We start from the raw sequence: 72,089 nt of genomic DNA on the forward strand, positions 1-72,089 counted from the left end.
TTTCCTATAAATCAGGGTTTCTCAGCCTTGTCACTATTACCAGTTTGGGCTATCCTGCTCAGATAAGATGCTTGGCAGCATCCCCAGCTTCTGCTCACTAGGTGCCAGTGGTATGTAGTTAGGAAATCCAAAAATGTCTACAGGCATTGCCAAATATTGCCTGAGGGCCAAAACATTCCAGTTGGACAACCACTACTTAGGAATCTATAGTAATAATTTCCAAAGGAGATTTTTAGATAGTCAAGATACTAAGTATTCTCTTATCAAGGTGATTCTCTTTTTTTATACCTTTATATGAGATGAGAGATGTTATAGACATCATAATATATCTATATAGATATAGGTATCATAATCAAGTCAATTTAAGAAAAAAAAATTGTTCCAAAGTCAGTGCTTCGGCACAAGTGCAATTATGAGAATCATGAAGCTCATATTTTAATAAGCTACCCTTGCCTGGAAGAATTTCACAGAAGCTTGGTAACATCGGTAGGAGAATCTGTAAAAAGATTCTATCCAATGAGTAGGTGTTGAGAGGTCTATTTTTAAGGTCTCTATTACGTATAATTATATGTGGTTTTGGAACCCAGGCACAGACATTGTGGCTACCCAGAGTATCATTAATTAATTAGCTGCATCTATTAGACCAGATACTCTTTTTGAAGAATTTAAAGACAATTGTGGTCATAATTAAAATTGTATCATTTTTATACCGATCATTCAAAATACCTAATCTTTTTTAGAATCTATGATTAAATCCCATCTGCTGCCTTTTCATGTTATCCAAAAGAGTGGAAATTATTTTATACTTCTTTTTTCTTCTTCTCTTTTTTTCATGTGTGTGTGGGGGGGCTGTCTTGAATATTTACTGGAATTACAGAATGAGTAACTAAAACTGTACTCACTAACCACTTGAAAGGGGATGCTTGGGTCATCAGTGTGTGGCATGATTAGAGGATATATTAGTTCTATTAATTATAAAATTATTCAGAATGTTGCTCACACATCTTCCATTTATTTATCAATGCCCCCTGCCTTTTGCACAGAGAATTCATCTATTGTTTTCATTTTGTCATTGTATTGTTATTGTTGTTGTTGTTTTTAACCATCCTAATCTTAAAGCTTTATTCAAGAGATGAGAAGTTTCCCGGCATTTCCCTCAGTACCACCCAGCCTAAAACAGTCAGAAAGAAACAAAAGCAAAGGGCCACTTCTGTGTGATGTGTTACTTTGGACCCCAAGCACAATTTAAAGGGCTTATCAAAATGGCCTAAAAATGAGCCATTTTAAAACTGGTAATTAGAAGATGATCTCCCGGTATTTTTTTTAAAAATGAATTTTAAACCCCAGAGAAAGATTTTGAACGATGGAGTGGACACCTTACTGAGTTTCTTAATGCCCTGGTTATTAAATCATTCTTAAAATTAAAAAGACAATGGACAGTTGCACCGATCAGACCACTGTCAGTTCCCTCAAATGTTTCTAAGCCTCTAAATTTGCATTGCTTCCCTCAATATGGAAAAAGTATGGATAAAATCTAAGTGACAATGTTGAAGTTAACTTCCCTGCTGGTATATTTAGTAAAGCTTCACTCATTTCCAAGATACCTAATGCATTAGAGGAACTCAAAGCTAAAGATTTACAAAATGTGTTTTGAATATTGAAACTACTGCATGGACATTAACGTTCAGCACCCTGATTTTCATACCTCTTCTGCCATCAATGAGTTGTATGATTTGAATAAGGCAGGCCCACTTCCTGTTCTTGGCTTCTCCACCCAATACTACCAGATGGTTTGTTGTTTTGTTGTTTTTTTTTTTTTTTTTAAATAAAGTTACAGGTTTCCATATTCAGTGAGAAAACTAGGAAATAGAACAAATTGTGCTTTTTTAAAAGTAGGTACAGTAACTATATCTTCATTTTAGAAAAAATAAAATAAAATAAAAACCTACTATGGTCAACTCATTATTAACGTTTGTGTGCTTCCTTTCCTTGAGAGTAAGAAGAAAAAAAAATCTGGAACTTAGAAGTAAAAAAAAAATTGATAAATAAAATCTTCCACTAAAGTTTCCAATTAGTTCATTATTACTTTGTTTAGAATATTCATTTATTTGATTTATAATTTTGTATAAAGAAGGCTATGTTTTACTAGATGCCTTCCACCCTGGCTGGGTTGGAATTGGCCTTTTCAATGGCTTCAGACCCATCTCCTAAGACCAAGGAAAGCACATTGCCTTCATTTCCAAAGACTAACTGAAGGTGGTGTGTTGTACAAATTGCATTCTGTATGTGCCCACAATTACATGAAAAAAAAAAGATTTTCTCCTATAAGACAACCCATTAATTTAGCACAGCATTGAATTCCAGATGTAGAGGTGAAGAAGGAAAAGTCATACATGTCCCTTCTTTCATGCTGCTTCAATATTCTAGTGAAAAGTTTTTGAATGCCTAAGGTAACAGTAAACTCATCCTTCAATAAAAGCAAATAGAAATTTGGATGATAAAGTGACAGCAAGTTCATCAAAATAGATGCAGTAGCTGCTATAAACTGCTTGCACTCAACAAAATGCTTACAGCTTTTGTGTCTTTTTCCTAAACTCAGTTGTGCTTATTTACAGGTATAGGGGAAACCATCTGACTTAGTAAGATCCAATAATAATAATAATAATAATAATAATAATAATAATTGGCTAGAGAAGGAAAGATGTTTGAAGTGTTCTGACTCAACCTATAGAAGAAGGCTAGTTCCTCCTACCAAAGCCAAAGTTTCAGATCAGCTAGAAAGTTTGACGGGGGTCTGACATAATAATCAATATTATGTACTGTGTGTTAAGTACTTTTTAATGCATTGCCTCATTTAATCTTTGCAACAACCTATGGAGTCAGATCAAATTATTATCTCCAATTTATAGATAAAGAAACTCAGGCACATAAGCTTTAGTAATAGGCTTGTAGGTGACATTTAATGTGTGACCAAAACAAGGTTTCAAGTTCAGAGAGTCTTACCAGGCAGACCTCATTCTTAACTACTAACAATAAGAATAAAATCAATTTGTACTACTGTGATCCATTTTTTATATTACTTAGCAGGCACTGTGTGTCATTTGCCAAAGGCTTGGTTGCCAGGCTGTGGCACTACTGAGAAGTGATAGAACCTTTAAAAGGTGAAGTCTAGTTGAAGGAAGCAAGGTCATTGGGGTGTGCCCTTGACGGGGATATTGGGATCCTGCCTCCATCTATCTCTGTTTCCCAGCCAATGTGAGGTGAGCACAGTTTCCTCTTCCATACGCCCCTGCGTATGATGATGATGCTCTGCTTTGCTACAACACCAATCACAGATTGAAACCATGAGCCTAAATAAGGTTTTCCTCCTCATGTGTTGTTTATCTCAGGTATCTTTCCACAGTGATGAAAAGCTAGCACATTATGCTCTATCTTATCTCGTTCAATCCTCACTGTCTCTTTGTGAACTCGGGTCAGTATTGTTATAAAGATTTGGAGAGGCTAATTAAACAGTCTGTAGATGGAAGAGCATGAGTCCTCCTCCTTCCTCTACACCACTGTCCCATACTATTGAATGTAGGTTTGAGGATTGCTATATCTCTGGTTAGCATGGAGTTCAAGAAAATGGAGAGATGTTAGGCAAGTTTCAGTTCAACAGAATATGGAAAAATTCAATGTAAAAAATTAGAGGAAGAAAAGCTGGAGCAGAGCTATGAATGAAGGAATTGAATGGCTGAATCAAGTTTGGTAGAATGCACACAGAGGCAAGACCCCTTTCCTAGCCATGCTCGACTTTCTGTGCCAAGAGCACCTGACCACCAAGAACTGATGCCCCTTCTCCTAGACCATGTCTTAGTGACTCAGGACTTTAACATTTCCTAACTCCCTAAGTCCTGTATCCAACCGCCTCAGTGACCAGCCATACCAGTGAGGGGCATAACCAAAGGCTGGGTAGGGGTAGTGGTTTAGGTTTGTGGTTGGGATTAGAATATGCAAAACCAGGAATATCTGCTTCTGTGTGGAAAAGAGCTGGAAATAGAAAAATAGCAGACCTTGGGCTAGGGGCTGGGGACCAAAGAATGTTCTCCCTATACCACCATTTTTCACACAGAATTATGATAAATCTAAGAATGTTGAATTTGAATCTGGTCTTCCAGAATGATAGGAAATTATATGGAGAGATGTATCCCAGTTTATGTAAATATTTGTGAGCCTGATTTATAACTCCTAAAAACCTGTGTCCTTTAGACCTACATTTGTATTGTTTCCCCAAGTCCCACAGATGAAGGGCAAAACTAGGTTAGATTATTTCTTTTCCTTTTTCTACCTCAGGGGCAAAGGGCTCCAATAAGCATCCTTTAGGTATTAAGCTGATTTGAGGTCAACAAGCTTACAGTTACTCCACTGAGGACATTTGCATTAAAGCCTCATCAAATGTCAGGTAATGATGACTTCCTCCAATCCCATGGCATAACCTGTGCTGAGGACAAGGAAAACCTTGTCATTTACATGACACTTTAGTGTTTACTTCATTGGAAACAGCTGTTTCATCGATTCATTTCAATGTTCATTAGCACATACCATTTTCGTGAGGTGTCTACATGGTGCCTGAACAACCAGATGATTTAATCAAATTCAGTACAACAAGCAGATGATTTACTTTGAAAGAGAAATTAGTACATTTTGTTTGGTAGGGATTTTTTTTTAATCATTTATGTTTTTCAACTATCAAGTCTATTAAATTAAACAGGGAAATCAGCCAGTCCTACCCACATCTTTTTCTCTCCAGCCAATGCAAATCAGATAGCAATAAAAAAAAATTCAGGTACAAATTCAAATATTAGTCAATATCGTTCTGGTACTTCCCTTCATCAAATATTGTTTGTGTTAATTTGACCAAAGACCTGAGAAGAACCACTTAAAGGAGGAAAAGTTTATGTTGGCTCATAGTTTCAGAGGTTCAGGCTGTGGGCAGCTGACTCTATAGCTCTAAGCCTGAGGCAAGGAGAACATCAGGGCAAGAGGGCAGAGGAAACAAGCTCAGGACATGGCATCCAGAAAGCTGTGAGAGAGAGAGTTCCACCCAGCAGGGACGAAATATAAAGTAGTGACCTACTTCCTCCAGTTATCCCCCACTTGCCTACAGTTCCTCCCCAGTTAATCCACATCAGTGGATTAATCCACTGATTAGGTTTCAGCATTCACAATCTAATCATTTCACCTCTGAATATTCTTGAGCTTTGGGAACTACCATGAGCTTTGGGAACTACACACATATCTAAACCATAACAAGTATCTAAGTGGATATTCCATTATTGATAAGATGGCTGTGAGGGAGCGCTACATAGCACAGGTCAGAATACCAAAGTCACTGGTCACATAAAATCTATGGAAATAAAACCACACTCTAAGAAGGAGTCTAAGGTGGAGTGGCCATGCTGGACTCACCAGGGCAGGAGGTTCTCTCCTCTCATTCTCACATGTACTCTCTCAAAATCCAAAATGCCTCTGTAGCACATTTCTACAAACTCCCAACATGCCTCCACTGTTAATATATAGAAAGAGATCATTAAAGATGAGCTTATAATAATCACCTGTGCCATCACTTGGTGTCCAGGGGTTATTTGCCTCTGCCCCCTTCCCATGGAGGGAAGGCCTGGCATGTCACCGTAGGAGATGCATAAACAGACTCAGAACCTCAGGACAGTTGCTGACTGTGAAAGGGTCCCTTCCCTGACAGTCACACTGCAACATATTAATAAACTGAGCATCTAATGGGAACCCATGTGAGAATCCACCTGATTCATTTTCCATGGAGGCTGCCAGAAGCAGCAAAGAGAAATGGGAAATCATGAAACAGCCTCAGTAGCCACAGCAGAAAGTTCCCACCAGTTTGGGGAAGATGCCTTAGAGAAATGAGGCATCTCCATGTAAAGATGGAAATTCCTGCTCTGGCCATAGAATCCTAGCTCCTTTCCAAATTAGCCCACGAGTCACTTGGGTCACAGTGGAGATTTGGAAGGCCAGATGCAAGGAGCGAATTTTACTGAGTGTTTCCCTTTCCTAAGCAGCAACATCTCCCAGGGCTGCTTTGTTAGAGCACAGTAGATCACAGCTTGTGGTAGGTAAGTCCATAGCCCAAGTTAAATGATTTCATTAGGCACATGCTGACTTAGTCCAGATTGTTCCCTTCGGGTCCTGGATCCGACATGGAATTGAATAATCTTCCATCATAATTACTGGAAGCGTCGGAAGCAGCTGTTACCTCCTCCTCATTGCTCACACCGGACAGCGGACAGCCTGAGGGTCCCATCATCCGACAATGATACGCTTCATTTCAGTGTGCACGTGTGTGCACTCCACTGCCTGAGACAGGAGCGGTTACCTGCCCACTTGCTGCTGAGCCTGGTGGGGAAAGCTGTGGTATGGGCAGGATTAGAGCTCCACACCAAACACAACAGACTGACAAACACCAGCCTCCACTGAGATAGAAATGATGAATACTATCGGGAAAATTAGCTCTCAGCTATTTATTCCCATGGTGAGCTAGGTAGGTCCTGGACTAAGCACTGTGTAAACATAATTTCACTTCATCCTCCAAATGTGTCCCTGAGATTTAAAAATTATATCAACATCCACCAGGCCAGATGGGAAGGAAAAACAGACCTCTGCAAAACCTACGAAAATGAGCAGAAGGAGCAGACAAGGCACCATTGATCCAGAGGTTCTGGACAGAGGGAGGATCATTACAAGCAATCTGTGAGTTACCACTCGATGGCAGGCCCTGTGCTGGATTCTGGAAGTGCACTGGAAGACACTGGCGTCTGCTTTCCACTGCAGGCTTACAAAGGGGGAGCTTTACAGTGTTTGAGGGGGAGAAAGGGACACGGTTGGGTACTAAGGAAGAGGCTGCAGAGGCACAGAAGCATCCCCAGGAGAGAGTATCAATGTAAAGATCAAAAATTTACTCTTGATACATCAGGGAAGTAGACTGATAAGGAAAGAAAAAGGTAGGATAACTGAGGTTTTTTATATCAGTGTGCTTTCCTAAAGCCCATCAGAAGACAATCTAGAGCGCTTAGCTCTTCACAGACCTGCTTCTATGGGATGCGGGCAGAATACCAGCTGCCAGCTACCACGAATGAATCTTGATGTTTTGGAGGTAAATAATAACTTGAGAATAAACTGATAAACAATATGTCACTTCTAATGAAAAAAAAAACTGCACACACAGATACACATATACATACACAAATTTTTACTTAAATCCTCCAATGTAACTCTGTTCTAAGATCAACTAGGAAATTGATACAGGGAGGAAAAAAGGCCTTTAAATCGCCTTTCAATGGGGTTTAAAAATAACCCAAGTACAGAAGACACATGCGGAAAGCCACACATCTTATACTGGGGTACACTGGTGGCACAGGGCAGATGACTTGGGGAGTATTGATCAACACTCTGTAGAAATAAATAAGAGACCTAAATGTGACCTGCTGACCAAAGCGAGTAAAGTTTTGTAACCGCCTATAAAAGAAGTGAGAAGCAGTGCTTATTGGCAAAGGAAGCCCCTATATATTTTCAATCATGATGAGAAACACTATGAAAGCAATCATGCCAGATCTTATTTACAAACACCCAGGAAGAAGGGTAAATCGAAAGCCCTTTGATTATACTCTCTATGTCCTCCAGAAGGGACATAGGAAGATCTAAAGGCCCTGGAGTCTCAGAACCTTGGAGGTGGGATCCACACTAACATGCCCTAAATTGCAATCCTGGCCCCTTCATTTCAAACTGGAAGGGGTTGGCCAGGAGTAAACAAAGCAATTCAGTCCTTACAACATTGGAATGAGCTTCGTATTACCTGGTTTTAATAAAGGGGAACTCACCTGCCTATGGCTCTCTAGCTAGAAATGACAGAGCTGGGCAGAGCAGGTCTCTGGGTCTCCCGATCTGCTTCATAACCAGCACACTCTGCTCTCTCTCAGGTAAAGAGGATTCCAGGCAGGTGAGAAATTACAGCGAAAAGGTTGGACAAGAATCTTACTCAGAAAACATCTGCTCTCCGTGGTCCTTGCCTCCTCCTTGGAATAGACATGCTGGGAGCTGTTTCCTGGCTCCAGTTAATCTCCTCTACATTGCCACAGAACTGCCCTCTGGTGATACAAATCATGCTCGAATGCTACCTTCCCCAGATTATGTGGCTTGTCCCTACTGAACATTCTTTCTTTTCCTTTATAAGGAATGCTTCTCATTAATGCAGAAATTGAATCACTGTTTGGATTTATTTATTCATTAGCTTGATGCATAGCACACACCATTCAGTGCTATGCTCATAATGAAATCACCCTGACAGAAGGAGACAGTCTACATGTTTAGGGTAGAAATAAAAGAAGCTGACTCAAGCCCAACCATCTTGTATCACTGTCACCAGCATGCCGTGCTAACCATACACAACCTGTACCGTTCTCTGTGTGTATGTGGTGACTGATGGTGACATATATTGTGGCTGTGTGAGCAGAGGCTGGAGTAGGAAATGCCCTTTCCAAGGCTGCCTTCTCTGCCTTTGACAAATGAAACAGTGATAGCCTCATCCAGTGCTTGATGAGAAAGACCCTCCAGAGAAGGTGAGCTTCTGCTCAGTGAGGCCGGTGCAAAATAAATTGTTTTATTCCAAATAACAGGTGGACACAGGTATATGAACACAAGTTAGTCTAAAACAAAGAGAAGAAATCTGATCTCGTCCAAGTTGCATTGGCATTTATCCAGGGTCTTGTATACCCAGCTTTCTTTGCAGTTCTTGGAGCACATGTTACATTTCTGCATGATACAACCTGACACAAACAGACTCACAGATACAGTCAGTCATCACAAGACTGTTCAATTAGATGTCAGACACAGCAGTCTAGGACAGACGAAGGCATCACCAGGAGTCATTTCTGTAGAAGTAATACTGGAGAGAGGTAAAAAGGACATAAATTGTAGTATCAGATATAACTGGATTCAAATATCCGTACTACTAAATATTTGCTGTGAGATTTTTGAGCAAGCCAATTAATTTTTCTCTCTTATCAACTGGAGATAATATCTTCCCTGGATGTCATGTCCAAGGATGAGAGATGGGCACAGAGTAGCACTCAGTCATTCATTGTGATGAGTATGATTCCAGAAGATACAATCAGCAGCCATTGCAGAAAGGAGATATAAATCTAAAGTCTAAGGGATATACTGGAAATGTAAATCAAAGACCATAAATCAATTAGTAAGAAGTAACAAACCAACCACAGAAAGGGAAGGGCAGATTGTTTTATTTATTCCTCCCAAGGTGGCTCAGGAATAAAACCTCACATGACTCTCCCGAGATATTATGGACAAATTCTGACCACTCTGAATCTAGACAGTTTGGCATGACCCTAGTGTAGTCCTTCTCTTTCCCCTGAGAACAGAAGTCCCTTATTTCAGTCCCTTTGATGAAATTTTAAAGAGCAAAGAAATATAATTTGTCTCTACTTGCAGAGTTTTTCTGCTAAATTTTTAAGAAGTTAGCCACAATTTTAACAGATTATCTGTTCTACTTGAATTAGATAATTTCTAAAATCATTTCTGGCTCAAAAGTCTATAATAATATGTAACTCTTAGTGTTCTTCCATATTCACAAATGTGTTCTTCAATATTCTTGTTGATATATTGTGTGACAGTTACAATAGATCTTCTGTGAATACAATAAACTTTATTTGTACCTCTGCCTATACACAAACTGTCAATTTCTACAGTGCAGAGGCAATATTATTTCCCTGAGACATAACTCACTTCCTAAGACAAATCAGTTATGGAATAATGATATTAGTGGATTCTGTGAACCAACACACAGCAATGTTGTGATTATAACAGCCTATGTCCTGGCTACCTTTTCAAGCTAAACATCTAAAATTATCCTAGGACAAATCCACCCAGACTAAAAATGTAGAGAATTAGAATGTCACCAATTTAGTCATTACTATGAAATTGAGCTCAGAGAACTAAAATTGTGCTTTCAGAGAGAGAAAACCTGCAGTTTTTATGAGCAGAATTTCACAACATATTTACAATGGAATAGTTAATCTGAATTATCCAGAAATATCTCAAAAAGCTAGTATTTCCCTCCAATTTTTTTTTTAAGTTTCCCTCACTTGTCCCACTAGTAACAACTCAATCTCTAGCTGAGTTGTAGAATTCCAGTCTGCCATAAGGCTTTACACTGAATCCCTAACAAAAAACCAAGCACTTTTTAATTATATATCAGTTGCCTACCAGGTTGATTTATAATAGTAGTAATAGATATTATTGAGTAGGTATTTCACATATACCCAAGTCTTCACACAGATTTTTAGATTTTCTTTTCAAAACTACCCTCTGATAGTTCCATTTAATAGATGAAGAAACTGAACCACAAAGAGGCTATGTACTTATCCCCTAAGAAAAAACATGTAGATGTCTCAACCTACGTCTATACTATAGAGGGTCCTGCGCAGAAGGTAGTGAAGAATACAGTCCAATAACAAAGGGCAGGTGACCACATTGGTTTATTCTGTAGGCACGCTCTCAGCCTTGTCATTTGATACTATTGCATCACTGTGGCCTATCTGGGGATTTGCATATACCATCAAAACCAGCTCTCTGCTAAAAGCAAGGAAACGATGCATATTAGCACAAAGCACAGGCACATCATTAATAACTTTGCACTCGTCAATGAATACCATAAGGAACACAATTTCTTGATTTCCCAAGTTCTCAGAAAGGCACAATTCCAAGAGAAATACTCCAGAAAGGAACACAAAATATATAGATCTCCAGACCTTGCAGTGAAGACACTACTATTAGACAATCAGAGAAGAAATGTGTACTTGAAATGGAAATAAAAGTATACCTTATAGCTAATCCATTCATTTTTAAAAATATTTTTAGTTGTATATGGATTCAATAATTTATTTCATTTATTATATGGTGCTCAGGATCAAATCCAGTACCACCAAATACGCTAGGTAAGCACTCTACCACTGGGCCACAATCTCAGCCCCAGTCCATCCATTTTTATGTTTATGAGCTTCATTACATTTTAGTTGGCCATCAGAGTTCCAAAATCTGAAGGCCATAATCTTTGATTTTGAACAAAGATTTTCACCTGAAGAATGATAAGGGTGAACCTGGTAGGGGGGCATTTTGGCTCAGTGTCATCCAGACACTCCTTTCTTGGTTTTGAGACAGACTTTTTATTGATCTATCAAGACTCTTAAACAATTCTGCAGAGACTGTGTGCCACCTCCAACCAGGTGAAGGAAACCGTAGCCAATAAGACTGAACCTGAAAAAACGTGGTGCCATTTACTCAAACTCTAAAATCTGCTTTCAAAAGTAATGAAGGTAGAAAAATGAAAGAGAATAGGAACAAAAACAACATCAGATACGTAGAAAAAAAAATGTATTTCCTTATATTATCATCCTCCAGAGTAGAAATCACCTTTGTCCTCACTTGCCCTTAATTTTTTTCAAATAGTCATAATCAACTTGAAAAAAGTAGTAGAGAAAATGATCAAGGAAGTCGCCAAACATAAAGTAACCCTAAATTCTGTCTTTAATTTAAAAAGCTCATCTGGGTCTGACATAGCCAAGTTCATGGGATCAAACACCGACAGCAAATGTTTCTTACACATTTTGGATAAGAACTTAAACCTCGTCACAATTAGCACCTCACTTTCTGCCTCCCTGACCTCGGGGACCTTCCTGCCGCTGTCTCCAATCCTTAGATGATTCCTTAGGTCTCACTGCTTTCTTTGATCTTTGGTGTACTGACACTGGGTAAAGCATAATGGAATTAAAACCTTGAACAAGCCAGGGAGTGATGCAGATACCCAATGTCAAAGTCAGCCCAGGAGGCAATCCATGAGCTGTGTGATTTTAAAGTCATTAGCTGGATACCTAAAGGGGTAGGTGTCAAAAGTTCCTGCGGCAAAGTTCTTCCAGGCAAAGGAGGCAACAGAAAATGGGAACTCAAGGGGGAGATCTTGGCAGCAAAAAAGTTTTGGCACGTGGTATTTCATTGACAATAAAAACAGTATCACACGCCATTTGAAACTTCTCACGGGTGCCAGACATTTAAGCATTTCACAGCTGAGGGTCTATGAGAGAGGAATTACAGCTTTACAAATGAGGAAAATATGAAACTCAGAGAGAGGAAGAAACTTGTCCAAGTTCACACAGCTACCTTATGAGAAAGAAACCCAGTTCCATCAGACTTGAGGGTCCACTATTTTTAACCATACAGAATTCCTTCCTTGCTTTCCTTACAAACAAGTATAGAGGGTCTCCTTTTAAAGATTCAGTAGTGGATTTTTCAGACAGCGTAACTGCCTAAATTATTAGTTTAAACCCTCCAACTCAGCTAAACTCTTCAGTTAGTCTAGTCCTGGTTTTGCTGTTGTTTCTGTATTTGGTCAGTTTTTTTTTTATTGCTATTTATTTTTCTTTAGTTTGTTGTTTTGAACCCAAACCTCCATCCACATCAACCAGGGCCATTTGCTCAGTGCAATGGACTGTCCCCACTTGGCATTTCCTGGCTCCTTTCAGAATCTTTTGGATGTGTCATTTCTGGATCAGCTGTTCACGGTGGCAGTACATAAAGACCCAGAGCATCTGCCAGCTGCCTGCCAGATGGCTAAACCCTAGCTCATGGCCACTGACCTGTGGGCTACTTGGAAGTGGCTGGATACTTCTCTGTTTCGTTTAGAAGCTCTTGCAGAATTTACATGGTGCAAGCCTGGGATTCAACTCAGGAGATGCTCTAATCTTAACAATTATTAAAAAAAAGTGCATATCAATTACCAAGTGCTTCTGAACACTTACTATGTACCAAGCATTGCTCTAAGCACATTAGACGTATATCCCTTCATCTTTACCACAACTAAACCAGGTTCATATTACTGCCAGCCTGTTTTGCAAATAAAGAAACTAAAGCACAGGAAAATTAAGTTACCCAAGTCCACACTGTTGGAAATAGCAGAGCAAGAATTTGAACCCTCCAGCACTTGAATCAAAGTGTGAAATATGATATATCAAGAGCTATGTAATGTTTTGAACAACCAACAATAAAAAATAAAAAATAAAAATTTGAACCCTGACGATCTGATCTGAGAGTTTCTGACTATTACCTACAACATGTTCTAGTAAGGCTGAAGTTTGGGTTTTATTTGTTGCCATTTATTTATACCACAAAAGAAAGCCAAGAACCACACCATCAGGAAAAGCAAAAGGTCTCTCAGAGATGCCTCATTGATAAGGGTCCAACCATGCTAAGAGAGAATAGTAATAACTAACTGATATCCTCCTCTGTGCCATGAATATACATTCTTTTATGTAACCTATGAATTAGGTATTAGTATTAATGCCAATTAAGAGACATAGAAATTTAGAGTTCATGGGATATATGTTGCCCTAGGAAACAATTGGTAAAACATAAGGACTGCATCACATATCTATTACCAAAGTAACGCTGCATAACAAAACTTACTATGCTAAAACAACCAAAATTTGTTTAGCTCACATTCTTCAGATCAATACTTTGGTTGTAATTGTATGGGCAGTTCCTTTGGTCTTCTTGGATCCTTCATGCTATCTGAGGTCAGTGTTGGGTCAAGGAGACAAGTTTGCTGGTCTTGATTGAGTTATCTCATTTCTAGGGCATAACTGGAATAGCTGAGCTGCCTCAGTTCATTTTACATGGCAGAGAAAGGATCCTTAGAGAGCACACAAAAACATGCAAGACCTCCTGAGAACTATGGTCAGAACTGGCTGCCATACTTTCTAACACTTTCCACTGGTGAAAAACATATCCCAATACCCACTCAGATCTGGGGGTTGAAAAATAGGTGGGAAGGACTGCAAAACCATATTGTAAAAGTTTCAGATCTACAAGTGCATGAACAACTAGGGAAATTTTTGTACTCATCTATCTACCACAAAGGCAGATTTAAAATCTATTTCTGACTAGGTCCAGAGTCCTTATCACTGTGTAAAACCAACCTCCACCATAAAATCCAAGATAGCATACACTTGAATAGTACATTCAGGAAGTTTATTTATATATTTATATTCTCTCTACACTTTGAATACTTCACTTCATTCCCTTCTTGCTTGCATGGTTTCCAAGGAGAAATTGGATTTTATATCTTTGCTTTTTTATAGGGAAGATTTTTTTCTTCCTCTGGCTTATTTCAGGAATTTAGTCTTTGTCTTTCATTTATGAAGTCTGAATATGCCCAGTGGAAGCTCTTCTTTGACATGATCTTTCTTGGGTTTCCTTGAGTTCCTGGATCTGCAATTTGGTGTGACACTATTTGGGGAAAAAATCTCTATATTCTTAGCAATATTGTATCAAATATTTCCTCTGTTCCATTTTCTCATCTTCTCCTTTTAACCTTCCCATGAAAAGTAAGTTACACCTTTTGTAGTTTTCCCACAATTCTTAAATATCCATTGTTTTTATTTTTATTTCTAGTCATTTTCTTTGTTTTTCAGTTTGAGAAGTTTCTATTGATATATCTTCAAGTTCAGAGATTCTCTCCACAGCTTCCTTTAGTCTACTAAACAACCCATCAAAGCCTTTTGTTTGTGTTGAAATGTTTTATTTTTTAAAAAAATTTTAAGAATTTGTGTCTGTCTGCTCTTTCTTTTTTATTTTTTGCATGTTGACTACTTTTTCCATTAGAACCCTTAGCATATGAATCATAGTTGTTCTAAATTCTCAGAATTCCAACATCCCTGCAAAATCTGAGTATGGTTCTTCTAATGTTTCCTCTGTGTCTTTGCACAGTATTTGGCCTTTAAGTATGTCTTGAAATTTTTATTCAGAGGTGAGTATAAAAGACTAAGTTGTTTTTGTTTGTTTGTTTTAAGAAAGTCCAATAAATAGGCCTAAGGAGGTGGTAGTAAGGTACATAAAGAAAGGAATGGTTATCTAGTTCTGTGATTAGGTCTCAGTCTGCAAGTGAACTTGTACCCTTGAGCTGTGATCTTCAAAAGTGCTTCTCAGTTCCACTCACAGGACAGCTAGAGAGCGCTAGAGGATTTTCCTCCTCCAGGGTCAGTTAGTCTCTGATAGTTAAGTTAGGGAAGTAGGCCTAATTGAGAACATTCTGACATATTTCAGTTGTCTCTTTTCTCCCTCTATCTGCCAGAAGCAGGAGATTTTATTGCAATATTCACTGTAAAGTCTCTATAGAACTCATAGAGGTAAAACTCACAAAAGTGTGAGATTCATGTAGGTGTCTTGGTCCCCATTCTGAACTCTCAAGACTCATCTACATTAAAGCTTCAGGAATTCATCAATTACAGTTCAGGTTTCCCTCTCCCAGTACTGCTCCATGAGGAGGTTTTCTGCTTATGAATCTCTGCTCTCTAAACCCTGATGATGTGTATGTGCCTGTCTCTGTTGGAGAGGTGGGTAGTGGTTTTCCCTGTGACATTTCTCTGACAGATCTAAAAAGAGTTGTTGAGTTTTGGTTTGTTCTGCTTTTTTCTTTATTTCTAGGATAGAGTGGCAACTTCGTCACATGCCAGACTAGAGACCAGATGTCTTGGACTAGAAACTACAAGTTATTTTTTTTCAACAAATGTTTATCAACTTTCTGCTCTGCACAAGTACCTGGTGAGCAGGATTATACAAGAAGGATAACGTCAGCAGAGAGACACAAATTCTTAAAACCAAATCTTTGAATTGGTTTGTTAGAAGACCCAAAGAAACATGGAAATCAGAGATGGGGAGATGATGGTAGCTTCAGAGGGAGATTTCAAATCAGTAGAAATGAATCAGAATGTGCTTTTCTGTGGACTTTGCAAACTCTCTGGAGAGGGAGTGAATAATATACCTCGAAACAACTTTTACTAATGGGGACTCAGCCCAGGTCTTTGTGGGGACTAAATTATTACATTCACAGGGAACCCATGAAAGCCACCTTGAGGTCTAAAAATAGAAGTTAGCAAATCCTGTATGATTCCCAGCTTCCTGCCCCCCTCCCTCAACCTGTATGTGCCAAGCACTGAGCTAAGCACTTCACGTTTGCATTCATTCTGGTAAAATGTTTCATATATTTTTTTAAAGCCATAAGATAAGGGGAGCCCCAAACCCTGCTCACGGAGCATTATTTGGGTCTCAACATGTTGAAGTTCCCCAGTCTCCCGATGGCTTGAGTGCCCCCACTTGGACCATTCATTGCTGGAGCATCAGTCAGAATTATTTCCTTAGTCTTGATTAAAATGAAAAGTAAACAAGCAAGCTAATTTTGTTTGACTCGTTTCCATTTTAATCTATTATTGTTGTTGTTATATCGCTGACGAGATCTTCACAATAGAAGTTAGCCTACGACGAACCAATCTCCTCAAATTCCAATAAAAAAAAAAGACAACCAGCAACAAAGGCAATGCAAAAATCAGCTAACCGAGAAAATAGCCTATTTTACATTGAAGCCTGCTTTTCTCTGTTGTGCAAAGTCTACTTTAGCTGACAAATGTCTTCGTTCAAGGAAAAGAACATTTGTTTCAGCTAATGTTCTTATTCCTGCAGGAAAAAGAAAGGTAAATTCTGAAGTGAGGGATATCCTGGGGAAATAGTTTGGCAAATGATACAACATTTTTTTCCCTCTTCTTGTTTAATATCATAAAGAAATAAATATGGGTGACATGGAACCAAGTAAAAGAAAAGATTCTTGAAATAATAGAATGTGAAATCAGAATAGTTCCTTGGAGATCAGCTAGTCCAACTTCCTTTCTTTTTTTCCTGATGAGATCTGGGACTTAGGAAGCAAATTTCATTGCCCAAACTAATCCAGATGGTGAGTAGCAGAAGTGAAGCTAGAACCAAAATTTTAAAATTCCTGTTCACTGTCCTTTCTAATCAACTCTTTTGTAAGACATGAAGAATTTTCTACTAAAGTCTGCTTGTATCTATTGACAAACTTCTGTTGCTTCTGTCAAACAACCATATGAGAACCAAGGTCCATTCTCAAGTAGAGAGATGATATGGGAGGTACAGTTAAATGGGTGTTTACCAAAGGAAGCCCATGATGTAATTCAGAGTATGGTGACTTCAATGGAAAAATATATCATTCTCATCTTCACTAACTAGTAAAATACTTTACCTTTAATGCTCAATGAGATTAAGTGTTCACTCAAATTATGAATGTAAGCAACTAATCAGAGTAGTGCTAATAGTTCCTATAACTACCACCATAGAAATAAAAGAGTTTTCATATCCTCTCAATTTTTGTACATTTTGACACATTATGTTCATAATGATTTTGAGGTTTTTCTCAGGCTAACTCCAATATAATAATATTTAATGTCTTCATTAAAAGGTACATATATGCCTACTTCATACATGTGGGTTTTTTTTTTTTATATTTGGCCATTGGTTTCCTTAGTAACTGTATATAATTTATGGTATGCCAGGCCTTGCATAAACAATGTGTAGAGTCATACAATTCTCTCCCTCAAAGGTCTTCTGTACCATAGATACCTAAGAACACTTCTGGGTCTAGTTACATCTCTGATTTAAAGGGGTCCTGGAGCCCCATGGCAAGGGAGAACGACTTAAAATGCAATCACAGTTGGGGAATAGACAAAGACATTATTCTTTGAGACAATATTCTGTGAGTAGCTTGAATTCTCCAGACTCTGAGTAAGGTTTCAAGGTGAGAGTAGTAGGGAGGGCCAATGAGCTCAGATTAAGACTGAGCTTGTCAACTGCTTCTACATTGCCCCCTGTAGCTCCTCCCTCTTTTCTCCTGCATAGGGAGATGATGCATCAGTGACACCACTGAATCCCAAGTGGCTCTGTTGTGAGACATGACCTTGAACAAGACAGATCCAAGAAGAAAAGGGGTTTCCCTTTAGTGAATAGGAGGCTGGCAATGGTGTAAACTGAAGGCTAAAGCAACTCAGGTATGGACAAGCTAAGTGAGAGCCTATGGAGCTATATGATGTTCACACTTAGCTGAACATCAGTTAACAATTATTCAGTCATGAAGAAAGAAAGCCGCAGCACTAAACATCACAGGTGAGATCAAATGCTGCACATTGTAGAAAAATACTGCTTAAGAACTCAGATGTCAGTTCCAACTGTGTGGGTTGAAACTAATCCAGATTTCTTTCATCATAGGTGATTCCAGGTAAGTTATTTAACCCTTGCCTCAACTTCCCCATCCACAAAATAACCTACTTTGTAGGTTTTGTAAGGACAAAATTAACTTGAGGAAAGTGTATATAATAGTGCCTGGGCCATTATAAGCCCTCCATAAGTGTTTGATAATAGTGAGAACAACCACTCTAAAATATATGTGTGTGTGTGTATCTGTATTATATTATCAATCTTTCTATATAAATATATATATAGAGAGAGAGATAGATAGATAGATAGATGATAGATATATTCAACCCATTGTGAAACTCTTTTCAAAGCTTAAATTGCCATTTGCAGCATGTTCAGGTTACAAATGTAAGACCCTTTAGTATTATCCGGGACAAATGAGAGATGTGTTTCCTGGAAATAACTTGAATCCCATTAGTCAATTTGATGAGGCCCCAATGCATTAAATTCAAGGGTATTATTAGACAGGTAAAGCATGAGACATCATATTCTGGGAGTAGCTTGAATTCTCCAGACTCTGCAATAAGGTTCTGCAGAGTGATTCTGCTACTTTTGGAACTCCTTATGATTAAAAATAATGGCATATGATTTGTTGATTAAAATATTGAATTTTAAAGATGAACTCACCAAATAAATAAAACAGTAATGGTGATCGTGTGTGCCATCTTGTAAGTTTCTGCATAGCCATCCATTCTAAAGACTAAATTCTGGAATTCTAGACCATATATTATACCTTGACCCCTCGTACCTACCAAAAAGCACCTATGTCTGACTTATTGAGAACATAATAAATGATACTGAGTAAATGAATGACAACTTTTTGAGAGGACTCTGCTATGAAAAGTAAGCTTCTTAAATGCACAGATACCTGTGAATTCTGTATGATCTTTCATTTTTAATGGCCGAGGCTGGCCTGGCACAACATATTTTCTAATAACTATGTAAAAAGTATGTGTAGTAACAGTGTTATTTTCAATGTGCAGCTCCTTCTTTGCTGCAGACATTGTCCCTGGCACAGGGTTCGAGGTTGGTCTATTATCTCTGGATTTCTAGCCTAATTCCACGCTGTCACATCACTTTGTGATGTGACACACTATTTCATTCTTTCATTACATCCTACTTATCATATTACACAGGGACACACACATTCCTTTTCCCACCAATTTCCACAATGATTTCCGTTTCTCATCCATGTGGGAGTGACAGTAGCAAGTCTAAACCAATTGTTATTACACTTCTTGATTAGCTGTCCAGAGAGACCCTCATGCTTACTAATGTCCAGGATTGTCAGTTGGATGCTTAATCTCTTCAGTTGCCTGATTGACTGAAAGATTAGAGGCTTTTATTTCTAAAATATCTGTGCAGTCAAGGCAAAGTTACCACATCCCAGGGAGAGTTATCTCCTGTACTGTGCAGATGGGAATGGTTCACGGGTCTGCTCCCCACCAGTGTTTTCCTCAGCTACATTCTTCCATTGGCTTCAGCACCCCCAGGATGTGAAAAGCCTCATAAACAGGTTCTAATTTGCCTCGACATTGAATTACTCATAAACGCAGAGCCTGAACAGGTTCTTTCCCCCCTCCCTCCACCTTAAGGTTCTGTTATATTTTAATTTATACTCCAAAACACAATATTTTAATCCCTAGTCAATGACAGCATTTAAACAATAATGTTCAATGCCCTCAGTACCAAGGGTATCCACCATCTTTCCAGTTAAAAAGAGACATAAAAAAATGCAAGTTTGAATTTTGTTAATACATTTGACTACAAATAGAAAGATATGAAATCTTCTGAAACTCAAGATACTATTAAGAACCAGTTCTGTGGATGGGTCAGAGGCCGTGTTGAAAGTATCTGACATCTTTGAGGGTCTTAGTTTCCATCATAAGATACAAATGAAGTACTTACATGTTCTGAGTTAAGGGAAAGTTTATACACAATGGTACAAAGCAAACTAAAGTTAAGCTGAAAGTAGCATCAGTGAGCTATTATCAGTGGGCATCATGGACATGAACTTGGCTTGGATGTTAAATGCATTGTCAAATTTTCCTCCAGAGAGATTGTGGAGAAATAAAGAATTTGAATTCCTCAGTCACCACACACACACACACACACACACACACACACCACTACTTCATCTTAATGGACCTTACATACCATGTTTTCTTAATTGCATTTTTTGGTCTTTGATACTCTAATTCATCAGCATGCCTTAACATTGCTAATCAGTCTGGTTGTCTGGAGTCTTAGAGTCAGTATGTGTTTACTCAGCCTCCCTCCTAAATGGAGGCATACACCTATACAAACTTACCATTTCCCATCATACTCAGCATGGCTTGAAGACACCCTTGGCTACATTGTGATAACAACCTTTCATTCTGAAAGTATGCAATGAAGAATGCAAATAGATAATAACAACTGCTTATCTAGGGCTATGGTATTATACTTTCAAGTTCTCTTTCAGGATTGCACATGCCTATTTTAAGCACAAATATCTTTACTAGCTTCCTATAATATCAAAAAAGAGGGGGCCTGGGATTGTGGCTCAGTGGTAGAGTGCTCATCTAGCATGCATGAGGCACTGGGTTTGATCCTCAGCACCACATAAATGTAAAATAAAGATATTGTGTCCACCTGAAACTAAAAAATATATATATTTTAAAAATATCACAAGAGGGCAGGGGCTGTGGCTTAGCAGTAGAGCGCTTGCCTAGCACATGCAAGGCCCTGGGTTTGATCCTCAGCACCCCATAAAAATAAATAAACAAAATAAAGGTATTGTGTACAACTGAAAAATAAATATTTAAAAAAATATCAAAAGAGTCCATATTATGTGTTAGAGCCAATAAATTAGGTGCCATTATTTATTATCTTCATTTTACAGATGAGGAAATTGAGGCTCAGAGAGGTTAACTCACTTGCCCAAGGACACATCCCTATTGGGTTAAAGAGCCAGGCTTTGAAACAAATTCTGTCTGGACCCAATAACTGATCTAAATTATTACTCAATGTGAGGGGCCAATGCCTTTAACACACTTCCCTATTTTTTTTAAGAGTGAGAGAGGAGAGAGAGAGAGAGAGAGAGAGAATTTTTAATATTTATTTTTTAGTTCTCGGCGGACACAACATCTTTGTTGGTATGTGGTGCTGAGGATCGAACCCAGGCCGCACGCATGTCAGGCGAGCGCGCTACCGCTTGAGCCACATCCCCAACCCAACACACTTCCCTATTTTCACAAGGAAGGATCCTGCCTAAATACTATCAAATTCTTAGAATACTCACTTCTCTGTATGATCTGGTGACATTTGCTGAGCTATGAGACTCTAATGAATGTTATCTGATCTATAAGATGGCTTGAGCATGATAGACTGAGGATCTCTTTCCTTCTTCACTCGAACTACTGGTAGACAGTGATCTGCATCCAATAATTTCAATTTTGCTTCAATGTGCAAATCCAGGGTTGGTTTCTGCAAATTAATTGGGCTCTCAAACTAAGACAAATCCTCAACCTAACTACTATTGAGCAATCAGAATAGTATTTTCACTTTCTATTCTTCCACCTCCTTTTCTTTATTTTATGTTGACTCAGAAATCAAGCTAGGAGATGCACATTGTTTTGTAGTCTATTGCTATATAAAGAAAAACATTCCAGAATTAGGTAGCTTAAAATAAAATCATGTTTTATTTAACAAATTTGCAATTTGGGGAGAATTCAGCAGGGTGGGCTCATCACAACTCCTTGAAGCATCAGCAGCCCATTTGGTCTGCAGGGTACATTTCTAAGATGGCTCACTTTTCATGGCTGTCAAATTGGTGGGAACTGTCAGCTGGGAGTTCATCTGAGGCTGTTGGCCAGGGGCCACTCCTTGAGGCTGGTTGGGCTTCCTTACAGCATGATGGCTGTGTTTCAAGAGCAAGTGTTCCAAGAGACCCAGATGGAAGCTACAAGAATTCTTTTAACCAGCCTTAGGAGTCCCAAAATATTCCTCTGTTGCATTCTATGACCATGCAAATTTCTAAATGAACTCAGATTCAAGGAGAGAAGAATTGCTATCTTTCAATAGTAGGAGAAGCAAAATATTTGCAGTCATGGTTAATCTGCTATACGTGCTATTGACTGAATTTCTTCTAATGGTTCAATAATCTTAAAGGCAAAAACTACAAAGAGTAGAAACTTAAATCATGCAAGAAAGTGGAAATTATACTCCATTTTCATTTATTTTAGGAAAGTTTAAGATCAATATAAAAATATAAAAGTTTATTCCTAAATTCAAATAATCTTCAGCTGTATGGGTAGGAACTAATTCATGAAAGAATCTAGCAACTCAGAAGAATTAAGTTTTAAGGTCTTATCAGACATCTATCTAAAACTGTCTCTCTATTCTTAGGCCAAAGCATTTTACTGCCTGATTTCCAATTTCTAAATTGATCCTGAATAAAACTGTAACCAGGATGATCTTTTAAAAATTGTTTCTCATCCACATCATATTTTTCCAATAATTTACTCTTCTTTCTAAAATAAATTAAAGGGAGAAAAAAATGATACCCCAAAATTGAAGATGTCATTTCAATTACCTAAATTGAAAAGGCTGAACTGGGTAATCAAAAGATTCTCTGACCTCCTGTTTTCTTACAAGTTCAATTAACTACAGCATGATTACAAAAAAAAAAAAAGTTTCACGAGACACAAGCAAAATTACAAACACTATGTCATGCCATCACAAGTTGGGTAGGTGGATGCTCATGTTTCCACTACCATCTATTTTGCTCTACAAAAAATTTATAACCCCTGACAATCACAAGTTAGAGGTGCATGTGTATGCTTTATAGTTTATAAACAGTTGAAGATCTTTGGTGTTTTGTTTTAATAAATAGGTGAGAGAGTCAAAGTAAGATCATTATTGCAAAGCTATCTTCTGATAGGAGAATGATAAAAAATATGAAGGCTTATTTTTTAACTTCATAAATTCTAGGAACACTAGATTTTCCCATGTGGAATTTATATAGCCACTAGAGGAAGAGTATTTGATGATAGCTCTTTAATGGCAAAGGGAGGCAGCTGAAGCCAACTGTGAGACATCCCATGTGTCCTTTACTTCCCCCAAAATGTTCAGAGACAAAGATCAGACCCCCTATCCCACATTCATTACTGAAGCAAATTTCTATATAATGTTAAAATTTATCAACCCCTAATTATGATACTAACAACCAAGTGGAAATAATACCTTGTAATATTTAATGCTTGTTTCATGTTAAAAGGCAGAATCAGCAATACATAGAATAATGAAGATATCAAATATCCAACTAATCCAACTATTCATCAGATCAAGAAAATATGATATAATAGATTCCAGCTATCACTGCAGAAAGAATTATAGTATCTACTTGGTCACTTTTATTCTCACAGAAGCCTGCAAGACTAATTCAGAGTAAGAGAAAATAAGCAAACATTAATATGGAACACATGCAGCAGATATTAAGAGATAATAAAGTAATATGACATAAAGCTTGATGCAGAACCTTGAATATACCTACCAAATGGCAATTCATAGAAAAATACAGCATACTAAAACTAAGTCCAGAATAAATAAAATATCTGAATGATCCCATAAACATTAAAGAAATCTAGTTAGTCATAATAGAAGTAATCGGACCAAAAATTTTTAGATTATAGTGTTACCAGATATTCAAGGATGATTCTAATTTTATACAAATCCTTACAGAACAGAGAAGAAAGCAAAAACCCTAAATTATTTTATAAAATATGTATACTTTTGACAACAAAACGCAATACATTTGAAGAAATGAAAAATTCAGCCTATCTCACTCATAAATGTAGAATGGAAAAACAAATATTATCAACCCAAATCAAGCAATGTAAAAAAAAAAGCATCTTGACAAACTTGGATATATATCCCATAAATATAAGGTTTGTTTATACATACAAAATATTTTCATATGTTTTGCACAATAAACAGGAGAGAAAACTTAGGTAATTCTTTTAATATGTGTATAGAAAAAACATTAGATAAAATTGAAAATCTAATCATAAAAACAGAGAACAATTCTTAAGGATCTAGAAGTTATTTCTAAAAATAACACGCTTAATGGTAAAATATAACAGAGTATTCTATATTATTGTAAGAAAACAAAAATATCCAATATTATCTTTCTCATGTACCCTTATACCGGAAGTATCAGCCATTGCAATTAGGGAAAGTTAAGAAAGAAAAAGTATGCAACAAATATACATAATTTCTAAGTGAAATATCCACATATATTTATATTCCAAGTACTTTTCATACTTGTATGTGTATGCATATAGAGAGAGTAAAGAGATTTCATGGTATAGGATTAATATTTGAAAGTCAACTTCATTTGAATATATTGACAAAACAGACAATCTGATAACAGACACCAACTTCAACAACTACAACAACAAAAATTAAGAATCATCTAGAAGTTCCATTCGTTAGAAATCACTAAAAAGAGTGAAAACACAAGACAAACCACATTCTGGAAGAAAATGTTTTCATTAAAAAGAGATTAGTGTTGAGTATCTATGTAAATGTCAATGAATCAATAAGAAATAGTCAAAAGATATAAGGTAGACACTTTCAAGATGAAATACCACACATAGTCAATAAGTTATACAAAAAGACATGTAAATTCATAAGCAATAGGGAAAAGAGAAATTTTATAATAAGATGTACTCCATGTTTATATAAATATGTTAAACATAATCCACTGTCATGTATATCTAAAAAGAACAAATAAAAATTAATTCATAAAGAAGAAAAAATGATGAGATACAATTTAATACTCTCTAGATGGCAAAAAAACAAAGAATTTAATAATATCCATCCTATGGAGAATGTGAAGCAAACAGGGCTGTCCCATACACCTACTGAGAACACAAACTGGTAATAGACAACATCAAGGAAATGAGTCATGCTAATATGCTCAAAAGTGGAGTAAATCAAATTCCATGCATGTATAATTTTGTCAAAATGAACCCAATTATTATGTATAACTATAATGCACTAATAAAAGGGGAAAAATTTTAAATGTTAATCCTTGACTTCTCCATGCCTCATTTTCCTATAATATAAGGTTAATAATATCTATGTCACAAAGTGGTTATAAAGATTTAAAGTGTGATAGTATATTCTCTAGCACCAGCTAACATATATGCTCTCCATGAATTAATATTATTGAATAGATACACATCTCTTTAATAGATTTAGGATAATTCAGAGATCATAGATGCTAGAGCAAAATATGGACATTCCTGATACAAGGAGCCATACCTAGAAGAGAATGGAAAAGTAGAGCGCAGAGAGATGGGGAGGCAGGAAGATGCTACAGTAACATGTACCGTTACCATAGCATCTGAGCAATGGAAAGTGGATACAGCCAGAGAAGAGATGTATACAGTCCAGTGGGAGGGGCCCTGTGGACAATTCCCTGCAGAGTTAGGAACACACAAGATGACAAACAGTAAGAGAAGCCAATTGAATGATAATATCCTCCGCAAAGTGCAGAAAGCAATAAGCAGAGGAAGGAAGGAAGCAAGCCAAACGTAGAGACCCACCAACTCCATGAGGAGTGTGAAAGATTAAAGATAGCTTCAAGTTCTGTGACCCTCCTCCATTGTGAGATGGAATTCTTGGCCTTGCCCTTGCATTAGGACTGAACTTCAAGTGCTTTGAACAACTAAGTATAGGGAAGTGAAGCTGCCACTTTGGGGTCTAGTCTAGGAAAGAACGACAGGTGACACACTTTTTAACTCTTGGAACCTTGAAACATGATGAAAAAGAAACTTTAGTCTACTCTTGTGGAGACAGAGGCCATCAGAGGAGCACCAAGGCACGCGATATGTAACAAAGCCATCTTAGATGTCCAGCCCTATGACGCCTCCAAGTGATTCTAGTCCCAGACGTTGCTTGATGAAAATCCCATGAGACATCAGGAGTAAGAATCATCCACCTTAGCCCATTTGATGCCCAGAACCATGGGAAGAAATAAGATATTGTTTAAGCCACGAAATTTTAGAATAGTCTGTTGCGTAGCAATAGACCAGCAAAAAAAAAAAAAAGGTTAATGGTGAGAGAAGGAATACATTCTGTTGAGACAAACAAAAAGTGGAGTCACAGTCTAGCATTGCCTAAAGGTATCATTGAGGACATCTGAAGCCCTTGTCTCTTGGGGTTTCCTTCCAACTGCAGGATTCCAGTGTTATATGCTTTGGGTAAATTTTCTTTATTGCACAAGGCAGAGAAGAAGAGCCATCCAACCAATTGTCCTAAAAGACTGTGACTCCAAAGGTGGTTCTCTTTTGCCCGGCCTCATTACAAGCAAGGCCCAAATTATTGGGAGATTTTTTTTCCCCTTATACTTCCCCCATAAAAGTCTATTGTGCTCCCACAAATACTCTCATTAAAGTCTCAGGATTTGATTTACATAATTGAAGCTGTCCAGCTAATTTTAGGTAAATTACAACTTTGTGAAAAATAACTGTTATACAGTAATTATGGCAAAGATGTTCTGCTTTGTGTCAGTCACAATGAAATCAGTAGGTTTAAAAACTAAGAACAAGGGCCTCTGTGCTCTCAATGTCATTTTAAAAGTGAGAGAGAGCTGTTAAGAAACAGCTTTGCATGTTAATCACAGAGCTTGGGAACATTCTGTGTTAAGATATATGATTTTCAACCTTGTTAAAAGAAATATTGAAAGAGAGAAATTGATTTTTTTTCCCAGAAAATTTGCCTGTCACACTCCAAGATAAGTTACTGTTATGTGTGTCCATTAAATAAGTATATTATATGAAAAGTCACACTCTAGGAAAAAAAAAGTTCGTTCAGCATTGACTTCAGCTAGGATTGATACAATCGCTCAATTCATGGCATCAAGGTTAACTGAGTTGATTCTCTTTAATGTGCAATTGAGTTAGTTATGAAATAGATAGCCTGTAAGTAAGTTATAACTGCTTTGGGGGAAATTGTGTCAATTGCCTCAGAGAGAAACACTTGGAAATACTATATTCATAGAAAAATCAAGTAGATAAACCAATATTATGTGTGTTCAATGTTTGGCAAATTAGCATACAATATTTGGAAGAGAAAATCAGTAACTGAATGATAAAAAAAAAAAACTAAGCAAGATAAAACTTTTGTCCAGAGGTTTTCAGTTTCTAAGAAGGCCTATGTTTACTGGGATGTTGGGGATGGGTAAAGAGGGAAAGGAAGGCTCCATACCAATGCTCACATCAATCAAACATGACAGCTCTACTTTTATGGGTTTTCTGCTCTGAGATAATCATAAAATTTCATTTGAAAAAAAGTAACTAACTCAGCCACCACAAAAGGTCTTGCATTGGGTTTCCCCAGAAGCCAAATCAAACATGATCCTAAAAAAGCAAAAACAAGAGAGATGCAGAGTCAGAGAGTGAAGAGAAGAAAACCGAGGCAGGATGTGAAAGTGAACAAGTTAACACTGGTGCCACTAGAGCTTGACCTTGCTGGAGACCCTGGGAGATGAAGTGTAATGCATGGAGTGATTTGCTTCCCCAGAGAAAAGACATTGAAGCATTTATTCACAAATTTCTTCTATCATTAGTGGAAAACTGTTCCCAGGACATTAATTCCCCACGAATTCTGGTTTGCAATGTTCACAGATCAAGATTTTACTTTTCATTCCTTCCCACTTTATTGCATCAAAATAAGCATCATCAACACAGATAGGATCATTGAAAGAAGGGAGCCATTACCTAAAACACATCTCAACACTCAAAATATAACATTCCCCAAGAAAGGGTTTTAATAGTTAAAAAGGTCCAGGTGTTTTTCTTGGATTCTTGTTAAAGAATAAGAAGTGAGTGAAGGAGGAAAAGAAAAAGGTAAATAATACATTTAGTAGCAATCTCTTCTATGCTTCAAATTTCAATATAGAGCAAATGTATTGGTAGACCCAATGGATAAAAAGTTACTACACACAGTTAACACTGGGATATTGAGGAATGCATGACTGATTTATGTTGTGTCATATTATAGTGGGGATACTTGTTATAGTATGCAGCCAAATGTTCAGATTCAAAAGTCAATAAATATCCATTAGATTTTTGATTTGCTTTGAGAGAGTATTTGCCATTGGTTGATTTTTATAGTAGTGAACATGAATTGTACACTTAATTGTACACTACACTTAAATGTAGTACTTTTCTCATATAAATTCAACAAAGAAAGCGAACAGAAAGGGCTACTAAATTATCCAGATAGTTGCTTTTTTCCTTTCATTTTTCAGCATGAATAGACATAGATACACTATGTGTTATAATTATGTGTAAAAATCATTAATTTTGTTCTCAACTGAAACATTACAGAATTCTAATTCATTGACATGACCTGGCTGCTTTCCATAAAATAGAATAGGTGCCAATAGGTTAAATTAGGTCTTTTGAAACTCACAAAGGGTAAGGGCATTTAATCATTTTTCCAGGTTTATTTTGTCTCATTATTTCATCATGAGATATATTGAGCTCCCTGAATAATTATACTTAATGAGTTAATATTATTATAAAATGCATTCTTTATAGAAAAGTTCTGCATCAGAATTGGGGAAAGTATGTAGCCTCTTAGACTGGATACAACCATCCTCATTTACTTAGTGCCACATTCCCAATTTTCTAAAATAAAGTTCTCAGGAATTCAAATGGGACAAAGAGAATGAATCCAAAAAAAAAAAAAATCAAAGTCATTTTGCCAAGTAAGAACATACATACATAAACCAAAATAAAATAAACATACTACCATAGTTTATTATGACTATCATTTAAAAAGGGACTTTTTAACACCAGCAATAATAATAATAATAATAATAATAATAATGAAAATATCAAAATTAATAATTGCTCTGTCACAAACAGATAACTAGAAGAATTTAGCTAGAATTGGTAAGGTTCTAAAGGCAATACTTATATATAGGGGAAGTATTTGATGTGTGTTGTCACAACATTTTTTCACAGATAGCATTTTGCACTCTCATGAAGTTGCTGTGGTACATCCAGGATATGTATGCACATAGGGTAATAATGTCTGGTTCATTTTACTATCCTTTCTACTCTCATACTCCCTCCCATCCCTTTACTCCCCTTTACCCAATGATAACCATTGGATCAAGCCACTCTAAATTGGCTTCCCACTGGGTAAAACCACACATAATTCAAGGTGACATATACAGACTTTTTTGCTTCACAACAAAGAATGTGAAGTGAAGTGCTTATGTGAAGTGCTTATTTAGAAACATAATTAATAACAGAAGCCAAATTGCAAAAGAAACTGAAGAGACATATTTTAAAGGAAAATTAATGTACATTTCTAACTTCTTGAGCCTCTGTTTTCCTCTATAAAATGGTGAGAATAGTACCTATATCATAGGATTTTTGCAAAGATTAGATGAGATATTCATTGATAGCTGTTATCATCATCATTATTATTATTAAATCTCATTACTGCAAAATAATAGGGCTATTTAATAAAAACAGAGCATTGAATAAAAATGAATTTTGCCCATTTACTAATATCTCTCAATGATAAATGATTAATGGAATTCTTTCTTATTATTTGTTCTAATTAGTTATACATGACAATAGAATACATTTCTCTACATCATACATAGATGGAGCATAATTTCTCATTCTTCTCGTTGTATATGATGTAGAATCCAACCAATTGAATAGTTACGTATGCACATGGGGTAATAATGTCTGGTTCATTCTACTATCCTTTCTACTCTCATACCCCCTCCCCTGCCTTCACTCTCCTTTACCTAATCTAAAGTAACTCTATTCTTTCCTAGCCACCCCCCATTATGAATTAGCATCTGTGTATCAGAGAATACTTGGGCCTTTGGTTTCTAGGATTGGCTTATTTTGCTTAAAATGATATTCTCCAGCTCCATCCATTTACCAGAAAATGCCATAATTTCATTCTTCCTTAAGGCTAATTAATATTTTATTGTGTATATATACCACAATATCTTTATCCATTCATCTTTTGAAGGGCACCTGGGTTGTTTCCATAGTTTAGCTATTATAAATTGAACTGCTATAAAAATTGATGTGGCTGTGTCACTGTAATATGTTGATTTTAAGCCCTTTGGATATAAACTGAGGAGTGAGATAGCTGGGTCAAATGGTGGTTCCATTCCAAGTTTCCTGAGAAATCTCCATACTGCTTTCCAAAATGGTTTCACCAATTTGCACTCCCACCAGCAATGTATAAGTGTACTTTTTCCCCCACATCCTTGCCAACATTTATTGTTACTTATATTCTTGATAATTGCCATTCTGATTGGGGTGAGATGAAATCTTGGTTTTGATTTTCATTTCTCTAGTTGCTAAAGATGTTAAACATGTTTTCATATATTGGAGATTCATTGTATTTCTTCTTCTGTGAAGTGTCTGTTCAGTTCCTTAGCCCATTTATTGATTGAGCTATTTGGTTTTTTGGTGTTAAATTTTTTTTTAGTTTTTTTATATATTCTGGAGACTAGTGCTCTTTCTAAAGTGTAAGAGGTTAAGATTTTCTCCCATTCTGTAGTCTCTCTCTTCATGTTATTAATATAATTCTTGATAACATAGTTCATAAAATACTTTTTATAAAAACAGATATTTTATTTCATTTAATCATATCAGATTTACATTTTCCTTACTGACATTTTACCTAACTCATGTCTACCACCACTTTTTATTCTCCAGCCCCCCATAAACAAAGAAAGTGAAAAGTATAAAACAACAGTTCTCATCAAAGAATAATAGGCATCTAATCCAGAGATACTTAGCCTGCCCCAAAAGTTTATAAGAATATCAAACTCTGAGCATAGCTTTATGTGAAAGTTTTCACATAAAGTTTTTTAAAACAAAGTTAGAAACCACTATCTCATTCCACTCTTTGACTTTACAGCTGAAGAATATCACAAAGAACTGGAGTGACTTGCTCAAGTGCACACACACTGCCAGAATAGAGCTGTAAGCAGGACTGAAGCTGTCCTTGTTGCTGTTTCATAATGACCTGGGCAGAGCTTCTGATGGTCATATATACAGAATTATCAGGGCAAGTGCAACAGGTACTAGAAGAGACAGGGGAGTTGCCAGACAGCACAGTGGTTAAATGTTCATATCTCCAAGTGGGAAACTCCAGCTCCGATTTTAATTCCACCACTCATTGGCTGAATTTGGCATGTTACTTAACATATAGGATCTGAAGTTGCTGTAATACTATATGTAAATAAAAATTGCTTATTAGCCAGGTGTGGTGGCACATGTCTATAATCCCCATGGCTTAGGAGACTGAGGCAAGAGGATTCCAAGTTCAAAGTTAGCCTCAGCAACTTAGCGAGGCCCTAAGCAACTTAACAAGACCCTAAGCAACTTAAATTCTAAATAAAAGAATTTTTAAAAAGTGCTGGGAATGTGGCTCAGAGTAAGTGCCCCCCCCTGATTTCAATCTCTTGAAAAAATAAAATAAAATAGAATTGCTTATAACCAGCTTTTGGTAAGGATTAAATGAGATACAATGTACAGAGCAACTGGGAAAATACGTGGTAGATGATAATTGGAGGTATTAGCCAAGGTTGTATTACTCCTTCTGCCTTTTTTAATAAAGTTCCCTTTGTCTCAGCCAGTCCAGTTCCTCTGTATTCTTTCTTGTCTTTCCTTTTATGAATAAATATCTAATTTGGAGATACAATTTAATTAACAGTTGCACAACAATGCTTAAATGACTGATAACTCCTCCTTCAAGATCTCCTTTTAACTCATTAGCAGTGCTTCAAGCCACAGCATGAAGCCTGATGGAACTCCAGGGAGAAGAGGAATTCATTGCTTTATCTTGCCATAGAAGAGGGGAATTCTGAAGCTCACCTTCCAAAGCTTGTATTTCTACATGGTTACTTTCTCTCACTCTTTGCTATGGGACTGTGTAACTAGGGACCAGTAAAAAGAAACAAAGAGTATACCTGGCCAAAGAGTCTTTCCCCTGAATCCCCCAGGAAAGAAGGGAGTCTCTGAACCAGCTGAAGAAGTCCATGCAACAATAGATGGGATCTAGCACCTGGATCCTCCTTCGCCTAAATGATTCGATACCTTGGGGGAACAGCACCGTCTTCTTCAGTGCACGTGGAACACCATAGCTGTTTCCTCAATGGAAACTGTCACCGTCCTGAAGAAACAGCAAATGAGTTGTCCCCCATGTGCTCGACATCCTTTTCCACTTGGTAAACTGAGATCTCCACTGGTTTCAGAATTCTAAGTGTATTTATTTTCAACTTTATTTTTAAAAATGAATTGTATCTGCTTCAAATACTGTAATTCAAATACTTCTTCTGGTATTGAGACAAAAGCTGAAAAACTCAATTTTCACTCGCCACCTTCATTCCAGTGTGTATCTGATATACAGATATATTTTATCCAACAATTCAACTACTAATATGCAAAAGCCACATGAATCATACAGCAGTTCCTGAAAATTAGCAGATTATTAGATTCTTCGTACAAACATTCTTATCATGTTTAGAGTTTTTTTTTACTAAGGTTAATCCTCCTCAATCCATGGGGAATGAGTTTGTACAATCCTGTAGCATGTAGTTTGAGGCCTTTTTACATAGCTTACCTCTTGCTGAAGTTTTTTGAATATAACAGGAACAAGAGATAAGAAAAGGAGGAAGGAGACGGGAGTTTCTAAAAATTCACTCTGGGTAAAGAATGACCACAACAAATGTGCTGTAGTTGAACACAAATCCTCATGCTTACCCCTCCAGCACAGAACTGTTTGATTTCCTGTCTATCCAGGTGTGATTAGTGTTCAAACACTTATTCAGGAATCATTCAATGCCTGAGTTATCTATACCAGTATTGCTCTAGGACTATTGCTCTCATGAAAAAAAAAAAAAAAAAAAAAAAAAAAAAAAAAAAAAGAGCCTTATCCTTCTGCTCAGGGTAGAAAAGTTCAAAATGTACTGGGAAAAAGAAGACACAGAATTGACATTTTTCAAAGTGTTTTGCACCCTTAAAACAGAGATTGTATATTATACTGCTAATGAAGACCTCAAAATGAATATCTTCAGCTTGTCATTTTTAATAAATTTAATATATCAAGTTTTTTAAATAGCAAGCACATTCCCAGAGCAATTCATCAGATTGCTAATACACATATGAACTAATTTTTGCCATTAAAGTACCATCACAAGAAAAGGAAAAGCATGAGCCACTGGAAAAAAAAAATAGCTTTTTATCTAGCAATCTTTTAGCCAGGTTAGGGAAAGGGTATAGACAGCTATCCAACTTTGCAAGGTACTAATGCCTTTTAAAGTGTAAAGAGTTGTCAGTACTTTACAAGGTATAACGAGTAAATAAAGCACAGCTGGTCAGCATTCCCTCAATATTACTATACTTGACTTCAATCTGGAACAATCTAGGACAGTTAAGAGCTGTCCTTAACCCACATGCTGCAAATACCTCCTGAGCCCTCCTGGGTTACCATTCTGCATCATCGGTAGCTCCTGCTCCTCTTTTCCCCATACCTCAGCCTATACAAGGTCTTCATGCTTCCCACACTCCTTATCAAAAACCTTTACCTCCTTCCCCTCATTCCTGTCATTGCCACATTTCAGATTTGCTTCTAAATCCAAATGGGTGCTTCTTGCCTTCATCCCCATGTTTGTTTCCCCCTCCTCCCTAATGCCTTTCCCAGCAAAATCCCATTTTGAAAGCTCCAGTTGCAGAATCCTCTCACCTGTGAAATCTTCCCTGCCCACCACACACTTGCCCGCCCACAGCTGACCAAGGCTTATCCTCCCATCCTGTCCCTACAGTGCATGGGTGACATCATTATTTTGGCATCACGTGGTACATCATAATCACTGTTCCAGAAATTACTAATGCCTCCTAACATCCACTCCACTTTATTTTTTCCCTGCAAAAATATAACTAGTGAAACGCAAGAGAAAAAAATATCATGTCATGAAGGGAATAAATGAAGAGAAATAGACCAGGGAATATCTTTGAGTCATTCTGATGTGAAAGGAGCATGTTCTATGTCTTCTAGGACTTCAGGGGTGGGAGACACTCCTGGAAGGCTTAGAGAGACTTAGAGAATGAAAAGAGAGTGAGGTGTAGACACACACCCCCCACCCAGGGGTCAAGGAAAATAGTATTTTTTGACTCTTGCAATGAAATTAATTGTATCAATATATTCCACATTTACCCCTCCATGTGTTCATAGATATGACCCCACTCCATTGCAACGTGTTGTTCTTTCAAGAAGTGTGTTATTTTAAAAGAGACCTAAGTGGAATCCACATCAAGTTTTTTTTTCTTTAGAATGTTTCCTGCAACACTATAAGCGAGATTGTTCTTTGTTTTGCTGCCGTTGTTAGGATTTTAGTTTAAGTGTGATGTTTCTTTCACAAAATACATTTTCAAGTCTGCTTAATTTGGAACAGTGTAAATATTTGTCCTTTAATGATGATGAACTTATCTATGAAATCTGGGGAGATTGTCATCTTTTAAGAAGCTTTTAAAATGTCCTTCTGTTTCTTTTAGGGGTTTTGATCTGATGATACATTTCATCCTTTCTAAAACTTTATACTCTAGAAATTCATTGAATTTATGAATAGTGAATAGACATATAAAGCAATTCACAAAATTTTAATTCCATTGCCATTGCAATTATAGCTCAAAATGATGTCTAATAGTGGATTTCTTTTCTGGTTCTTCATTTGTTTTATATCCTTTCCTCTCTGGCTACAGTGATGACCTTGCATTCAAGATATTCATACTTGTTATTCCAGCCTCTTCCTTATCTAGTAAATTCACTTCCTTCAAGGTCTAGCTCAATAATCTCCTCTTTATATAAATTCCCATGAACTAAGCAAAGTCCTGTTTTGTATTGTAATATCACTCGTCAGTTAAAGTATTACCTTCATTTGTGATTATTTGATTAATTATATCTTCTCTACTGAGACCATAAGGAACTGTACCATCTTTTGTTTCTCAGCTCCATTTTCACAACTTTCAATCTAGTTTTGTTCATTCCTAGGTAATTTTTTTTCTGGGTAATTGATTATAGAAATATTTTTATTACACAAATTTAGAATTTTATTAATGTGCACTTAAAGATCAATTTTTTGTCATATTTTTGACTGGAAGATGATGAATCCTTTTATATTCATATGCACAGTTATTATTTTTCTTCAATCAAAAAATTTTTTATTTTTTATTGTATCTTTAATCATTTTTTATTCACTTGTTATGGCTTCTACACCATTAGCTATTTTTAGCATCTTCATCCCCTGTCCATCAAATTTATTATAGTTTTTCATTAATTTCCACGTGGTGAGAGTATTTCTCAATTTTATAATCTGAGCCAATACACAATTTTCCATAGCATTACTTCTGCTTTTTGATGCTTTGGGGCAGGTTCTAACTCTGAGATTTTAGTATTCCTCCTTTTTAAACCCATACTTATATGAACTATCTCCTTTATCAGCTCACTCAGTTATTTTTTATCTTTTTATAATTCTTCCCTTCCTGGATGTCTTTGTTATCTTGACTGCTCTTAAGGCCCTTTGTTTCCTTAACTATGCTTCTAGGTCTTAGAGGATGTGCAGAGGTATTATTTTACTCTCTGAGTTTTCACAAACCTATATTCTTTTCCTTGCTCCTTAAGGGCTATGCATAAAAATCTAACTCATTCTTTGTAATAGCCACTTAATATTCCATAGCATGGATGTTCCATATTTTAACATCTCTTTAAAATTCTCTTACTGACACATTTGGCTAATTTACAAGCCTCCCTTCAGAGAATGTGGCAACTAAAATCTTTTGCAGATTTATTCTTACTAGGACTATGTTTTCCTGAAGGACACATTCTCCAAATTGGGAAATACCACTAATAATGTATAATAATACCTGTTGCCTGCCCTACATCATTGCCAGTACTCATTTTTATGTTCTACAGTCATTTTCATTGTTTGGTTTTCATTACCAAGAAACCTAAGCATCTTTTCATATGTCTACCTGGCATTTTTCATTTCCCTTTTAATGACTGCCTTTTCACATTTTTTGGATAATGCTTCCTTAATTTTTCTTAGTTATGCACAGGAATTGATTACACATTAGAAATATTTACTCCTTATCTGTTACATGTATTATAAATCCTTTCTCGATACTCCAAGTTATCTCAATTCTGTTTATGTCATTTCCCATTAAGAAATTTTTAATATGTAGCTAAATATAACAGTTGTTTTTTTATGTAGTTTTGAGTTTCCACCTGATTTTGGGTGTCATTTAGAATGTTCTATCTTAAGGTTACTCTGTTAGTCTGCTTTGACTTATTGTAACATAATATCTGAAATGATCAACTTAAAAGACAAAAGGTTTATTTTTATCCCATGATTTCAGAAACTTCATTTCATCATCATTTTGTCCCATTTTCTTTGGGCCTGTGGAAAGGGGGTTTATCATGGCAGAAGTGCATGGCAGAGCAAGCTCTTCATCTCATGGTGGCCAGAAAGCAAAGAGATGCAGGAAAAGCTTTACAATGCAGGTTCCAATGACCTGACTTCCTCCCACTAAACCCCACCTCTTAAAGGTTCCACCACCTTAAATGTTCCTATTGGGAGTTTCCACCACCTCCCAGTAGAGCCATGAACCAGGGACTAAGCATATATAGGTACATCAGAGAACATCCAACATATGGATGGATGTGTGTGTGTGTGTGTGTGTGTGTGCACGCGCGCATCTCATACTTTTTGTCTATTCATCCAGTATGAACACTTAGGGTTGATTGCATATCATGGCTACCATGAATAATGTTGCAATGTACCCAGGAATGCAGATAGTTCATCAACATGCTAATCCCATTTCTTGATGAGGTTATGTCTCAATACATCCATCATAAATTAAAAATGTTATAAGTTGCAAATGCATTTAATATACCTAACCTACCAAAAATCATAGCTTAGTGACATAATACTTTGTATTTTTTTTTACACTCCTGATCATGTTGATGACTGGGATCTGTGACAATGCCAGAAAGTATTATATAGAATTATCACTAGCCAGGTGAAAAGTTAAAATTCATACTTCCAATCATAATACTACAGAATATGTATCATTTTCACACCATTGTAAAGTAAAAAAAAAACTGTAAAGTTGAACTATCGAAATTCAGTGACTATTAGTATATGCAGAAATGGAAAGGCTGAATCACATTGTAGTTCCATTTTAAATTTTTTGAGGAATCTTCATATAGTTTTCTATGACAGCTGTTACAATCTACTAATAGCTATTAGAATCTACTAATACATTCCTACCCATAGTGTAGAAGGGTTCTGTTTACTCCACATTCTGACAATACTTGTTATTTCCTATTGTTTTGATAATAGCCACTTCAATAGGTAAGAGGTAGTATCTGATTGTGGTTTTAAGTTGCATTTCTCTGAAAATTAGTGATGTTTAAATTTCTCATATATCTTTTGTCTATTTGTATTTGCTTGAAAAATGATAGATCTTAGCTCAGTTTTAATCATGTTATTAATTTTATTAATATGAAGTAGTTCAAGTTCATCATATATTTTGGATTTATCCTCTCATCAAATGTATGGTTTACAAGTATATTTTCTCACTGTACAGGTTCTCTCTTCACCCTGTTGATTGCTTCTTATAAAGTATTTTGTTTCTATTTTGACATGTTTCCATTTATCCATTTTTGCTTTTGTTGCCTCTGTGTGTGTGTGTTGGGGGTGGGGGTACTGGGTTTTTAACCTGGGAGCACTCTATCACTGAGTAGCTATAAACCCACACTTATTGTTTATTTTTAAGATAGAATCTCACTAAGTTGCTGAGACTTTTCTTGAACTTGCTGTCTTCCTGCCTTGGCCTCCCCAAGTAGCTGGAGTTACAGGTGTCCACCACTGCTCCTGGCTGTTACCTGTGATTTTTTATTGCATATTTAATATAATATTCCCAGACCAATGTCATACTTTACCATATGCCTTATTCTAGGAATTTTAAAGTTTTCAGTCTGAAGTATTTATTCCATTTTGAGTTGATGTTTTTGCACAGTATAAGAGCAGGTCTAATTTTATTCTTCTGCTTATAGATATACAGTTATTCTAGTGTCATTTATTGAAGATACCATCTTTTCTCCATTGTATGTTCTTGATATCTCTGTCAAAAATCAATTGATTTTTTATTTACTTCTGGGTTCAACATTCTGTCCCATTGGTCTGTGTCATTTTTATGCTAATATCAGTCTGTTTTGAGTATTAACACTTTGTAGTGTAATTTTAAGTCATGTAATGTGATAGTTCCAGTTTTGTTCTTTTTACTCAAGATTTCAACTATTCATGGCATTCCGTGGTCCTATATGAATTTTAAGATAGTGATTTTTTCACAAACATAGAAAAAATAAACTAAATTTTTATAGAAACTGCAGACCCTGTACAACTCTTTAAGTAGGATGGACATATTGACAATATATATTTTTCCAATCCATGAAGATGGGATATCTTTTTATTAATTTGTGTCATCCTCCTCATTTTCTTTCATCAATATTTTATAGTTTCGATGTATAGGATTTCCCTTCTTGATTAAATTTGTTTCCAAGAATTCTTTGTAGTTATTGTAAAATAAAATTTTTAAAAAGTTTCTTTTTCCAGTTGTTAGTGTATAGAAACATTTCATAGGTTGATTTTTGTATTCTGTAACTACTGAACTTATTTATCATGCCTAACAGTTTTTTGGTTAAGTCTTTAATGTCTTCTATACAAAAGATCATGTAGTCTGCAATGAAAGAAAATTTAAATGTTTCCTTTCTAATTTGGATGTCTTTTATTTATTCCTCTTACCTAATTGCTCTGAATTCCAGTACTATGTTTAATAGAAATGGCAAGAGTAAGCAAATGTATCTTAGAGGAAAACAATTAGAGGAAAAGCTTTAAAACTTCTCACTTTTCAGTATGATGTTAGCAGTGAATTAATCATATATGGCATTTAATGTGTTGAATTTTATTACTTTTATAATAATTTTATTGAGTTTTTTGTGAGGTTTTTTTGTGGGGGAGGGTCAGGAAATGATATTGGGATTTTTCCAAATGTTAGTTCTTCCTCTATTGAAATGATATTATTTTGGTCTTCAATTTGTTAATGTAAATGTTATCAGTTTGCATGTGTTTAAAAATCATCCCTAGGGTAAATTCCACTTGATTACAGTGAATGGTACTTTTAAGGATTTTTGAGGATGTTTGCATCTATGTTTATCACAAATATTGACTTGTAATTTCATTTTCCTGTGGTGTCCTTGCCTGGCTTTGACATTAGTGTTTGGAAGCATGCCCTCTTCTTCAATTTTATCTTTTTCAAAAATCAACTCTTCAGTTGATTTTTCTAGTGTCTATCTTATTTATTTCTACTCTGATCCTTGTTATTTCCTTCTTCTGGGCTTATTTTGTTCTTCTTTTTTGCATACTAGCTTTTCTAGGAAAACCTTTCATCAGTCAGCCTTTCCAGATATTCTGGCCAAGCCAGTAGGCATGGTCTGAGGGCCAATATGCTGATGAAGTCCTTGAACAGATTACCCCAGTGTCAGGGTCAGCAGACAGGTGAGCCTGGCATTTGTATGTTCTGTGAGGTACCTGGAACCTGCATCTACTGGGGTGAGACTTGTTCTAGAACAGGTCTGAAACCTAATTATAGGAACAATTGGCTCGTAGAAGATTCGATCCAAGGTATGATATTGGAGTCTTAGTTCACAGAGTCTGACATGCTGCTGGGGTCTACTGGGATGAGCTTGGACCCTGGATCTGCTGGAGCAGGCAGGTGTTCTCTGGAGCCTGGGGCATAGGAACTGTCCTGGAGTGAGGTTAGCCTGATACTGGAACAGGTACAAAATCTATAGGTGCTCGTCTTGAGCCTAGGATCTTGCATCTTGCCTTGATATCTGGAGCCATTAGGGCTGGCCTGGAGTGTGGGTTCACTGGTGTCAGATAGGAGACCAGTAAGAAGATTCTGACATAGAGGCTATATGCACAAGGGGTGCTCTGGGTCTTGCAGCTTCAGTGTCTTGTCTGAGACCTGGGTACACAGAAACAGTTCTAAGGCCTGAGTCCATAGGAACTAGTCCAGCCTTGGAGTCCATTGGAATAGAGCTGGACCCTGGGTCTGATGACACATGGGACTAAGGAGCATCCTCCACTAGGCAAACCTAAGGTCTGTGTCTGTAGGCATCTACCTAGTACTTGAAGCCAGGGGTGATGACCTAGTTCAGGGGTGAGTCTGATGACTAGGCCTGCAGAGGCTAGTTGATGATAGGTGGACCTGGACTGGGTATCCACAGCCTAGAGATTTGGTCCCTAAGTGTCAGCAGGATGGCTACATTTTCAGGGACTGATCTAGTAGACAATGGGACTGAATTCTGGAACTGTGGGACACAACCCAGTACTGAAGCAATCCAGAGCCTAAGGCTTCTGGAGCACTGAGGGCCATTGGATTCTGGGATACTGAGGTCAGCCTGCAGAGAGTGGCATGGAAACAGAGTAAACTGCGAAGGTCAAGTGTCTAAGGCTACAGACCCATCCTGGTGTGAGGATGGGCCCAGAGGTTCGGTTCACAGTACCAGCCTAGGATCTAGAGCGGTGGGAAATTTCTTGGTGCTGGTTGTTACTGGAGCAGACAAGCTTTAGAGTCTCAGGCAAAGTCCAATTCACTTTTCTCTCCTTCCCCAAACCATCTCAATACTGTGATGCCTGGAGTTGGGTCAGTGTCACATGCATCATTTAAAAATTGGCCTTCCTACCATGTTCAATGCACCTTTCCTTATTTCTATGCTACACCTAGGTACTATAAATCACTACTTAGTTTTCGTAATTCTTGTGGAAGTATTTCCATGTATGGATAGTTGTTTGAACAAATGTTTCTACGGGGTGACCAGTGCTGGAAAGTCCTATTGTGCTATCTTGCTCTCCTTCACCCTAAAAGTTTTTGTTGAATCACTAGGTTTTCATTTTTGTTGTTATGACTAGCATTATATTTTCTTATTGTTATAAGTAACACTTCAAATTGAACTATTCTACAGATAAGTCTTTGCTCACATCTATGATTTATTTTTATAGCAAAAAGTAATTCATGTTCAACATAGAAGCCTTGAAAAGAACAGAAAGTCCTATTGAAAAAAAAAAAAGAAAGAAAAAAAGCCCTCGAGCTAGGTTATAAATCTATCTTCTAAAGATAATTGCATGGTGAGGTTTTGTTGCCTGTCTTTTTAGCATTCTCTTCTTTCTATCCATATGAGTATATGTAGAGTTATAAAAACAGTTTCAAATGGCATACATATTTTGCCCCCCCCTTTTTTTTCTTACCATTATACTGTGAATGTGTCAGTGATTTTTGCCTTTTGGTTTTTAATGTTTGTTTCAGTAGATGTGTGAGTGCCTCTGTAAGTTCTCTCAGCCCAAAGGTCTCCTGACACATTCTCCTACTCAGCCGCAGTCACTGCATTGGTGAATGACTCTATGGGAACCAACCAGCCCCAAATACTGCATTTGGTTCCTCTCACCATGCACCACTTGGTTGAGGGGCACCAGTATCTGAAATCTGATTTTCCTACTAGCAGAAGAGCGAGCCAGGGGCACAATACCATATAGGGGAGTAAGCTCTCTGATTGACATAGTTAAATGTGGATAAACAGAAGACAGATGGGGGTCAATAAATACATAAAATAAAGAAAGAAATGCTTCTTTCTCAAGCATTTCCTCTGATGATCTGGTTATAGGCACAGCTCTGGTACAATGTACCTGAAAGGCCAGCAGTAGCTGGTACAGCAACACATGACTGCATTTCTTCTCATCCTTTGCCTCCCGCCTTTAACCTCACATTTCCTACCCTGGAATTTCACCTTCCAATTAGGATTAGCACTTGGGTCTCATCTTGGGATCTCTTTTCTATAGGCCCTGGGTTAAGCACCTGTGAGCTTCCATTGTATCATATGTTATTATAACTTAGTAATTAATCTCCCATTGAAAAGCATTCAGGTGTTTCCAGATATTGCTTATTACAAATAGTTCCAGTATAATTATTCTTACACAAAAGATATTTGCACAACTCTCTAATTATTTTCTTCAGATAAATTCGCAAATGCCGTATAAAGGGTAAAGAAACTTTGAGCAAATCACATTGAAGTTCTTTAACTCCACATTTTATGTATGAGTCAGCAAAGAAACTAGTTCTAACTGACTGAATATACAATTTGCAATGGGAATACTTTGTAGTTTAATATAAACTTTAGAAACTATGCAGGAAATGCCAGATCTCTAGCTCCTCATTAAGCAACAGTAATAAATTGTAATGTTTGTAAGAGTCTCTGATATGTTCAGTGATGTTGATTTCCTTTTTTCATTTTATAGACAGCCCATATCTAGATACAAGAATACTTTCTTCTCCCTCAAGGATTTGTTATTGTTGTTGTGATAAGTGCACAGTTTTTACCTATGTACTCATTTGTACCTCTGAATCCTTTTGGAATGCTTTCAGAAAACAGCAGTAACAAAGAGGTTTTGCTTCTTTTTAATGCTCAGCAAACTCCCCCAAGGTTGCCTACTTTGTTAATGGGAAAGATGAGATGTTGTACATCATGATTTCTCTGTAACTCTGTTCTGAGAGGGCATGGAGTGATTACAGTGGTCTGATAATTTACTTGTGTTCCCAGCACTGTCTATGATAGACTGAAAAGTCACACCGTGTGCTGTTTGGCTCCATTCTGTTCTGTACTTTCTTGGGTGAAAGTCAGTGGATATGTCACATTGACAGGAAGGTGTGCGAAGTTTGGGATGTTTAGGAGAGCATAAGAAACATAAAAAACATTAGAAACTACTGCTGTAACTTGATCCCCATTGTCCTGTCTTTGAAAGATTTCAAATACCCCCTGTGGCCAGCATTCTGCATGTCTTGGTAATGGGAAAAGAATGTTTTGAATTATTTAATCTGAATATCTGTTTTCTTCCTTAATTCAAAACAGAAAAACAGAGCCCAAAGCATTGTTCAAATGCATATCTATCCCATAATCCTATAATCTATTCTGATACACTATATCCCAAAACTAATACCATTTAATGGGTAAAGTTGTGCTCCAAAGTCAAAATCGTTGTGTTCAAATTCTGGCTCCACCACTGTATAACTTTGGCAAATTGCCTAGCATTTCTACTTTTTCATCTCCTCTTCTATAAATTTGGACAATAGCCATACATATTTCACTAGGTTATTAAGAAAACTGAATGTGTTAATTCAGTTAGAAGAATGGCTCGTGCTAAGTAAGCAAATAGTAAAATAAAAAATTGTTACAAACATAAAAATAATTCTCAACCATTGCACACTCAACAATATGTTGACTACTGGATATTATCTAACTTAAACTATTTGACCTCATATTTCTTCCCAGATTTCAAAAGACTTCTAAAAAGAGAAATGAGAGAGAAAAAAGAAATTAACACTAATTCAGTACCTAACATGTTCCAAACACCCTGCTATGATGCTGACCCTCCTTAAGTCTGTTAACTTTGGCTGTTCCATATGATATTATTTAATCACATAATGATTAAAATGTAACCACATTTCACATTATACAATTTTTGGCATTTAAAGATGGAAAGGATTTTTTATAATTAGGGTCTTAAAAATAACTCTCAACTTCAATTTCTAGTGATCTAAAGAGTTGAAAAGAGGAAAAAAAAATATTTTGCCTCAAGCATCTTAAAAGGCTCTTGAAAATAATATAGGCTGTCAACGTTTTTCCTCCAATATCTAGTGGATAATTCACCCTTCTTTACATCTTTATCACCAAAGTTAAATTTACTGTTTTATTGATGGAGAAACTAAGGTCTTGACAAGCAAAGAGGAGAAACTAAGGTCTTGACAAGCAAAGAATCTTCATCAATTTCATATTGGAAAAGAATTAAACCCAGGCCTGATGGAGGTAAGGAGCATGTTCATCTCCATCATGTGACCTTCCCCTCCCACCCCAACCAAGTTCCCATGTCTGGTCTGTCTGTTCAAAGTGGGATACAGGGTCCTGCGTAGTTCTTGCAATAAACACATGGATCTTAGTGTGCTTCCTCCCCACGGATGCAGTGCTGAATCAGAACTCTGCAGTCCTAAATCCTTTTGGGCAGAAAGCCCAGATTTCTGGGATCTCATTTACTCTCTTGTCAGACCGCCCATCAAGAATTAAAGCCCCATGACTTCATGTGGCCAAAGCCCAAAACTCTTCACATTTCATTTTATCTTTAGTTTATACACCTTTTTGTTTCTGTTCTTATCAGTTAGATATGTGTTTTATGTTCTGCGCTGTAAGTTTTAAATCCCTTTTCCTTCTTGGTATCTTTTCCAGCTATTTGTCAGCCTGGCAGTGAGAAATAACTACTTCTCTGAGTTATCTGAAACAAATTCTAAAAATCAGAGTCCATGGTCTGGAAATTTAGAAGATAAAAGTCAAAATACATGTAGCACTTACATTTTGGTACTCTGCCAGTTTTTTTTTTCCCTAATGTATCCAAACTATTTCTCTTAGCACCATAAAATATTTAATCTGGAAAGAATATTTATCTAACGTGCATATGGAAAGGCTATAGAATGATCCCTAAATCCATAGATGGGCATCATCAGAGCCATCAGAGACATTCGATACAGACACAAAATAGTTGTTGCTGTTGACTGAGAACTGTATAATGTCCAACATGATTCAAAGCAGTGTATTGTACCTCATTTGATCTTAACACACTGAAAATGTCCCATTCCTAGGTTAGAAGGGAAACTAAGGCCCAGAAGGAGTTGCCTAAAGTCACAAAGCTAATAAATGATAGAACAGAAAATTGGACCCCAGGAAGTCCAACACCAGTATCCACAACCCTAACCACTAGCAATGACAACACCTGTTCCTCCTGGAGAAGATAACTTCAAGGGAGCAAACACCCATGTGGAAGAGATGCTGATCTGTTGACAGAAGGAAAAATAGAGAACAGGTGTGTCTTCTGCTACCCAAGAGTATAGACTCACATCTGATCCCCACCCGCCCCCAGCAAACACTGTAGAAGCCTTTCCCAGGAGACTCAGTGTGACACCAGAGACAAACTATGTTTGAAGGCAAAGGAAGAGACACAGAAAGGCAGGAAATAAACTGTGATGTTTGGTGGTCTAATATGGAGCACTGGGATTCAGAATCCTTTGTAGAGATATTGGTATTTTCACAGTGGTTTTCTCCACTAGATTTCCAGAGTCACATATCAAATTTGAAAGCATATTGAATTTGAAGGCCAGAACAAGAGAAGTCAGTGCCCTATGCCCCTTGAGGACCATACAGGAGGGGAGAGAAAGGGAAAGTACTGGGGACTGAAATGGAGCACACTATGTCATATGCATTTATGAATTTGTCACAATGAACCCCAAATATTATGTATATCTATAGTTTACTAAAAAGCATATTCTAAAAAATCTAAAAAAAAGCAACAGAAATTCTTAATTAAATGATAATCTCTTTAGAAACTTAAAATGTAGTCAAAGATTTCTTTTAATTTTTATAGCCAAGTAAAAAAGGTAAGTGTCTGCTGTTGCTGTAATAATTCAATATTTCACTGAAGACCCTCGCAAATGAAATTAACCATGAAAGCAAATGGAGGGAGGGAGAGAAATGGGGTGCAATCTAAAAATTGAAAAGCAGCATCCAAATGAAAAACGTAATGAAAAAATTCCCACATTTATGATATCAACAGATCTGCTAACTACCTATTCACAAACCAAATAAGTAAGCAAGTTTGACCTCTGGTAATGAAAGATCATAAACACTCTTGCCACATAAATAACTTTCTAAATAACGAAAAATATTTAAAATGCTGCCTTTTAAATAATTCATTGAGATCATGAAGAAAAGGAGAATGCAGGAACACAACCTGCCATGTTGGCAAGTCCCTAAATCACTTGGTACCCAGGAGACACACAGAGGTCCTCAAGATCCAGAGACCCAGAGCCAGAGCAAGCTGTGGTAAAATGGTTCTGCAAGTTGATCAGAGCACACACCAAATAAGCGAGGACATAAAAACCGGTAGAGGAAAAGATTACTCTTTCATGCAAGTAGAAGAGGGAAAGTATAAAAGAAAGAAAACCTTAATTATCAAGAGAAAGCAAGGGTAAAGCAGGGTTCTGAGTGGCTCTTTACTCATATGTATACATAATCTATATTACATCAATGTATTATTTTTTAAATAATATATTGTACTTTATAATAAATTATTGTTATATGTAACATTTTATATACATCTATGTACACATATACCACACACATGAATTTTTTTATATGTATACCTATAGATAGATATTTATTTCTTGCTTATTTACATCACAAGTTTGTGTTCCTGCTTCTTTCTTCTGTGGATTTTTGTTTTCTTTTATCCATATCCCTTGAGAATCAAGGGAACTGACAGGTCACCATTTCTGTGATCCTAAAAACTCTAAGTCAGGAACTGGAATTTAAGTAATTCTAAATCTGTTGTGAAACGCAGTACCTCGCAGGTGCAAAAACTAATTTTCTTTAGAGGCAGACAGATCTGATTAGATATCAGGCATTCCCTAACAACATCCCCACAAATAAATATGAACTTATAATAAAAAGTACAACACACAAGTACCAAACCACCATGAATGAGAGCTAACAAATATAAAAAGATACAGTCAACAGACTCAGACTTCTAAATACTGCAGATATTTGAGTTAACTTGACTGTTGAGCAAGAGACGCTTTAAAAAATCAAACATTTGAAAAGAAACTAAACAAAATTCAACCAATGAGAGATAGAGTCAATGAAATTAATAACTCAGTGGAAGATTTCAATGATAAATTGAAGGCAAATTTATCCGATGTATAAAAGAAAGAAAAGTATAAAAGAAAGAAAACCTTAATTATCAAGAGAAAGCAAGGGTAAAGGAAAAAGAACCACAGAAATTGCAAGTGTAGCAAAACACAGTTTCCAAAAATGACTGCAATATCTGTCAACAGCCTGGTTTTGCCGCTTCTCTCCATAAATCTAGTTGGCCTTTTTTGACTTGCTTACAATTAGTGGAAGTGCTGGTGTAACTTCAGATGCTAGGTCAGAGAAGACATGGGTCTACTGCTGTGTTCTTTTGCAATATTAATTCTAAAGGAATCAGAGCCCCCCAAATACAGCCAACTACCTTGAACCACACCTGAGAGTCCACATATAGTCTCTGCTATCAGCAGTCATAACTGAGCCCCAGTGTTTCAGCATCCCAACTAGGAGCCAGATTTGGGTGTGGAGCTAAAATGGCCCATGGACCAGTTGAGGACTATTGAGGGACCTCAGGAGACACCAGAAATACATGAATCTGGCTGAATTTCTGATCCAAAGAGAAAAGGAGTTAGAATAAAATTCTTTGCATTTTATGCCAGCAAGTTTGGGCATAAGTTGCTACTAAGTTGTACAAGAAAAAATTTACTGAAATAGCAGGACAAACAGAAACAGAAAATGAGATTGGAAGAAACAACCTAAATACATGAATATGCATAGTAAGTAAAATGAACTAAAATCTCCAATTAGAAGACACAGACAGACTAGAAAGGAAAACAAAATAAAAATTAAAAAAACTATTCATTTTAATAAGAAGCAAAAATGAAGATACAGAATAAATTATAGAAATAATGAAAATTAAAGAATAGGGAAAGTAAAATCAGGTCACTTTTTACCAAATTTACCTCCCCCTGCAAAAATCCACTATTTTAATACCAAACAACATAGGCTTAAAAGTACCTCTAAACAATAAAAGAATTCCAATAAAAATCAATTAAATACCAATTCATAACACAACAATATTATATTTTCCAAACCCTATAGCATAGTTTCAAAGTATATAAACCCCCAACTTTACTAACTATAAGAAATAATTAATCTCCTTTCAGAGTGAGAGATGTTATACTTTTTTCAACAATTTTAGATAAAGTGACAATTTTTTAAAAAATAAAATACTTGAACACACACCATTATTAACTCAAAAATTTATAAACATTTATAAAATTCTATGTCTCAAACTAAGTAACAGATTCTTTTCAAACATATGCAGAATATTAAAAAAATGATTAAGCACATATAAATGAATGCAATTTAGATGAAAGTAAGACAAACACAGCAAAAAAGCTGACACATCTTATAATTAAAAAAAAACCTAAATAATACAAGGTCAAAAAAATCTATTATAAAGTAGAAAATATGGTAAATTAAACAATAAATATCATGTGTGTTGTGCATACATCTAAAGAAGCACAAATAGCCAAGATTGTAGCCTTGGGTTGAGTGTTCGAACTCAAGATTAGATTAAGAAAAGTAAGCTAAAAGAAAAAGGGAAGAGATAAAAACTTAAGTGAGAATTAACTAAATCGGGGGAAAGAAAACTTAGATGATTAACAAGCAAAACTAATACATTAAAAAGACTGGTAAAATGGATAATCTGTAGTGATATTGGTGAAAAGGAAATGTGATTATCCACAAGTAGTAGAAATGCAAAAGCATAAGTAAATTCAGAAATTCAGAGAGAACACAAGAGATCAGAATAAGGAAATATTCTAAAACATAACAAATTCCTAGAAACATATAACCTACCTGGATTGAACCAGGAGGGTATGAAAAACTTCAACAACCAATTTCAAGTAATGGAATTGAAGAAGTCATCAAAAGTCTATCAACAAAGAAAGCCCACAACTGGGTGGGTTTCTCAGCCAAGTTCTACCAAAATTTTTAAAATTTTATTTATTGGTTCTTTTTAGTTATACATGACCCTAGAATCCATTTTGATATAGTTCTACAAGCATGGAATATATCTTATTCTAATTAGAACCCCATTCTTGTTGATGTATAGACCTATAAAGAAGAACCCAATCCCCCTCAAATTATTCCATGAAATAGAAAAGGAGAAAACTTTTTCAAACTCATTATATGAAGTCAGTATCACCCTGATACCAAAACCAGACAAAGACACATCAAGGAAATAAAACTTCAGACCAATATCCTTGATGAACACAGTTGCAAAAATTCTTAATACTTGGAAATCATGTACAAAACCACATTAAAAAGATAGCGCACCATGATCAAGTGGATTTTAATCCAGGGATGCAAGGTGGTTTCAACATACAGAAATCAATAGATGTAATTTACCACATAAATAGACTTAAAAGACAAGAACCACAGGATTATCTCAATAGTTGCAGAAAAATTATTTGACAAAATATATCATCCATTCATGTTCAAAATTCTAGGAAAACTAGGGATAGAAGGAACAAACCTCAACATTGTATAGGCTATATACAACAAAACTGAGACCAACATTATTCTGAATGGAGACAAACTAAAATCATTTCCTCTAAAAACAGAAACAAGACAGGGCTAGCCACTTTTACCACTCCTATTCAACATTGTCCTTGAAACTCTAGCAGAGCAGTTAGGCAAGGGGGGTAGGAATTAAAGGGATATAAATAGGAAAAAGAGAAGCTCAAGCTATCTCTGTTTGCTGACAACATGATCCTATATTTTCAAGACCCAAAAAATCCACCAGAAAACTTCTAGAATTCTTAAATAATTCAACAAAGTAGTATAATACAAAAATCAACAGCATATTTAAATCACATTTTTAAACTCCAATGATAACTATTCTAAAAAGATAGAAAAACTATCCCATTCACAATAGCCTGAAAATTAATAAAATACTTGGGAATCAATCTAACAAAGGAGATGAAGAACCTCTACAATGAAAACGATAGAACACTAAAGAAAGAATTAAGGGAGACCTTAGAAGATGGAACGATCTCCCAAGTTCTTAGATAGGCAGAATTAATATTATCAAAATGGACATACTACCAAAAACACTATGCACATTAAATGCAATTCCCATCAAAAATCCAATGACGTTCTTCATAAAAATAGAAAAAGCAGTCATGAAATTGATCTGGAAATACAAGATGCCCAGAACAGCCAAAGCAATCCTTAGCAAGAAAAGTGAAACAGGAGGCATCATAATACCAGGCCTTAAAATATGCTATAACAAAAATAGCATGGTACTGGCACCAAAACAGGCACGAAGAACAATGGAATAGAATATAAGACACAGAAACAAACCCACAAAAATACAATTCGCTCATATTTGACAAAGGTGCCAAAACCTGCTTTAGAGAAATTATAAGCCTTTTTAACAAATGGTGCTGGGAAAACTGGAAATCCATATGCAGTAGAATGAAATTTAACCTCTATCTCTCACCCTGCACAAAACTCAACTTAAATTGATCAAAGACCTAGGAATTAGACGAAAAACCTTGAACCTGCTAGGACATATCTGCTCAGGAAATGATTTCCTTAACAACACTCCTAAAGCACAAAAAAGTAAAATTTAAAAAATCAATAATCAGGATAGCATCAAATTAAAAAACTTCATCCCAACAAAGAAAACAATCAAGAGTGTAAAAGAGAGAGACTATAGAATGAGAGAAAATCTTTCCATCTGCTCCTCAGATAGGATGTTAATATCCAGGATATACTAAGAACTTAAAAAGATTAACACTGAAAAAATAATAATAATGCAGTCAATAAACAGGCAAAGGAACCAAACAGACACGTTTCAAAAGAAGAAATACGAATGGTCCACAAATATATGAACAAATGCTCAACACCTCTAGCAATTAGAGAAATACAAATGAAAACTACAGGAGACTTCATTTTACTGCAGTCAGAATGGCAATTATCAAGAATACAAGTAACAATAAATATTGGTGACAATGTAGGGAAAAGGGTACATTCATACATTGTTGCTGGGGCTGAAAAATGCTACAATCACTCTGGAAAGCAGTATGGAGAATCCTCACAAAATTAGGCATGGAACCAGTATTTGATCCAGTTTTCCCACTCCTCAGTATACATCTAAAGGATTTAAAATCAGTATTGTACAGTGATGCAGCCACATCAATGTTCATAGCAGCACAATTCACAACTAAGGTATGGACCCAACCTAGGTGCCCTTCATCAGATGAAGGAATAAAAAAATGTGAGATATATATATATATATATATATATATATATATATATATATATATCTCAATGGAATATTACTCAGTCATAAAAAGAATAACTGCTTGGCATTTGCCTATAAATGGATGGATATGGAGACTCTCCTGCTAAGTGAAATAAGCCAGTCCTCAAAAACCAAAGGCCAAAGGTTTTGTTTGATATGTGGAAGCTAATCCACAAGAAAGGGGGATTTAAAAAAAAAGAATAGAACTTCAGTGGAGTAGACAAAAGGGAATGAAGGAAAAGGAAGGGGAAGGGGAAGGAAGACGATAGAATGAATCTGACGTAACTTCCCTATGAATATACCTCAGTGAATCTCACCAATATTCACATCCACAAGAAATTAATTAAAAAAAAAAAAACTATGGGTAAATGGGAGAAAGATCAGTAGAGGTAAGGGAGCAGAGGTTGAGGGGTAGCGAAGGGAAAGAGAGGTGCTTGGGACTGAATTAGAACAAGATATATTCCATGCTTTTATAATTGTGTCAAAATGGATCCCACTGTCATGTATAACTGAAAAGAACCAATACATTAAAAAAATAGTTACATACCAATAATAATTCAAAAATTAACTCAAGAACTAAAATACAAAAGTCCTATGACCACTGAATAGATTTAGCCAGTACTGAATATAACACTTCCAGCCGGTCTTATGGAAAACTCTACCATTCAAGAACAGATAGCGTGATGTTTTCCTTTTATTAATTTAACACTTTAAGGATTAAAACCAAGATCTGACACTGTTATTTATGTTGTTCACATAGCATTTTCGCAGAGCCTCATTTAATCTTCGTGGCCATCCTAAAAAGCACATATCACAACTATTCATAAATTACAGAAGCAAAGATTTAGATATGAAGGAGTTAAGTAGTTTTCTAAAGGTCATGGTTAACAAGCGACATGGGCAGGTACAGAATCAAGTAATCCGGCTCCAAAGACTGAGTTCCTGACCAACACAATCCTATCTCCTTGCTAAAAAGACAAAAAAAAATTATATATAGATGTATATTAAAGGTACACACCATAAAAAAATTCAGTACAGAAGTAATTATAATAGTAATAGATTGGATACAGACCAAGTTGGCAGAGAAGAGTGGTTAGTGAATTATGAACCATATGATGAATTACCATGCAAATAGTTTAAGTCTTTTTAAAAAATATTTTAAAGGTTGTTTGGTAAAATGAAAAAAACACATGATGATAGGTTAAAGAGAGATCTGAAATTCATATTTTTAAATAAGGTATTAGTCATGTGTTTAAATAATAAAAACAGAAAAGAAATTGGCCAAAATAATAGTAAAATATGATTTTGATAGTAAAATATGATTTAAAAGATTTTATTTATATATATATTTGCCATTTTCTAATGATTACTTGTACATGTTTTAAACTGAGGGTAGTTTGTGGAGATTTTCCAAATTTACTACACCGATGAGAATTTTTGCATTCTTCTCATGGGTGAAATTTAACTGCCTACCATTCATTCTACAGGAAATAACAAGAGTAAGAAGAGCTTTTATTAACTACTGTCCAGAAACTGAGATATTATCCATTTTGTTCATTTTAGTTTTAAATAATAGAGTCAAAATACAGTCAAAATAAATGAAGCATGTGTTTTAAAATTACATTCCTTTTTAAACAAGTCAAATACAATGAATGAAGACGTTGGATACATACAGTGTTGAGTTAGCAGACATCACGTCTCACTAAAGAAATTCTTTGTCTTGTCAACAAAATAAATTAAGCAAATGATACTAGCTGGCTGGGCAAATGACAAATCTGTGACATTTAAAAGCCATCATCCCAAATTATAGATGTAGAAAGAATTAGGGAAATAGACAATCACACTAGAATACCACAGTGGTAATTGCTGCAGGCAAGATCCAATAATGGCTGAGAAACTTTAAAGATAAATAAAAAAAAATTCATGGCTTAAAACTATCTCTCAAAAGTGCTTATTAACTACAATGGTGCTCTTAACACATGTCCACAAATTATTTGGTAATCTTCTCTCCAGAAGGTGGAGCTTAATTCTCCTTTTATTTGAGGGTGAATTTATTGTGCACTTAGTAGCTAGATTCTCATGAACTTCGTACAGAAAGAGAAAAATAGCAACTTTACAATACACATACCTGGCATGCACCACCTTAACCTTGTGGCCTCGTATGCCACTAAGTATCAAGCATCTCTTGAGAAAGGCACATGTTCTCTGGTATATTCTTTCCAGATTCCATAACTCCATCCTAATCCATGAGAAAAATCAGCCAAAGCCATATTGAGCAGTTTACTACAAAATATCGCTCCAGTATTCCTTGGGATTGTCAAGTTCATGAAAAACAAGAGAAGACTCAAGAGGTGTCACAGATGAGACCAAGGAGACTTAAGGACTAAATGCAATATACTGTCCTGGATTGGATGCATGAAAATACTGCTAAAATCTGCAGTTGAGTTAAAGGTATTGTTTTAATGTTAATTTCTTAGTCTTAATGACTATACCATGACTATGTAGGAGGAAGCAGGGTGAGGGGCATATGGGAATTCTTTGTACCACTTAAGAAATTCTTCTATAAATTTAAACTTATTTGTTTTAAGAATTTTTAAAATTCCTTCAGTCAGTTAATAAAATGTTCCTGTTATGGTATAGATGTGGTTTCAGTGTGTGCTCTAGGGGGTTCTTGTATTGCAAGCTTAGTCTCCAATGTTGCAATATTTAGGGGTGATAGAACCTTGAAGAGATGGGACCTAGTGGGAAGTTAGTAGGTCATGGAGCGTGCTGCCCTCAGAAGAGACTAATGTAGTTCTCCTGGGCCTGAGAGGGTCCTCTGGAGAGTTCGATGTTACAATGGAGCAAGACAGGACCTCACCATTTTCTGGCTTCCTGTCCCAACATGTGATTGATTTCACACGTCACCGTGATGCCATTTGCCATGAGACCCTCACCAGAGACCAACTGGATGGGACCAGAGACCAAGTCGATACCCGATCTTGGATTTTCAACCCGAAAAACTGTAAGCTAAATAAACCTCTTTCTTTGTAAAGTATTCAGCCTTAGGTATTTTGTTACATAAGAGAATGGTCCACACAGTCTAAGACAATATCCCTCATGTCAATCAATGGTCCCTTTACTCATAACATTGTTCTAGCCCCAAATCAGGACTCAAGGATCACTCCTCCTCTGCCTTATCCCTGGATTCCGTTAGATTCTGCATTCAAAATAAATACAGAAACCTTCCCTTTGTCTCAAATCCCTGTTTTCGCCAGTCTAATTCTCCATGGCTCCTTGCCAGAACTACAACAGTCTTCTTTCTGTTCTCCCTATTCTCATTTGTTCTCCTCTTCAATCCAACTTCCATGAAATAGAGCTATCATCACAAGACACAAAGGGGTTACGTCAGAGATCTTCACCTGCCTAACAAAGGGGTTGTGACCTACCATTTCTCTAACAATGGGATTCCTCCAGCTTCATGTTGCACCACTGTTCCAAACTCATTCCTGCATACAGGCGTTTTTTTTTTTTGTTTGTTTTTTTGTTTTGTTTTGTTTTGTTTCACATGCTATTCCCTCTGCCTGAATTTCCATCTGTTACTCTCTCCTCCTTTGACTGCCTAACTCCTTACCATTCATGCCTCTGCTTACATAGAACTTTATCAGTGAGGGTCTTTAATTACATTTTCCCCAGTGGCTAGACTAAGTGGTGCTGGTCTACCATTGTACACTTTCACCACACTATTTCACCAACAAGTCTCATTAATTTTCTCTGCCTCGGTTTTCTAATCACTGAAACATCAGGATGTTAGTCAAACAATAGATAACGCATATGGATCACTTAAGATTGCCAGGCATTAGGGGTGATCCTTATCACAGCCCTGCCAGATAAGTCCATGAATGAATTGGTGATCTGCAGCCCAGCGCTCGCTCGCTCTCTCTCTCTCTCTCTCTCTCTCTCTCGATATGAAATACATTCAAGTGAGCCTGGTTCTATCACCTTGGACATCTGCTTCTGAAACTCACAAATCTTTCACACTCATGACCTTCCCAGGAAACTTGAGAGACTCATAGACATGGGAGTTCTACGTGGGCAGCTAGACGTGATCTATCCACTGTTTTATGCGGACCACAGAGAGTGAGCTAATTATTTCCACATTGCTTACATTAAGGAACATTACATCATTCCTTCTCTCACCTAATTTTGTGGTCAGGCCAGCTGATGTCTTCTACATGGATTCCTGCCTGACTTTACATTATAAAGTGACAACACTTCTGTTGTCTCATGCTTTTACCTGTCAGAGATCTTTGCAGACTACCTGTACTTCATCTAAGCCTTGATATACGAATTTACTTAGTCCTCCAGAACTTCCTTCAGAAATCCTTACTTTCCCATCTGGGTCCTCTATTTCTGAACAGACTTTTGTCGTAGGTCCTGGGCTTCTACCTCTTCCTGCCGGCTGACCCATTGCTTGAAGACCTTCTTGACATTTTTTTCCTGATATGAATTTTGTTCTGTCCTACCTGATCTCTCCCTCCCTTAGCTTCTCTTGGCGAACCTTCTCTGGGACAGTCCCTACTCAACAAAAATCGATGTGTTCCTCTGCATTCACCATCCTTCCCAGCAGGCTGCTCAGGCTGTGCCTGTGTCACTAGCCCTGGCCAATGAACTATGAGGAGAAAGAACATGTGTGGTGGTTCCAGCTCTAGGTCTTCTTCCCCAGCTCCCCAAACCAAGTATTCCCAATGACATCCTGACAAGACAGAAAAACAATGAGAACCATGTAGGATTTTGAGTGAAAACTAAATCCACACTGTGTTAAGTCATAAGATTTTAATGTTGCATCCGGAACTATGAAGTACACAGGCTAACATAAACCTTCTTTATCTCTTTGACCCTAAAAAGTTGCGAAAATGTGTTGTTCATCTAAATTCACCCTGTCTCACTTTTCTTATTTATTGGTATACTTCCTCTTTACCCAAGTGACCCTGTTTTCCTTTAATTTGTACCCATAATATTTGATATTAGAAGAACAAACTTGTTCCTCTTACCATGTTTTCTCAGTCAGGTTCTCTAGAAAACACCTCCTTAAAGCTACAGGTTAATGCTTTATTAGAAACAATCTCAAATCAAGTGGAGGGAAAGGGAAATGAAGTATTAAAGTAGGAAATCAAGAAAAAGAGAGCATGAGGCTGAATTTGCCTTCATGAGGATATTGTAGTCAGTTCCTCGGCCATGTGAGACATCTCTAGAGAAGCTACATGGAACCGCTGTGCACAAGCCAAACAGAAAATACAGGAAGGTGCAAAACTCATCTTCAATTCATGTCTGTCTCCCGTCTCACTGGTCAAACTTTTCTCCTTACTTTCTAGTTGCGTTAAGTGTCTGCTCCAGGAAGTCCCTAGGAAAGACAGTTCTCTTGCCCCAAAGCTTTGTGTTTAACATAAGACCAGAGTACTAGAAGGCACCATACCCCTGTGAGTCTGCTGAGTTTGACAAAGGCATCAAAGCTCATGTGGCCCCTGCCTAGAAGAGATTATGCTGGAGCCTGATTCTCACCTTGGAAGTAGAAAACATATCTGGAAACACCAGGAGGTAAGAATGCATAGCAATGGTGGCCCCTGGGGCTCCGTCCAACAAGTAGTTCCAGGGCCAGAGGGAGAGACGGAAAGGCTTAGCAAATTTTCAGGGGAAAATAGACCAAGTCTTATGCAAATGGTTCCAACTAATGCATCAGTTACTTTCTCAACTATTTACTGGTCTCTAGACTGACAGGTTGCTAAAATATCCAAGAGCTACAAAGGATTATCACATAAGCTTTTCTGTGTTTTCATACTAGTCAGCATTTCACTGTGTACAAAAAAAAAAAATATTCAAATTCCAACTGATAGAAGGATCAAGTTGAAAATTATAAATGATCAGTGCAACAATGTGCCCTCATGTAGCTAAACTCCTTGAAAGCATGTTTACTTTAGATGCCCTTTCATCCTTTATTAGAAACACAACCCAAGAGCCACAAAGCTCACTGGAAAAGCTCTTCTCAAAATATATATCCTCAATAATTGTCAATTCGGCAGTCTTTTGCATAAATACAAAATCTCCAATGCAAATATAGGATCATTTCAATTACCTCCTGGAGCAGGCTAACAGTTATCAACGACTTAGATATGACATTTCTTTCAAAACTAGCGTGGGCCCTCAGTGCAAAGGAGCAGGAAAGAACCAGCCAGAGACTCAGGAAGCCCCAGAGACTCAGGAAGCTCACAATTAGCCAACCACTCTAGCCCTGCAGCTGAAATGCCCTTAATGACTGGGTATTTTTAAACCATCTCTACCCAGGTGGCAGAGACAGACAGAAAAAGGCACAATCAGCCCAAGCAATTCATTCAGCTGCCACTGTTGTCCACGCCACGTATTTCTCTGTGGCCCAGTGCTGTGAATTGAGGGAGACATGGGGTTTACTGCTTAGACTCCTGATTTAAAAATAGAAGAAAAGGCCTGAGCCCCTGCTAGCCTCTCACTCTCACCCAGCAGGTTGGTGATTAGCTGTGCTTTCTCTGAGCCATTGCGTTTTAATGTCCTTATTGGCTATTTTCCATATTCATGTATGGAGCCTGGCTATGAGATAACTTTTGGATGGGGCATACAAGCCTTTGCAAGGTCTGCAGTCTTAGCAAGCTCAGGGCTATACAGGGTGCATGGTGTGGGGTTTTTTTTTTTTTTTTCCCCGCTGTGAAAGGCATCGAGTGACATGATAGACAGCAGAAGTCATTATGAGTTTGGGTTTGGGACCTGACAGAGACAAGCTGTATGTATTCTCAGGGCACAAAGGAAAAAGGGTGCTAATTGGTCCCCATCAGGGTTGGACTGGGAAAGCAGACACTTAGGCCCATGACATCTTCTCTTTCCCAAGAATGATAATTCAAAACTCAGTTGTTTGAATGAAACTCGAAAGAAATCACCAGTTCCTGTTTCAGGATGTTTGATCATTAGGAAAAACAAAATGGTGAAGAAATGAAATCATATGATCTTGGATAAGTGACTCAAGATTTATATAACTTACTTCTTCCCTCATCTATAAGATATGGATAATAGTAAGCTCTACCTTAATAATAATCTTATGAGGTGTTACTTATAAAATCCTTGCATATGGAATGTGGATTCAATAAATGGACCTAAGTTTCCACAAACAAATGAATGAATGAATGAGCGAGCAATGAAGAGGATCCACTGTGTCTCCTCCTCCTGGCAGCTAGGGAAATAAAGACCCCCAACTACTGCATAATTTCTTAATGCTTCTCACCATCTACATTCATTCCAGGTTAAAAAGGAAGTTTCAAACTTTCAATTCATGAAAGAATCGTCTTTGCCCAGGGTTGATAGAGTTTCTGTGCCACGGCTCCAGTATGTAGCAATACCTGTCTTTTAACTTATATCTGGACTCACATGATTCTATCATATAGAATCAGACTAAATGATTTCCTTAACTCCTGGGTGTTTTAATAGTTCTAATTTCATAGTAAACTGAGTATGATAACTCATACTCAGTATGAGTTATACAACAGTATGATAACTGTTTTAATTAGTTTTTTCAGTGCTACAACTAAAAGACCCCACCAGCACAACTGTAGAAGAGGAAAAATTTATTTGAGAACTCAGTTTCAGAGGCCTTAGTCCCTAGAAGACAGGTTCCATTCCTCAGGGCTTAAGGTGAGGCAGAACAACATGGCTAAAGAGTGTGGCCGAGGGAAGAAGAGAGATCACATATGATCAGGAAAGAGAAAGAGAGAGAGGAGAGAGAGAGAGAGAGAGAGAGAGAGAGAGAGAGAGAGAGAGAGAGAGAGAGAGAGAGAGAGAGAGAGATAGGTAGGTCTCCATTTGCCAGATACAAATATACACCCCATAGCTATGCCCCCAATGAACCACTTCCTCTAGCCACACACCATCTGCCTCCAGTTACCACTCAGTTAATCACAGCAGAAAGTAATTTACTGATTAGGTTAAGGCTATAACCCAATTATTTCTCCTTCAAATCTTGCGTTGTCTCATATGTGGGTTTGGGGGGGAATATACATATAAACCATAACATTAACCATCTCCTATTTCCTACCACCAACTTCCCTTCCCACACCAACCCTGGAGTTCTGTATTGTATACTTCAGACTTCATCCAAAACTATTCCTCTGCAAATTGGGGCCAGTAGACCAAGTCATCCTGCTCTACCTCACCAACTTTTCTCACATTTGAGATATCACAGAGCTATCATTAATGTCATTACATGCAGGCGGAGTCCTGAGGGAAGACATTATTGTTTTGTTTCTTTTTTATTTTTCTTTTAAAAAAAGAGTTTTGAGCAATTCTATAGATTATTTCAAGAAGCCTCTCCACTATAAAGCAAAATAAATCACATCTTCCCTTCTGATCTCCAGAATACTTTTTCTACACATTTGTCACAAGATTTAAATTTCCTCTAGGAACTGCGATGGTCTTGTTCAATGCTGTACCCAATGCATCTAACACATCGCTTCACATTCACACACTTGTGTGGATAGAGAAAATCACCTAAAACATTTTCAAAAAACTTTTCTGTCTCTTTAGGTTTGATTTTGCCAGTAACAATAAATATCTTACCCCCACTAGGCTTACAATGTCCCTGTTCATTTTGTTAAACTGTGACAACATATTAATTTAAGAACCCTATTCTCTGGCCAGGCTCACAAGAAATCATATTACTGACAAGCCATGGTGAAGGAATTCGGAGTGAGAAATACCTGGATTCCCAGCCCAGCCCACTACTTACTTACCTCTGTGATTTGGAGAAAGTATTCCATCCTTCGGATCTGTGCATTACCTTTAATATGGAAATAAAAGTGGTAGTGGCTGCCCAGGTTTGTGGGGAAGGTCAAAATAAACAATGGAGGTATAATTGTCTGAAATTTCATCAGGTACATGGCTACTAAAAATAGTAGCTGCTAACATTTTATTATCAATACTATTATTTTTGTAAAAATCTAAAAATCATCAAACTAAGCATTGGGAACAGCAGAGCCTTGGGGATTATTGAAGACCAATAAACACACTCATTTCTGCCTTGGAATGTTGATACGGGTGCCATAGAGCCATGTCCTAATATTACATATCAGGAACTGAAACCTCATCGACATGCAAAAGCCCCAGACAGAATTAATAATTATGATCAAAAAACCATGAACAACCGATTTTAATGATCAGATAAGGAACTTATTTCCAGCCAACACTGCGAGACGCTAATCTTCTTCACGTCCTAATCTACTGACACACAGACTCCAGGCTGAAATAAGCTCATAATAATGAATAATCTAGCTATGGAAATAATTCTGCTGAGCAGAAAATGGAGGATTATGGAACATTTCAGAATGCAGTGCTTTCTCATCTCCCCCACTAACCCCCACCCTTTCAAATATCTTTCTTTCAAGGCTGTTTTGATTGTTACTGCCACCTTAAGGACGTAAGAGGTTGAATACACAAGTATTCAATGCTGCTGCAAAAGAAATGTGCTAGGCAGGGGTGTCAGAGTATAACAGAGAACTGGCTGAAATTTACATCAATAACTCCTAAGGAAAACAAGCTGCTAATTTGCTCATTCCGAATTCATCGACTCTGAAGCCTTAGGAGAAAGTGGTAAATATAGAACATGCATTCATAACTTCCACAAATGAGTCTGCATTCTCCACCCCTACCAACATAAACACATGCATATGGAAACACACCACACACACACACAGAGCGAGTACAAGTTAGACTCAGTGACAAGTACTCTAATGATTCTGCATTTTCCACACTGGAATGCAAAGAATAAGCAGTTTCTGCTTGTACTGTTGAGAGATGTCTCAGATACACTAGGCAGTTCCATCAGAAACTTTGAGACAAAAATCTGGAAAATTATGGTTGTTAAGTTTCTAGTGATACAGGTGAGCTAACTGATCTGCTATTCTGAAGTGGGACTTTATGAGTCTTATCAGAGAGTACCTGAAAATAACTCAATGAAAGCAGGCTGGGGCCCTGGGACTTGGGGGGAAAAAAGTTATAATTGGGCCAAATTTAGGTGGAGGAAATGAAGGGAGAGGAGAAAGAGTAGGAGAGACTAAGACAGGAAGGATCCTGCCTTTAGTTCTCTAGAGCTGTGTGTGTCTCGTGGAAGCTGGCAGACAAGTAAAAGATGGGGAAGAGAGAAGGAAAAGATAAAAGGGGGACGGGGGGGGGCAGAAAGGAAAGGAAAAAGGTATATAAAAGAAAATAAATGACAAATCATTATTTATTCACTTCTCTAGTCATCGGGTTTTGCTGAGCACCTCCTACGTATTCAGGAACTATACTAGTTGCAAAGGTAACAGACTCTGCCTTCAAGAAGCTCAAAATCAGCCAGGTGTGGTGGTGCACATCTGTAACCCCAGCAACTCCAGAAGCTGAGGCAGGAGGATTGCAAGTTCGAGGCCAGCCTCAACAATTTAGCAAGGACCTAAGTAATTTGGCAAGACCTTGTCTCAAAGTAAATAATAAAAGGGCTGGAGATGGAGCTTAGTGGCAAAGCACTCCTGGGTTCAATCCTCAGTACCTCCCCCACAACCAAAAAGAAAAAAAAGAAGGCAGAAAGAAAGCAAACAAACTAGCTCAAAGTCTCATGAGAATGATAGCCAAGCAAAGAGGGAATCTTTCCCAGCCAGACTTTAAAGAAGTACCTGTGTGTCACCCTGGTTCTTTAACTTCCTTGTTCAAGTTTCCTACTAGAAAGAACTCAGGCTGAGAGTTTGGAAGGACCTGGTTTAAAAAAACCTCTTTACCCTTACTCTCTCATCTTAGCCCAGTCCCTCAAATGAGTTAAGTTGTCATTTCAGTTTTTGTGAAATGGGAATAATAAAAGCTACTTAGCAGCATTGTCCTAAGGGATAGCAGTAATAGAGCAGTACCTGACCAGATCCTGGAGCAAGCTCACTGGTCTTTGCTGCCCTCACTTGTCTGGGTCCTGAGCTGCTGGGGGAAGCCCCCACCCTGAGCCACAGCCACAGCTTCACAAGCACTGCTCTGGCAGAGAATGGCAGATGGCGAACTTGCCCCCAACCCCAAGCAGAGCATCTCACAACAGGACAAATGCCAGGCCTCCCCAGGCAGAGCATCAGGTCCAACCCATCAGGATTCGCACGGTTTATAATTCCTTCCAGAAGCTCAAGCTTCTGGGATCACCATTATCATCAGCCTTCCTCTCTCCTCCCTCCCACGGCCACTGCACTCTCTCCTCCAGAAAAACTCACCTGTGATCAGCAACTAACAGCACACCTCCCAGGGCTTCTTTGCTCCCTCCATCTCCCTGCTCGGTTTAACTGCCACGTGGACGTGGACACTGCTTCTCGGCATCCCTCCCAGTTCTTTTCCTTTCACCCTCAGGATTAGAAGAAAGGGGTTGTGTCCTCTTCTTCCCTATGAAAGGCCCATCCTTAAGATTTAAGGTTAAGGTCCCCCAATTCCTCCACTTCCATGTCCATAACGAGTCTGTCCTCCACTCTTGCAGCTTCTCCACTCCACTGCCAGAAACCCAGCCAGCTCTCAAGACCTGGTTTCAGACTCTTAATGGCCCTCACATTCTAATCTTTCCAGCTCACTTTCTCAAAGGTCCACCTTGAGCAATTCTTCAATCACCTTGACCCTGGGACATGCTCTTAGTAAGCCTCTGACTGCTTCAGATTCCTTCCTCATCCAACTCTGAATACAGAATTTCTCATTCAAATCACAACCTCTTTGCTTCTGAGAGCAGGCCTCTGTGGCTAATGGCACACACCTGGACTGACGGTTTCACCTTGCAGAAAGCGGTTTCTCCTTCTCAATAAGCTCCCTTTCCCATTCCATGAGGTGACCAGCTTTTCTCACCATCTCTGCTGTCTTCCAACTGGACTCACAGCTTCCTTTCTAGCTTTTCTCAAACCCTCTCTTGTCCTCTTGACTTTTACCTAGCTCTCAACCCTCGCCCTCCACCACTGACTGTCCCTCAGCTCCCATTGCACTACCTGCCTTTCCGTTCCCCAAACACCCCCAGTCCTTCCATGCCTCAGGCACATGCTGTTCCATGCACCTGGGTTTTCACAGAGCTGCACCCTCCTCGACCTTCAGGTCTAACTCACAGGGCAACTGCTCAGAGCCTTCCCCAGGCCAGGCTCTCTGATGTGGCTGCTCTTTCCATTGTGAGTCTCCATCCCAGCAATTTGATTCCTTCATAAAACTTCCTTCATAGTTACGTTGATTTTGGCCAGTGGTCTCAGTACATTATGCCCACTTAGTGCCAGTCCTGGAATCACCATAGAAACCGGCTTCTCTTTATTTTCTATTGCCTGGTGTGATTCAAAGTAAATTATTACATGTCACTGAATTTTGAACTACATATAGGTATCTAATACTTTAAAAATATATTTCTAATATAATGAATTTATGGGTATTATGAGTGTGAAAATTTGTTTTTATGTAGCCATTGAATAGAAATTGCCAGTTTTGTAGAAATGAGCTGCAATTCGGTCTTATCCATTTACATGCTATAAGATTTGGACAGTCATTTATTTCTCCTTTAAAGTAGGATAAGAAAGCTTCCATCAGCTATATTATAAAATTATAAGTAAATTAGTGAATAAAATATTTATTAATCAATGTAAAATATTAATGAGTAATAATTGTGTATTTCATTAAGATTAATCATTTCATCGCTAATAAAATTCAATTACAAGTCAATATGTAATGTTTAATAAACTAAAATAATCCTAAAAAAAAACACAAAACTTCCTTCACTCAGCCAGGCATAGCTTATTTCCTTGCTAACATGCCTTCCCCTCCCCACCCTCACCTGTCTATAAGCCCTTTGGCAGTAGGGCCATCTGGTCTTGTTCTAGCCAGCAGGTAGTGGCTACTCAATACAAATTGATTCCATAGAAGAATGTTGAATGAGTGAGAAGTGTATTTCACAGGGAAACTTAATTTCATAAATTTGTTGAAAACAAAGCTTGTTTGTATCCTAAATTTCTTTCAGACAATATAAAAATGTGCACTCAGTGCTTCTTTATGTTTCCATGAGGTATGCAGAGAGGGTTAAATAGGTTCACCTGAGAGGTTCTGCTCTTAAACAGCTAGATTTATGCTCTCTGAGCTAATCCTTCAAATGACATCGTCAATTGTCGATATTTAAAGTTGATGATCCAGAAATAGGGAATGTGAGCATTGCATGGTTAGGAGACCCCTCCTGCATGCTGCAGTAAACCCCAGTCTTTTTGAAAAGCACAGATGAACATATCCGTACTCGCTCACATCTCTTTTTTATGGAACATGACCCATTTTCCCTGAATAAGTGTCTAACCCCAATGTATACTCTGCCCATATTCTCTCCTTGGAATCCCTGCTCATGCCAGGCCACCACTGAACTAGCAGGTATCAAAGGCTTGAATCCTTGCTCCCTCTCGCCACAGCTGATTGGTCAAGGCATGGACTCTAACACCAAACTAGAATCTAGGTAAGCCAATCAGATCCAGAGCCTCAAATGCTGGTCGAGAGAATTCTGAGAAATCATAGAAAATCAAAGCCACTTTCGTGCCCTAGAAATTCAAAGTCACCTCAAAACAGTTACAAGACACACACAGAGACACACACACACACACACACAAAAAAAAAAAAAGGCAGGGAAAGCCAGCCTATTGAAAGAAGCAGCAACTGAAGCAGATGTCTAAAGGGAAGGCAGCCATGACACAGACTGACCCAAGAGAGAGGGAGGGACTCCCACCTTCCAGATAGTCTCCATAGGGACCAGCTGCTCTTCATTCCCACATTTCATTTCTGTATTCATTAATTTTACCCTGTGACACTTTTCATCATTGCCTTCCAATAAACCTCCTTTTAAATTTAACTCCTATGAATGGGCTTGGTTTTTTTTTGTTGTTGTTTGTTTTTTTGTATCACAAAAATCCCTGATTTGGCTACTAACACCCCCCCTCTTCCAAAAAGTGAAAAATTGAAGCTAGCTTCATTTCATTTCGGGAGGAACAAATGGTGACATAAAACTCTTGAGTCATGTAGATCTGGTCTTGGACCTTTGAAAGTAAATGTTTCTCTGCTCCTGCTGGGAGCTGCTAGGACCAAGGGTCCATGGCCAACCCATCCCATGGCCCCTGGATTAGGTGACTTCAGTGGGCTGAATGTCCTCCCTCCCTGAATTCCTATGTTGAAATCCTACAGCCACTGTGAAGGTATTATGAGGTGAGACCTTTGGGATGTAATTACATCATGAGCATAGAGCATCATGAATGATTTTACTGGCCTTGTATGAGGCCAGACAACCAGCCAGCTATTGCACCTTGTGAAGAACCAAGGAATTAGTAGTCTGCAACACTGGAGAGAGCCCTCACCTGAACCCCAGCATGCTAGCACCCTGATTGTTTTAGTCAGCTTTTCTGCTTCTGTGACTTAAAGATCTGACAAAAACAATTTTAGAGGAGGAAAAGTTTATTTGGGGGCTCACACTTTCAGTGGTCTCAATCCATAGACAGCTCCATTCCCCCAGGCCCGAAGTGACCCCGAACATCAGGGCCAAAGAGTGTGGTGGAGGGAAACAACTCACATGATGATCAGGAAGTAGAGAGAGACTCCACTGGCCAGACAAAACATATATCCAAAGGCTTCCCCCCAAAGACCCATCTCCTTCAGCCACACCCCACCTGCCTTCAGTTAGCACTTGGTTAATCCCCATTATGGGATTAATTCACTGATTGGGTTAAGGCTCTCATAACCCAATCATTTCACCTCTGAATGTTCTTGCATTGTCTCAAGAGTTCTGGGAGGACACTAAATATCTAAACATAACACTAATCTCAGACTCTCAGCCTCTACAATTACTAAAAGTAAATTTGAAGGTTTTTTAATATTTTTATATCAATATATAACATTCCACACATTTATAGTGTAGACAAGCTAATTCAATAGACATACACAATGTATATGATAATAAAATCTAGGTAATTAGCATTTTTATCTCCTCAAACATTTACTATTTCTACATGTTTGGAAACTTTGGACACTTCTGGTTGTCTTGAAATAGATCATAAATTATTGTAACCTATAGTTACACTATTGGGCTACAGAACATTTCAATTTCTCATAATTGAATTTTGGTACCCATTATTAGCTCCTTTCTTTCCCTACGAAAAGAAAAGACAAATACCATATCTTCTCATTCACTTGTGGAAGCTAAAAACCTTGATATCATAGAAGATGACATTGGAACAGTGGTCTTCATGTTTCTACTTTGATAAACCACACAGGGTTGGGTACTTGTTATAACAGCCCAGATCTGGGGTAGTTCCAGATTTTGCCCAGCACCTTCAACTGATAGGCATGGAGTTCAACATCATCCTAGCCAAATGAAAGGGTTATATTTACCACAGTTGCCACAGGGCAAGAAGCACCACCTGAGAAAGCAATGCACCTTGATATTAGCAAGAATGAGTTGTGACACTTAAAAAGAAAAGAAAGTTTCCTAAGCTATCAACATTTTTTTAAATTGAAAAATATGCTGTTAAGAAAGATGTGATATTTTTCTATTCTCACTGTAGAAATGTTATAAAATTGTTGTCAAGCAAAAGTGATCACAAATAAGCATCCAATATATTCATGAAAAGAAAAGACATACTGTATCAAATATATATATATATATATATATATATATATATACACACACACACACACACACACGTATGAGAAGTTGTCACATATATATACACATATACATTATACACACACACCTATATCTATATTGGGGAGGGTACCAGGGATTGAACTCAAGGGCACTCAGGCACTCAGCCACTTAGCCACATCCCCAGCCCTATTTTGTATTTTATTTAGAGACAGGGTCTCACTGGGTTGCTTAGTGCCTCACTTTTGCTGAAGCTGGCTTTGAACTCACAATCCTCCTGCCTCAGCCTCCCTAGCCACTAGGATGACAGGCACACACCACCATGCCCAGCAAATGCATATTATTAACAGTAATAAAATTTCGTATTTTAATTTCATCATGCTGGTGCATTTGTCAGCATTAAATTCTTTAAAACTTAAGTTATGATTTCTTTTCTCATTCTAAATATTTACTTTCAGACCTAACTGGATAATCACAGTTTTGCATTCTTTTACATAAAGATGACTTCCAAAACTGCTTAAGTTTCAGGCCCTATAAAACCTGAATCCATCATGCTGCCTGTTACATATTAAGATACTGAGGTAGGGATAAGTTAGGAACATGGTCTGAAGTAGAAGAGCTGAAAGTGGAACCAGGAGTTAAACTGAGGAAGTTTGGATCCACTACATTAAACCATTTTTGACCCACTACATAATCTGACCCTGCTGTAATTACTGACATATGGTGTGAATGACCTGAAAGGATCCACTCACCTGTTTCTCTGGGGCAGGGACTGCAATGCATCCTTATTTTCATCCCTAGGAATTACTTCCATAAAATGTAGTAAAATGTTCATTAAAAGTTTGGTCAAAGGATGAGTACCTGAAAGAATGAATGAACTGACTGTCTTTATGCAGATTAAAGACTCTGGTTCAAAGGAAGAATGAACAAGAACTGGCAGCCTGGGAAGGGAGACGCTTAGATCTCTGGACCTGGGTTTCCTAAGGTAAGTTGAAAATCTTCTCAGGGGTCAAAATGTTAATGCAGAAACCCTATATGCAACAGACACCATAAATGCAGAAATCCCCTTTTGCTAAGGGAGGCAAACTTTGTGAAAATCAATAGTTCTTTCCTACATGGAATAGGTTGGGAACCACGGCTCTATCAGTTTTTCCTCCCTGTGACCAAAATACCCCACAAGAACAACTTAGAAGCTGAGCAAGGTGGTGCATCCCTTAATTCCAGCAACTAGGGAGGCTGAGGCAGGAAGATTGCAGGTTTGAGCCCATTCTGAACAACTGAGTGAGGCTCTAATCAACTTATCAAGAACATGTCTCAAACTAAAAAAATAAATAAATAAAAATAAACAGGTCTGATAATATAGTCAGTGGCTAAGGAGCCCTTGTCTTTAATCCCCAATACCAAAAAAAAAATGGGGGGACATAACAACTTAGAGGTGGAAAATTTTAGTTTTGGCTCAAGATTCCAGAGGTTCAGTTCATGGACCAGTAACTTCATTGCTCTGGGCCTACGGGAAGCTTCTCAGCTCCTGGCAGACAGGAAGCAGTGAATGTAAAGAGCCAGGGACAAAATATAATCTCCCTGGTGACCTACTTCCTCCAACCACATCCCACTTGCCTACAGTTATCCCCCAGTGCAACATCCGATTTCAAATTATTAATCCACTGATTAGGTTACAACTCTCCTAATCTAATCATTTCAGCTCTGAACATTCCTTCATTAACACAGGAGCATTTTGGGGGGCTAGGGGAGAACTCATATACAAACCAAAGAGTAAAAGACAGTAGTGTTAGGAGCTGGACATAAAGGTTAAGGATGAGCCATAGTGTTGTGCAAGGTAGACAATCTGAGACCAGCAAGTAGAAGTCGATTTCTTAGAGAGAAGAGAAAAGCAGAATCAAGTAAGTAACAGGAGATGTTGGCAACAGCAGAAGCCCATGGACCAAAAGGAGAGATGCTATAGTATATATAATAAATGTCTGGAAACATGTTTTTAAAAGGGTAAAATGCTATGAAGTGTTGCTCATCACTTTTCTCCATACCTGCTCCTCCAAGTCTTCTTTCTTAGCCACGTTTACTGTTCCTTCCCAAAAAGCTGGGATATGGAAAAGAAAACCCACACGCCATCCCTTTTCCATACAGCGACAACTCCTAGGACCTTCCTTTCAGATTCACAGGAAGGTTCTGAGACCCAAGGCTTCCCCTAGCCAATGCAAGGCAGGGGAAACATGCTTAGCAGCGCAGTGGGGAAGACCCAGATGAGAGGACCTTCTGGCGCCCAGCACTCCAGACTAACTGACCGTCTTTCCCACATCAACCAGCATCAAAGTCAATCATCGTGGAAAACTGTCAGCCCGGCATGACATTTTAGCTTTATTCCCCAATGCATTTTCTGTGCTTATGTGGGGAAAATAGATAGAAATATGGTTAACTTGTGGTGCTTTTTGATTTGGAGTTTGAGGGATTTTTTTTTTTTTCAAGTAATGAAAAAGCCTGGCCACCTGGGGCAAAGACATTCACTCAGTGAGCAGGAGAACAAAAATATATATTGCTCAGAGAAAAATGAATTGAGAGCTCCCCGAGCAAGGACCTACTACTGTAGAAAATTAGACTGCTGGATCTGCTCAAAACCCAGAGGACAGAGCCCCGGAGGGGCTGCAGACCTGGGGGCTCTGACAGACAGACATGGGCACAGTCATTTGAGAATTATACCAACAAATCCCCAGGCCTGTGAGGTCTCCCCCTGCACCTAGTCCAGGCTGTACTTTAGAGGCTGAATTGGGTGCCCCACAAAAAGTCCATACCCCAGAAGTTCACCTTACTGGGAAATAGAGCCTTTAATTAGTTAAATGAGGTTATACTAAAGAGGACTTCTAATGGACTATGCCTGGTGTCTTTCTAAGGAAATGCCCATGTGAAGACACAGAGACACACAGGGAAAATGTGATGTTATGGTCACAGCTGGACCAAGGAGCTCCAAAGATTGCCCCCCACCCAAAACCTGCAAAAGCTAGAAGGAAGAAAGATTCCCCTGTGGGCCTCAGGGGAATCCGAGCCCTGCCACCCCTTAATTTCAGACTTCCAGCCTCCAGAGCCATAATACAATAATTTTTTCTTGTTTTATGTCACTAGTCTGTGGTACTTTGTTATAGCAGCCCTGGGAAACCAAGATGAGTTGGGAGTAAGTGCCCCAGGCCAGGTAAAGCAGGTAGAAGGGGAGCACCTGGCTATAAATGCTGTCTGCTCCATCTAGACCCGGAGGGAAGAAGTATCATATTTACATAGATGCATATAATACATATTCTTTGATTTTTGAGGCAGGAGGAAAAAATGAATCACACCAAGTTCAAAGCATTTTTCTACCAATCCAGTTGCCTAAGGAACCATATGGCAATCAATGATCACTTTCAAAGAATTAGAAATTCAATTTTAAAATAGGGAAATTTCCCCAAGAGCAATTTCCATCTTTCTTTATTAAGTCATTTCAAATAGTTAGTATGTTATCATGACTCTTAATAATTATCTACCATATGGTAAAAAAAAAGAATTCAGTAATGTGGCACTTCATGACAGGGATGGGTCCCGAGAAACGCGTGGTCAGTTGATTTCTTTATGATGCTATCATCAAAGAGTGTGCTTACCAAACCTAGATGGCATGGGTCAGTCACTTGACAGGACCTCTTGACACAGGGCACATGGGATGTCGGAGGCAGCTGGAGCTGCATGGTGACATACTGTTTCCCAGTAAACCTTTTTAACAAGTAGAATGATAAAAATTGCAATAAGTACATAAACAAGAACATTGTATGCATTATCACTATCAAGTATTATATACTTATACACAATTATATGTGCTTTACTTCATCAAACAGGCAGAGAAACAGGTTTGCTTACATCAACATCACACAAATACAGAAGTCATTCATTGCGTTCTGATACCCAGTAAGCAGTGGGAATTTTCCCGCTCCATTATAATCTCCAGGGACCGCTATTATATATGTGGTCTCTCATAGAATAAAAACATTGCTATGCAATGCATGACTATACTAGTAATTAGGAACTTTAGATTTAGCAAACCCACATTCAAATCCAAGCAATGGCCAGTGGGCAACCTTGGCAAGTCATAAATTCCTTATGTGGAATATATCTTATACAAATTAATTATGTGTAGGTGTTTGTCATTTAATTTGCTTCTGCATCTTAGGGTTTTACCCAGGTGTTGGCTGATCTAGGTCAGGTTGGAGCAGACTTGGCTCAAGCTGCAGGTAGTTGTCACATTGTCTCCTCATGTCTCACATCCTACCAGCCTCCTACCAGCAAACTAGTAAGAATGACAGAGGTGAGACACACCAGACTTTCGTTTGCCCTTGCCTGGAAATTGGCAATGAAACCACTTCTCACATTCTGTGGGTCACAGAGAGTCCAATGACCAGGACTGCCATCCGTGGGTCAGAGAAATGCATCCCATCTCTAATTAGAGGAGGGATAGGGTAGAATCTGAGCACTCGCTGAATAATTCAAATTATCACATTTCTTGTATAGGCTTTCTTATCTGAAAATACAGATAATAGTAATTCCTAATAGAGTTGTCCAATTATTTGTTTCCACTTAAAAATTGGAAGATTTCACATGAAGATCTAGATTTTCTCTTTAAAATTAAAATCCAGAAATCTATAATACTGAGTCCACAGTTCTACCTGGCAATAACTGACTGGAGATTGAGTGGGGTTTGCCCAATTTGGGAAGAATTTTCCAAATGCCCCATGGGGCCCAACAATTGATACATTTAAGTTGCCTCTTGAGCACCTAGAAGCATCTGAGCTCATGGTCCCTGCTGTGCACAGAGCCAGCCTGTGAATGCTGCAGTGTGAAAAAGCCTTCTACAGTGTTTCCCCCAGGAACTCATAAAGGAACTTAACACTGTGGGCCCAGAGCAAAAGAATGAAGTTCAAAAGCAACTCCTCCATGAGGACTTCTTCCTGCTGGGCTCCCAACTCCCACGGCTGGGGAGAATATGTTATAACAGAGATAAAACAGAGCCTTTGGATCCAATAAATCTTTAGTGTTCAATTC

This window comes from Urocitellus parryii, chromosome 4, assembly GCF_045843805.1.
Source record: "Urocitellus parryii isolate mUroPar1 chromosome 4, mUroPar1.hap1, whole genome shotgun sequence".
Taxonomy (NCBI): domain Eukaryota; kingdom Metazoa; phylum Chordata; class Mammalia; order Rodentia; family Sciuridae; genus Urocitellus; species Urocitellus parryii.